At 55.9% G+C, this 60,948-nt stretch overlaps 4 protein-coding genes across 12 annotated transcripts in view; 2 read left to right on the plus strand and 2 right to left on the minus strand.

Annotated features, from left to right (window-relative positions):
* Positions 1 to 5,404, plus strand: part of GRK6 (G protein-coupled receptor kinase 6) — a 14,656-nt gene extending 9,252 nt beyond the window's left edge. Inside the window, exons 13-17 of one of the 3 annotated variants that reach the window (XM_068981255.1) lie at positions 73 to 210; positions 3,547 to 3,684; positions 3,758 to 3,892; positions 4,005 to 4,006; positions 4,549 to 5,404. In XM_068981255.1, the coding sequence (XP_068837356.1) occupies positions 73 to 210; positions 3,547 to 3,684; positions 3,758 to 3,892; positions 4,005 to 4,006; positions 4,549 to 4,657 (522 nt within the window). In that variant the 3' untranslated portion in view covers positions 4,658 to 5,404. Of the gene's footprint in view, positions 1 to 72; positions 211 to 3,546; positions 3,685 to 3,757; positions 3,893 to 4,004; positions 4,007 to 4,082; positions 4,282 to 4,548 lie in introns of those variants that run through there. The other 2 variants (XM_068981254.1, XM_068981256.1) reach the window with 2 other exon arrangements.
* A 12,561-nt stretch (positions 5,405 to 17,965) lies between these two features.
* Positions 17,966 to 18,985, plus strand: PRR7 (proline rich 7, synaptic). Its single transcript, XM_068981424.1, has 2 exons — positions 17,966 to 18,377; positions 18,588 to 18,985. Exons 1-2 carry the CDS (start codon positions 17,966 to 17,968, stop codon positions 18,983 to 18,985), a joined length of 810 nt encoding a protein of 269 aa, XP_068837525.1.
* A 562-nt stretch (positions 18,986 to 19,547) lies between these two features.
* Positions 19,548 to 33,502, minus strand: DBN1 (drebrin 1). Of its 4 annotated transcripts, none has more exons than XM_068979661.1 (15): positions 33,414 to 33,502; positions 28,843 to 28,898; positions 28,142 to 28,254; positions 27,912 to 27,986; positions 27,684 to 27,830; positions 27,452 to 27,529; positions 27,070 to 27,221; positions 26,921 to 26,984; positions 23,524 to 23,583; positions 23,311 to 23,434; positions 22,438 to 22,575; positions 21,927 to 22,097; positions 20,893 to 21,575; positions 20,488 to 20,590; positions 19,548 to 20,318 (listed from the first exon to the last, which is right to left on the minus strand). In XM_068979661.1, the coding sequence occupies exons 1-15, from the start codon at positions 33,497 to 33,499 to the stop codon at positions 20,248 to 20,250; spliced, it is 2,121 nt and encodes a 706-aa protein (XP_068835762.1). In that variant the 5' UTR covers positions 33,500 to 33,502; the 3' UTR covers positions 19,548 to 20,247. The 4 variants fall into 4 exon arrangements, with proteins under 4 accessions (XP_068835762.1, XP_068835763.1, XP_068835765.1 ...); XM_068979662.1 differs by lacking the exon at positions 33,414 to 33,502 and adding an exon at positions 32,125 to 32,216; XM_068979664.1 differs by lacking the exon at positions 22,438 to 22,575.
* Positions 33,503 to 40,537: 7,035 nt separating this feature from the next.
* PDLIM7 (PDZ and LIM domain 7) lies at positions 40,538 to 60,725 on the minus strand. Of its 4 annotated transcripts, XM_068979280.1 has the most exons (13): positions 60,666 to 60,725; positions 59,609 to 59,714; positions 55,895 to 56,046; positions 55,783 to 55,813; positions 55,180 to 55,298; positions 54,382 to 54,518; positions 54,192 to 54,228; positions 53,188 to 53,258; positions 52,803 to 53,040; positions 51,228 to 51,408; positions 41,222 to 41,342; positions 41,020 to 41,135; positions 40,538 to 40,856 (listed from the first exon to the last, which is right to left on the minus strand). In XM_068979280.1, exons 2-13 carry the CDS (start codon positions 59,702 to 59,704, stop codon positions 40,770 to 40,772), a joined length of 1,386 nt encoding a protein of 461 aa, XP_068835381.1. In that variant the 5' UTR covers positions 59,705 to 59,714; positions 60,666 to 60,725; the 3' UTR covers positions 40,538 to 40,769. The 4 variants fall into 4 exon arrangements, 3 of the variants coding, with proteins under 3 accessions (XP_068835381.1, XP_068835382.1, XP_068835383.1); XM_068979281.1 differs by lacking the exons at positions 59,609 to 59,714; positions 60,666 to 60,725 and adding an exon at positions 59,089 to 59,188; XR_011145358.1 differs by lacking the exons at positions 40,538 to 40,856; positions 41,020 to 41,135 and adding an exon at positions 43,088 to 43,319.
* Between the last annotated feature and the right edge of the window lie 223 nt (positions 60,726 to 60,948).

Below are 60,948 nucleotides of genomic sequence, written 5' to 3' on the forward strand. Positions count from 1 at the left end.
GCCCAACCAGCTGGGGCTGGGGCTGGGGGTACTTCTCTCAAGGATACCCTAACCGCCCCTGCCCTGATGCAGCTCCTCTGCAAGGACCCCTCTGAACGCCTGGGGTGTGGTGGGGGCGGCGCCCAAGAGGTGAAGGAGCACCCCCTCTTCAAGAAGCTGAACTTCAAGCGGCTGGGAGCTGGCATGCTGGAACCACCCTTCAAGCCTGATGTGAGTGCCACCCACTCCTGCTGAAGGCAGGGCCAAGCCCAAGCGGAGCTGGGGGCTCTTGGAGCATTGATTGGGACCTGCTCAGTGCAAGCATTAGAAAACTCAAGTGGGTTAACCAACCAAACAATTCGCCAGGCTCCTAAAAATGAAAGGCCCCAGAATAGGCCTGGCTTTTGGCACACTGGATCTGGGGCTTCAGCAGTACTGTAAGAATTCTGTCTTCCTCCTCCTCCCCACTACCTGCTTCCCTCTTGGGCAGCTGTCCTCAGGGTATCAGGCCTTCATCCTAATAACTCGGCCACCCTGGTAGACAGAGAGTGCCTCTTTACTCATTGCCTGATTACTCGGATGCCCCTCAGCAGCCACATCAGGACCACGTGCCCACCATGCCACTCAAGTGGGGAAGATTGGTCTCCCAAAGGGAAACCAAGATTCCTTGCCAGCAGGGGGAAGGGCCATTGGACTGGCAAAACATCCACTGCCCCCTGCACCTGGCAACGCTGACCTCTCATCTGTGAGCAGAACACTCCCCTCTGCAGAGTCTCACTCATTGACTGAGCTCCTCAGTGGGTCAGGCATCTGCTGGCAGAAACATCCTGGAGTCATCAGATTCTCAGTGCGAGAAGTCCAACTCAAACTTAGGCCCAACATGGAGGTTTTGGGTTCATTTAGCCAGAAAGTCCCAGAGTAGGACCAGCATCAGTGTTTCACACTGTGTTGCCAGGACTCCACCTCTTGTCACTGCTTGTCACCTGTTGACTGTTCTCCCACTGAATTCAAGCTTCTCAGTATAATGTCATAGGGAAGGTTCTGATTGGCCTAAATTAGGTCATGTGCTTGCCCTCACCTCATGTGTAAGAGGACTGAGTCCTGTGATTGACAGTTCACCAGGAACACAGGGGAAGAAGGAAGGTGATGATGGGCAGGCCAGATTGGTGGCTGTCGATCATGCATGTGATTACACATTCAACAAAGTATCTGAATGCTAGTATGTGCCAGATCTCAGAATTCATAGGGTCAGTAGGACGCAGTCCTACCTTCATGGTCTAGTGGGAAGACGTAGAAGAATAAGCCAGTAAGTGAAAAAGGAGTGGTGGAGGGGTGGGAGTATTTTTGGACAGGATGGCCTCTGAGTAGCTGATGGATGAGTATCAGTAGAAACTAAAGTATGTGAAGGAGAGAATTGTGCCAAGATTTGGGGCATGAGCATTCCAGGGAGAAGGAGCAGCCAGGCATTGAGGTCCTAGTCCAGGGACCAACCTTGAGAGGTGGAGCAACAGTGGAGGCCAGTGTGGGCAGGGAAAGAGGGAATGTGGAGTGGGAGTGTTGAGGGGTGGGGACAGGTGGGGGCCCACAGAGCTGGGAAATGGGAGTGGGAGGCCCCTGCCTCCACAGGACTGCATCTTGTAGGTGGGGCTACCAGCGCCCAGAGGTGCTGGCCTTGCCATCGGCAGTTGAACTGCAAGCCTGACTTCTGCAGCCTGCCTTAGAGCTGGCTGTCCCACTCAGCTTGACTCCAGCTTCCCTGCACATGATCTCAGTTAATCTTGAAAATCACTGCCCTGGAGTTTAACTTTTTTAGAAGCAGATGAAAAGTGTGCTTGATGGTGATAGAGGTTTTAGGAGCTTTATTGAGTTCACATACCATACAACTCACTTCTTTGAAGCAGATAATTAAATGACTTTTAGCATAAAGATGCAACCATCACCAAAATCAATTTTAGAACATTTTCATCACCCCTCCCGCCCAAACACCCCCTACTCATTAGCAGTCATTCCTCATTCCCCTTCCCCTTGGCAGCCACTAATCTGCTTTATGTCTGTCTATATTAGCCTGTTCTGGACCTCATGTTAACGGGATTGTATCATATGTGGTGCCTTGTGACTGGCTTCTTGCAGTTTGCGTGTTTTCCAGGTCCACCCATGTTGTAGTTCTTACTGGTCCTGCAATCCTTTTTTATGAGTGGATAATATTCCATTCTATGAATATTGCACCTTCTGTTTATTCATCCATCTATGGACATTAGTGTTGTTTTTGTTATGGGGCTCTGATGGATAATGCTGCTTTGAACATTCACATACAAGTTCTTGTGGGGACGTATGTTTTCATTTCTCTGGGACGTATACCTAGGAGTTGAATGGTGGCTCATTATGGTAACATGTTTACGCTTTGGGAGAACTGCTGACTTTTCTGAAAAGCAGCTGTATGATTTTACATGATGATTTAGAAAACAATGTAAAGATGAAAAAGGAAGTGGCCTTCTGGAGTGAGGTGGGCTCCTAGAGCAGGGGGCTAGGGGCACAGGGACTGTTGGCTGTGAAGCAGAAGGAGATGGAATATGCCATTGGACATCCCAGGACAGAGGGACCCATCAGCTCCAAGCTCTGCATGGGATGTCCAGCTGAAGGGGCCAGCTGAGATTCCGCCTGCTCTCCCCTTACCAGTTGCCCCCAAACAGCTGTGTACTGGCAGGGGGGTGGGCTCCCCATTACTGATTCCATACGGCACTGTGGAGACTGATGGACTGTCAGGGGTCAGCTATGCAGCCTCCTCAGTCCGTGAGCAGTGAGGGGTGATCCCCAGTTTAGAGGGAAACTTGGGCCTCAGAAGGGACTGTCATGCTCAGGAAGTGCATGGGGCACTTTGATTTTTGAAGTAAAGTTGATTTATAGTGTTGTGTGTTAGTTTCTGCTGTACAGCAAGGTGATTCAGATAAGATATATATATGTGTTTACGTACATGTATATACATACTTTTTTCAGATTCTCTCCACTGTAGTTTATTACAAGGTATTGAATATAGTTCCTCACACTATATAGTATGACTGTGTTGTTTATTTATGTAATATATAGTCATATGTATCTGCTAATCCCAAACTCCTTATTTATCCTCTCCCCTTCCTCTTTGGTAACTGTAAGTTGTTTTCGATGTCTGTGAGTCTCTTTCTGTTTTGTAAATTAAGTTCACTTGAATCTATTTTTCTAGATTCCACATGTGATATCACTATATTTGTCTTTGTATGACTTACTTCACTTAGTGTGATGATCTGTAGGTCCATCAATGTTGCTGCAAATGGCATTATTTCATTCCTTTTTATAGTTCAGTAATATTCCATTATAAATATATATATACCAAACATACCACGTCTTCTTTATCCATTCATCTATGGATGGATATTTAGACTGCGTCCATATGTTATCTATTATAAATAGTGCTGCTGTGAACACTGGGGGCACCAGGAAGCTGCAAGGGTCAGGGCACACCCAGCCCCAGCTCAGGGCTGAGTTGGTCTCCTGTGGGGTCTTCCTGTCTGACCACTGTCTCTCTTCCCCCAGCCCCAGGCCATTTACTGCAAAGATGTTCTGGACATTGAACAGTTCTCAACAGTTAAGGGTGTGGAGCTAGAGCCCACTGACCAGGACTTCTACCAGAAATTTGCCACGGGCAGTGTGCCTATCCCTTGGCAGAACGAGGTGGGGACCTGCCCAGCTGGTGGGTGGGGGGTGGCCTCAGGGGCAGCACTCACACCTGCCTGTTCTGTGGCAGATGGTGGAGACCGAGTGCTTCCAGGAGCTGAATGTCTTCGGGCTGGATGGCTCGGTTCCCCCAGACCTAGACTGGAAGGGCCAGCCACCAGCACCCCCCAAAAAGGGACTGCTGCAGAGACTCTTCAGTCGCCAGGTAATCCCCAGGAGTGTCCTACCTCGGCCCCCAGCCCAGCTCCTGGGACGGCAGGTGGGAGGCAGAGCTGGTGCCCGTATGCGGGGGAGTGGGCATCCTCCGGTCGTGTCAGCGGTGCCCAGGGTCTCTGGCCCCATTCCCACCTGTCCCCCACCCATGGCTGGGCTCATGGCCTCTTTTCTCTTTCCAGAGGTGAGCAGTGTGGGCTTCCTGTGGGTTGGCCTTGCTGCCCAGCCCCGGGGAGCCACAGGCAGCCCTTCCATGGCAGAGGCGAGATGTGGGCGAAAGAAGTCTGGTGCCCGCTCCCTACCCATCCTTCCCCTCCCCTGCCGTGCCCTGCACCTGGCACCTGCAAGCAGTGAGCCTTGCTTAGCCGTCTTGTCTCCCTGTGCCCTGCATCCACCAGCCCCAGAATAGAGGGCCCTGGCAGAGCCTGGGGTCCACCTGGTCCCTCTTAACTCCAGCCTATTGCCAGCAGCCTCTGCACTGGTGCCCACACGTGTCTGGCCTGGGCTGCTGCTCTGGGCCCCTCGTGGGGAATCCCCTCCTTGGAGCACAGCCCTGGTCGGCCCTGGCAGGGCCGGGCCAGGTAAAGGCCCTGGTGGCTAACTGCGCGCGCTCTGCCTCTCTCCCTCCATGTCTCCCCTGCCCTGCAGGACTGCTGTGGAAACTGCAGCGACAGTGAGGAAGAGCTTCCCACCCGCCTCGAGCTCCCCACCCGCCTCTAGCCCCCAGACTGGGGCCCCCCCGGGCGGTTGGCGGTAGCAGCTACTGCGAACGCTGTTTACAGTTTTGCACAGTGGTCTTCCCCATTGTCCACTCAAGTCGTGGCCTGGGAGACACAGCCGGAGCTGTCCCCAGTGCCCTCTGCCCCGGAGCCCCTGGTCTGGCTGAGTGGTCAAGGCTTGGGCTGTCCCCTGGGACAAAGGTGCGTCCCTTCAGCTCTTGTCTGTGGAGCTCGGGGCTTTCTGTATTTATGTCTTTGTATGAATGTATATAGCAACCAGAACATTCTTAAGACTCACCCTGGAGCCGGCAGAGGGGCTGCTGCCGCACACTCCAGACACCTCAGGCCCGGCTTGGATGGGCAAAGTTGGGCCAGGCCAGGCCCTTGGGCCCTCAGCACTGTGCTTGCCACCGCCGACCTCTGAGTGAGACTCATGCCTGCCGCTGCCGCCCTGGGTTTCGGCCTCCACCTCTGGGGCCCAATACTAGCCATTCTCAGCACCTGTCAGAGCTGGACCTGGGAACACTGGGTCCCCTAGGCCTGTGCCAAAGTGTGACCGGAGACTGGGCTGCCCCTGGGACCCCTCAGTCCACTGCCCAGGCTGTCCCAGATGGGTCTGCCTCTGCCTTCCAGCTCCCAGGACACCTCGTTCCCCTGTGCTGGGCCCTGTCCTGGAGTCACCTCTTGCAGAACACCCCAGCCCGGGCCATAGGAAGGGAAGGGGTAGGGGTGTCACTGACCAACCCTCAAACATTCCAGACTCCCCTTGAAATAGACACATGTGCCCAGCAATAATCTGCCCCTCCCTGTGTGTGTGTGTGTGTGTGTGTGTGTGTGTATGAATGAATGAATGAATGAATGAATGAAAGAGAGAGAGAAGGGGGCAGGCTGAGGCTGTGTGCCTGCATCCCAGCCCCAGCCCTTCCCACACTGATGGCCCTCTTGGTCCCAGTGTTAACGGTAGTGTGGGATACAGGGCCCCAGGTTTTCCATATTTAAGGCCAATTTTTATTACTCGTTTTGTCCAATGTAAGCTGCCACATGTCTCTGTGAATACAGTCCGAGCACAAACCTGGCTAGCTGCCCCTGCCTGCCTCTTTCTTGGCCCTGGTGGTCCAGGGATGTCCTTGCTTTCCTGGCCCTGCTGGAAGTGAGAAGGTGTTGGAAGTGGGGCTGGTGGAGGCTGCCCTTCCACCAAGGCCTAAGGGCCTCAGGACTGATCTTAGGGTAACCTCTCCAAGCTCTGGTGGCCTTTGGGCTCCACCAGTTTCCTCAGTGGGATGAGGCCTGAGGAAAGAAGCCTTGGGTCTCCACTAAGGTATGGGTCTGACTCCGCTTGTGCTGAAGAGGCAGGCTCAGCTGGCAGTATCCTCCAAGACCAAGGCGGCCTGGCCACCAGTTGTGGGTTTGGAGCCACCTATGGAGTAGAGTGGGAGCTCCTGTTGGGAACACCTGCTCAGCCTGTCTTGTCTGGATACCTCCATGATTTGCCCAGGGCCCGTACATATGTATTAGAGCCATTCCTCTGCTCTGCTTCTGAACCAGGAAATGTGGCCAGGCAGAAATGCACACTGGTGATGCTGCAAGTTAGGTCATGGCAGAGGCAGGTGCAGACCAGCCATGTGGGCATCAGGGAGAATTCTCTGAAGGTAGCAGCTGAGCTGGGCCTAGAAGGAGACCTGTGCAGAGATGAGAGTGACAGCCTGTTGACCACAAGTATGTCCCAGGCTACACAAACTTGTTCCTGTAGCCTTCCAATGACTCCAGCCCCTGCTATAACCACCATAGTGGTTTGTTCCTGGCCTTTGGGCCAGGTATCAGTGCCACAGAGGCCACATGAGCTTTGCAGTTGGACAGCTCTGGGTTCAAGTCCCAGTCTGGCCACTTATCAAACTGCATTGCATAGACCCTACCCTTGTCTGGAAAGATTGGTGTGATTTCCCATTGCCTCACAGCATCTATGAAAGTTCACGTAAATAGCCAGTCACCCTCCTGGGCCCTTGGGTCATCGGCAGCCCAGCTCTTTAGAGCATGTGCAGTGTGCACCGCTGGTTCTGTTGATGTGAGGGGAATGGGGTAGGGAGAGGGCTTTGCTTAGCTAGGTCTTCCAGCTGGTGAGTGGCCATTGCAGGGTTGAGAGGAAGCGACTGAAGATGAGGAAACTGGAGGTGAGAGACAGGGGCCTGAGGCACAGCAAATTCTGTTGTGGGGGTTGAGGACTGGGTAGATAGGTATTAGTGTACAGAGGCCGCAGCCCAGCTCTGGGCAGGTGTGTGAGGGTGAATGAATGCCAGGTAGATGGGTAGGTCCATACCTCCTGATGGCACTAGTGGTAAAGAATCGGCCTGCCAATGTGGGAGATGCTGGTTTGATCCCTGGGTCAGGAAGATCCCCTGGAGAAGAGAATGGCAACCCACTCCAGTATTCTTGCCTGGGAAATCCCATGGACAGAGGAGCCTGGAGCGCTACAGTCCAAGGGGTTGCTAAGAGTCAGACACAACTGAGCATGCATGCATCCATGCAAACCTCCCACCAGACTCCCCTTAGGCTAGGTAGGCACCCGGGGAACTTCTGGGCAAGGGTTCAACCCACCTTAAAGTTCTTACCACAGTGGATCCTTGGCAGAGGAAACTTCCAGAATTCCCTTACTAACAAGTCTTCCCCAAGTTCATCTCCCCATCCAGCTCTGTGATCAGAGCTGGGAACCCAGATGGAGATGAGGGCCCCCCTGCCAGCTTGGAACTCAGTCTGGTAGGCAAGCAGACGGGGGAACGGTGGGACCCAGTGTGATCAGCACTGTAGCAGAGGTTATTCTAGAACTGCTGGGGCTAGGGCTGAGACTGAGGGCCAACACAAAGCAAGGGAGGAGGCCCCTTGTCACAAAGTTGTCCAGTTAGGACCCTCCAGGATACAGAATCAGATGTTCCCGGACAAGGAGTCAGATGGGTGATCTAGAGCCTCTAGTAGGGCAATGGCTGGAGCCAAGTTCAAGGAGGCTGCTACGCTGGGTTTTGAAAGCTGTGCTAGGATGTGGGGTCTCATCTGGAACATGGGGGCAGTCCTGAAGGGTTTTAGGTGGTTGTGTTAGGGTGTCTGCCTAACATGTACGGAAGCACCCCATGTTTCCTTCGGGCAAACTCCCCTTAGTCTTCGTGGTTCGGATGGGACTGGGCTGGTACTTGCTGTATACACACAGACTTACAGCATGTGACCCAGGGGGCACTGTCAGGGATCTTTGGTTGCAAGTGACAGCTGTCCTATAGCTAATTTAGAATGTGTTAAAATGGTATGGAGGAGCTGAGAGAACCAGGACTTAGGCAGCTCATCAGGTAGCACAACCCCCAGAAGCAAGACGCTACAGCCATGTTTATGTCTTTGCACTACTGAGCTTCAAATCCAAGGAGTCCAAATGACCAGGCTGGGAACCTGCCCACTGTACATCAGGGGCACCTTATGGGGGTGTGGTGAGTCCCACAGTGAAATAAGGGTACCCAAAGAAAAGGGAATGGATACTGGGTGACTGAACACATACCCCTTGGCCCATACCTGGATTGGTTCACCTCTGTACACTTGGCCAATACAAATCCAAAAGGAGCCTGAGGGGTTGCCTGAACTACCGACGGACAGTCCATGTTCTCAGTTCCTCTAGCAATGGATGGCTTGTGTCTAGAGCTGTGGGGTCCACCTCACCACCACATGGAGGCAGATTTACCTGAAAATGATGCAAACAGAAGAAAGCTGAGTGGAGAGAACAGATAAATGCCTCATTGCATTGCTAGAACACCTGGAACCAATTGTGACCATAGCTTAAAATCCCCTGGACATTCCAGTTACAGGGAAACTTACATACACAAATAGGCCTCAAGCCCATTTGTTTTGAGGTTTTGTCACTTGCAACCCAAAATGTTCTGGCCAACATGAGAGTAGAGGATGTTTTTTGGAAGACCACCCTAAGTGTGGAGGAGAATTTGGACTGGAAACAAAGAACCCAATTAAGAGGCTGGTGGACAGTCAGGATCAGACTCAGCCTAGGCAGTGGAGGCCCTGACTCACCTCTGTTCCCTGAAGATGAACAGAGTCCCTGGAGGCCAGGTGTACAGATCTAGCACAAGGTACTACGTGTGCTACTTCTTACTAGACACGTGGTAGTGTGTGCTGGGAACACAGTGGGGAGGGCTGTGAGTTGGGTTGTTGTTCAGTTGCTCAGTTGTGTCTGACTGCGACCCCGTGGGCTGCAGCATGCCAGGCTTCCTTGTCCTTCATCATCTCCCAGAGTTTGCTGAAACTCGTGTCCATTGAGTCAGTGATGCCATCAACCTCTCGTCCTCTGTTGTCCCCTTCCCCTGCCTTCAGTCTTTCCCAGCATCAGGGTCTTTTTCAATGAGTCAGTTCTTCGCATCAGGTGGCCAAAGTATTGGAGCTTCAGCTTCAGCATCAGTCCTTCCAATGAATATTCAGGCTTGATTCACTGGAAGGACTGATGTGAGTTCGGAGTGGACCATATATTTGTAAGTTGGAGATTCAGTGGGGTGCCTGCCTGGTCCAACTCTTGCCCAATGCGTGTGGTGTGTGCGGTGCCTGTCAGGATGTGACCGGGGGCAGGACATGTGTGTGTGAGGGTTCTCCATCTCAGCTGTGTGTGTGTAGCGGTGTGTGTGTCAGGGTTTTCCATCTCAGCTGCTTGTCTCAGCATACTGTGTGTTCGGCGGACGACGGCCTGCACGGAGTCTGCCAGCATGTGCCAGGTCCGGACAGCCTGTTGCCAGTTGTGTGGCGTGGTGTCAGCATTCCCTGTGCAGGGTGAGCCTGGCGCCCTTCCTGCTGAGTCTCGGATGCGGCAGGTGGGTTTCAGGTCCTCCGCCTTTCGCTCCCGGGACAGCCTCCTCGGCAGCGAGTGACTGGGGGTGGGGGCACTCTGCTGGCTGCCGCGCGCGCGCACGCCGGACTCGGTACGCGCCGTGTACGCGCCCGTGCGCGCGCCCCGCGGCTCCAGCCCAGCGCTCGGAGCCGCCTTCGCTGCCACAGTCAGCTCCCTGGGGCCGCCGCCTCCCCCAGGTCTGGGGCTCTATCCGCGGGGCCCGCGCCGCTCGCCCTGAGCCAGGAGGACGAGCTCAAGGAGGATGCCTGGGCCCGTGAGTACCGCGGCGGCGGGCCGATCGGGTTTGGAGCGCGGGCAAAGGATGGTCCCGGGGCTGAGCCCCTCCCCGCGGGCGGCTCCGCTCCCTGGCCCAGGGTCGCCGCCTCGGACCCCCGCCTCGGCCAGCCCCTCCCCCAGCCCACAGCGGAGGGAGGGAGGGAGGGGAGAGGGAGGGCGCCAGTGAGCCGAGGAGCGGGGCGAGAGCCGCCGCCGGTTCGCTTGGAAACGGTTGCCACAGCAACGGGGTTGCGCTCCCCGGCAACGCGGCTGCAGGGCGGCGACGCCCCCTCCCCCACCTCACGAGGGGCCGCATCCCAGGGGCGCAGGGAGAGGGGGACTCTCCCTCTCGCGGTGGGGGGAACTTCGCCCCTCTGGCCTTGTCAGGATGTGCCTGCCTCCACAGCCGTCGAGGGTGGGGGTGGGGGGCGATCGGCCCCGTGGGCACGAGCTAGCTCCCACGTGGCTACAGTCGTCGCAGCAGGGCTCCTAGGGTGGCAGCAAACGTGGGGGCGGCCCAGCCACTGGTCCTGCCATGGGAGGAGGAGGCAAGGGTCTGGGGTCCGTACCCCACCACACCAATCCACCGTCCCCTCCCCGACCCCCCCACCTCACCCTACTGCACACACCGCCAGCGAAATGGCCTGCCACAAGTTGGGTGCTTCAGAGGCGACGGTCCCTACCAGGGGAGAGGAAACACGCTCACCTCCCTCCTCCTCATGGCCAGAGCATGTGCCAAACGGTAGCTTGGGCCCACGGTGGGTCTCCCTGCTCCTCTTCTCAAGCCACATTCTCCAGGGAGGGGTAGAAGCAGTGTGGGCAGGAGCAAAGGACACAGCTGATCCAGGGAAGCTGAAGCCCAGGCCAAATGGGAGCACCCAGCGCACTGTCTGGATCACAAGTGTCTCTTTCTTGTCTGAGCACAAAGCCCAGACTGTGCTGGGTGGCATGCAGGTTGGCCAGCAGGCAGGCCAGCGCCACATGGAGATGCCCTGTCCTCCAGGGGAGCTCCTCTGAGGGCAGAATGGCTGCTGAGTCAGAGGAAATGACCTCTGGCTCCCCTCCCAATCTCCCCTCAGTGGGCAGCTTGCTGGGGGAGAGAAAGGGCCCTCCTGCCAGCTCTCCCAGGCCTGACTCAGCAGATGCCAGTCCCGACCGCAGGCCTTGGACCCAATATCCCAGTGACCACAACCACCCTGGGGTCTCCTTTCCCATCCAGGGAGGTGTCCTGGGTATCACAGGTGACCATTAGCTAGGCATTTGAGGCAAAGATGCCCTTAGATGGGTGGTGTCCTAAGTCAGGCCTGAATCTCCCACAGGCAGAAGTGCCTTTGGAATTACTCACAGGCTCCTTTCATTCTGTTCCTGCTTTGTCGGAGACCTGTGTTGAGCGCTCTGCATCCGTGATCTCCTTAGTCCTTACAACATTGTGCAAGGTAAGTTTATGATCCCCACTTTAGAGATGATGACTCCAAGGCTCAGGGAAGTGAAGTGACTTGTCCAAGGCTGAGCAACCAGTAAGTGGTGGAGCTAGTTTTCCAGTGTTCGTTTCTCTGCTGGCATGGCCCCTCTCTGCTGTGGTATTGCTTCATACATCTCTTGTGACCCGGGCAGAAAAGAACTGTAGAGCCTTCTAGAAGGGCTTTCTTAACCTTCTTTCACATTCCTCCAGTGAGGATATTCCCTATATTTTAGGTCTTGGTACCCCTTTCCTTTTTCTGGCAATAGCAGCCAGATTCTTGCTCCTCCAGATGCTCTATAGGACCAGCTACTGCCAGGCTGCCTCCTTCCCTCCTTCCCTCTAGTAGAAGTTGAGCAGTGAGGGCTACCTCAGTCCCCTGGAAATCCCTGAGGCTCCATTCCTTGGTTTGTGGGCTCTGTGGTCTGGTCAGCTTGTAACCTTGGTGGTAGCAGAAGGAATTTAGCAATAATAGGCCCATGCACTGCTGGGCCCTGTGGGTGCTCAGTCTAGCTCAGGGGTTGGAAACCCAAATGGCTCCAGGGCCCAGGTGGACTAGGGCACTAATCAGCTGCAGTCTACGTCACCATGTGAGAATGTGGATTTGGTATGACCAAGTTGTCCAATTTTCAAGGTGAACCAGAAATCCAGACATTTATGTTAAAGTCTCCTGGTTTTTAAATGTTGACAACTAATCATAATATTTTTTAAAAAAATGATTATGAGTCAACAAACCATGTCCAATGACAGTGTCCAGCCTGAGTCACAAGGCTGAGACCTCTGACGCATGGGAAGGTGATGGCAGTTTTTGCTGGACTACCTCTAGGCTTGTGTAGATGTGGCACCATGGCCAGTTAGCACATTTGAACCTCTTAAGGCTGCAAGGTGCTGGCAGTTTCGTTTATCAAGTGCAGCTCTGTATGCTGGTCTTGAAGTATTTTCACATCCCACATCAATTCTGCTCCTCCCTTGGCACTGCCAGGCTGGTCTCATCATTTCTGTCTTATAGGTGAAGAAAATTCAGTTCAGGCATGGGAATAGCTGGGATGGCTTTACGCAGCTGGGCAGAAGGAGGATTTGAACCCAGGGCTCCCTGCTCGGTGTTCTGTGTGTTCACCAGGCAGCCCCTCAAAGAAGGGTATAATCCCCTCTGCTTCCCCCCTACTCCCCCACCCCGAGCTGTAGCCACCTTCCTTGGAGGGGCAGATCTGAGTAGACACCAACCCACTAGGGCCCCCATCTCTTGTCCCATTTGCAGTTCCCCAAGCTCCAGGTTCCTGGCCTGGTGCCAAGGCTGGATCTCAGAGATGCTGCCTGCAGGTGAAGGTGTCAAGCCAGGACCTGGGCCTCACTGGGAATAACATTCTGGCCAGCTCCATGCCTGGCCGATGGTGGCAGCTGGGAGGGTTCCTGTCACTTCTTTCTGGTTTCAGTTCGTTTGTCTTGGTGTGAGAGGAGTGTAACAATGTCACCAGTGCTTCCCTGAAATGACCTTCCTGCCAGGTTCTACAGTTCCCTGGATTTCATAAGCCCACAGGCTACGTGGGCCTGAAGTGGCCCCAGCTCCCTGCCTGTAGAGTGGGGATGACAGCAACTCCCTCCTGCCTTGGAGAAGGAAATGGCAACTGACTCCAGTATTCTTGCCTGGAAAATCCCATGGACAGAGGAGCCTGGCGGGCTACAGTCCATGGGGTCACAAAGAGTCAGACAGGACTGAAGCGACTTAGCATGCACGCACGCAACCTTTACCTCCCAAGGTGGTGTAGTGGTAAAGAATCTGCCTGCCAATGCAGGAGACTCGGATTTGATCCCTGGCCCAGGAAAGATCCCCTGGAGTGGGAAATGGCTACCCACTTTAGTATTCTTGCCAGGAAAATTCTATGGACAGAGGAAAGTTAAGTGGACAGAGGCTGCAGTCCATGGGGTTGCAAAGAGTCAGACACGACTGAGTGACTGAGCACCCTCCTGCCTGAGGCAATGAATGTAAAGAGATTAGCAGGGGACTTGGCATACGCAGGGAGGGCATGCAGGACAGGTGAGTGGTCGCCTTTCCTACCCCAGCCTCATTCTATACACCACACTCTCCTCCCTCTCTCCTCTGTCCCCTGGCCTGAATTCCTATTCCTTCACAGGACTAGCAGCTCTGGCCTCATGTCCAGGACTTCCCCTTGTGACCCAGAGCCCCTTGCCTCTTTCTGCCTCAGAGCCCTTGGTACACGTCTTAATCTCCACGTAGACTTTTCCATTTATTCGTGTAGAGGCATGTATCCTCAGCTTGTGTATAAACCTCCCTGTGAGGGCTGAGAGCTGGTGATAGCTTGGTTATCAGTGATGTTTTGGTGAATGGGCAGCATGTCCCAGGAACGAATGGATGCAGACCTAGCTCTTGAGATGCTCCTTGTCAGACAGGCAACAGACCGAACAGCTAACTGAGCACCTCCAGTTACTCCTTCCACAAGTGGTTTTTGAGCTACCATATCTCACATGATGAAGACAGACGTAGCCCTCGTGTTGAACACAGGCGACCACACAACAGTGTGATCAATATCGCTGGACTTCTCAGCCATCCCTGGGGGGTGAGGGAGCTGGAAGCTGACACATCCAGGGAGGTGACAGGTGAGACCAAGAGGCTGAGGAGCAAGTGCTGGGGCGAGAGCAGTGCGGCCGTGTTGCAGGTGGGTTCATAGAAGGCCTGGGGGAAACAGGCAGTGTGGAGAACGGCAGGCCAAGCAGGAGCACTGTAGGGAAGCAGAGAAAGTGGTGGCAATGGTAATGGAACCCCAGGTGAGAGAGGACAGTGGCTTGGCCAAGCCAGCAGAGACAGGGGGACAAAAGGGAGTGGACAGATGAAGACACCCAACAGTGAGGGCTAAAAACAACAGGACTTGGCAGATGGTGTAAATGGTGGGCTCTTTGTGGAGATAAAAGACCCAGCAGCAGATCTTTGGGGTCTAAGGTTAGGGTGCTGGAATTCTTTATGCAGAGGAACAGTGTGGGAGGTACACACAGCAGTGTGCCAGGCCCCAGAGACCATTAATCTGTCTGAGCAAAGTGTTCTCATCTGTCAAATGGGCAGAATGCTCACCCAGTTTATAAGGTGACTGAGAGGAAACTCTGCGGCATCCAGCCCTGGGGCACACAACTCTGTACCCCCAGCTCTGAAGCTGTGGGCAGCAGTGCTCATGTTTGGGGGTGTCTCTAAGCCCTTTGCCTGGATTAGCTCACTCTTCTCCACTGATGAGGAAACTGACACAACGTGGCACCCCCTGCCCCCCAGGCTCACTCCCATCCCCCCGCCATGCTCCCAGTGAGAGTACGGCCTAAGAAAACCCTACAAAGCAATATACTCAGAAACCCCACAAAGAAATCAAGGTGGAATCCTGAAAAATGTCTAAATAACCCACAAGAAGGTAAGTAAAGACAATGAGGAGGAAACAAACAGAAAGCAAATCACAAAACAGCAGACTGAAGGATGAGCCCGGCTGAAGGCTCTGCTCCCAGCACACAGCCGGAGTTGGGTATTTACTAAGGACCAGGCATGTGTCTGCAGGGGATGGAGAAGGTGAGCTGCTGTGAGCAACAGGCAGAGGGTCTGCATCTGAAGGGCTTCCCAGACCCACCAGGAGCATGCACAAGGCATGAAGGGATAAAGGAATAACGCTTTGGAAAGGCTTTGAGAAACCTGGCTTAGGAAAAGCCCTTGGAAAAGTCTGAATGAATCCCTTGACATTTATGTAGTGGGCACCTACTGTGAATTAGATGAGATGTTACTGTGCAACTCCCTCTAGACCAGGAGGGAAGTTCAGGCAGGATTCCTGCCGTCTGGGCCTGCTGGACCACCAGGATGAAGCAGCAGCCCGAGGCATCTGTCATTGCTCCCCTCCACACTGGGCACTGGAGTCAGTGTGAGGTCAGAGGGCCAGCTCAGCTGAGACTGTACGCAGACTTTCTCTCTCAGAACCACGGTAGCCAAGTCTGTAAAATTCAGCGATAGTTCTGTCACCTGGCTGGTATTTAACTAAATAGAAGTAAAAATACCTGCCAAGGCCTGCCTACTGTGTGTCAGGCCTTGTTCTATGCCTCTTTTATGATCTTACGTGATCATACGTGATGATCACGTCTTACATGATCTTCAGCAGCACCTTCTCGCTGGGGGTCCTATTCATTTGATAGATAGGCGACAGTGGCACCCAGCAGGTCTTGGGTTTGGCCTGTCTGTCCCCCTAATGCCCAATGAGCTGAGCTAGACCCCCTCAGAGCACAGTCCCTGTCCTTTGTTCCTTATTAACCCAAGAGCTGCCATCCCACCTCTCCTTCACCCTACAGCCTTTTCCCACTCTTGAACTGAGGGCTGGCTGGCAGAACTACAAGTTTTGGTGAGAAGGTACAAGAAGGTGCATTTTGACTACAGCCTGGCCAGCCTGGCCAGTGTCTCCACAGGTACCAAATCTCCTGTACTGAGTGCTCATACATACTTACTTACATTTCACTCATCATTTAGGGGAAAGTGTTTCAACACAGACTTTGGATTCAGAGTCAGGCTAAATCCTAGCTATAGCTGTGTGACCTCGGGCAAGTAATTTCCTTTTCTAAGCCTGTCTCATCCATCAGATGGACATGACCCCCACAGTAGGAAGGTGGTATTGATTACGTAGATTATTCTGCATGGAAGAAGTCTAAAATGAGGCTAAACACAGCAGACAGTCCTTGGCATGTATTTCTAATTCAGCTAAACTCCATCACCTCCAGCCCCAGAAGTGCTTCTGTGACCCAGAGCTGTTCCTGCCCTGCAAGCCAAGGAGGCACCTAGTTAGTGCCAGCTTCCTCAGAGCATTCCTGAAAATTCCTGTGGGCTCAGGAAAAGGAGAACAGATCTAATTAACCCCCAATGACTGGCAGCATCGTGTTTTTATCTGGGCTTCGTCACCATGGCAGCCTCATGGTGGGGCTGTGAAGGGGGCGGGTGGAGCTATTGTTCCTGCCGTCGTCTGTTCTGGAATGGAAGCCCAGGAGAAAGGGACTGGCACGGGCACCAAGGGGCACATGGCACAAAGCAGCCATGGAGTCAGACAGGAGCCATCTGGGGAGAAGGGTGGGGTATACTGGGCGGCCTGGCTTCCCCCCGCCCACACACCGCCCCGGCTTGCCCTCAGACCAGTCTAAGTTTAATGTGGGGTCCTCAGCTTGGGGCTTAGGCCCACTGTGACACCCAGAGCTGAATACATGTGTGCCTTCGCTGGGCATGCTGAGGATGGGGGGCGGGGAATCCAAAGAGACCCACAAAATAGCTCAGGAGGCAGCGCTCTTAACACCCCAGGCTAGGGTTTTGTGGCCAGTCTTGGATTCAAATTATGGAACCATCACCTGCCATCCACACAGCTCCTAACTGTGTAAAATCTGTAAAACAGGAATAATTCATTACCCCAAAAGGCTACTGTATGTGAAACGCCTTGGATGTGAGGCATTCAAGAAGAGCTCATTCCTGTTCTGAGGCGGTGGTGAACAGTTGCCTGCCACTGTCCCTCCAAAGTCAGGGCTCCCCTCCTACATACCTCTACAATGCGAGGTTCCCCTCTCAACCCTGGCTGTGGAGAGGAGGTGGAACTGGAAGTGCCCATCTGGAGTGATGTGGGCCCAGGCGGTACCGATTACTTGAGCTAGTTTTCCTACCCTCTGCAGAGAGGGAAAGGAATTGGGGGAAGGGACATGGCGGCCTAGAGCTAGAAGGGCAGGGCCAAGTCGGGCTGCGCATGGGTAGGAGGCTCGGGAAGTGGAGACGGAGATGGGATTCAGCGAGCGGAGGCGCTTAGAGAAAAGGAAAAGAGGGAACGGCCCACGCTCGGCGGCATGTTCGGCTCAGACAAAGACAAGCTGGTAGCACGCAGTAGGCACTAAGAACCGTCTGCCTGATCCCCCCTACAAGAGCTGAGACAACCAGGAGGCCGCGGTGCAGGCCGGAATGTTCCAAGCTCTGGGCAGCCAGGTTTGGGAGCGGGAACACGGTCTAAGACGCCAGAGGTTGCCAGGTGCGTATGCACAGGCTGAAGCTGGGCCCCGGCGGGTTGCTCGTGGGGCCTAGGAGGTGAACCACCTTTTCCGCGCCGCAAAGCAACCGCGCAGTGGCTCCCCTTCCGCGCCCTGGGTGCCTGCCTATGGGCAGACTGAAGCCCTTTCGGAGCTGGGGTATCCTGCACCCGCGAGATGCGGATGGCGAATCTCTCAGGAACACTGAAGCCGAACCTGGCCTTGGCGCGCCCCCTGCTGACCGGCCTGGAATCACCTCGGATGGGAGGCGGCGGCGGCGGCGGCGGCGGCCGGGTCTCAGATACGGGAAAGCCCTACCGGGGAAACCTCGGGCGTGACGTCATCCCTGGTGACGTCACCGGGCCCCCGCGGAGTGCGGGGGTTCCGCAGAGGAGGCTTCCCCTGGATTGCGCAGGGCACCCGCGCGAGCAGGGAAGTCGTCGGGGGCTGTAGCGTTCCTTCACCGCGCCCTGTGTCTGTCCTACAGGTTCCACGCGGTCCCGGGTGAGGCCCGCCAGCGCGCCTGCCGGCGCCATGGGAAGGAACCGGAGTCGCTGCTGCTGCTCCCCGCCGGCGCGCGCACGACTCGAGCCCAGCTGCAGGCAGCCCCCGGCCGCGGGTCCTCGAGTGACGCTGGCGGCGTCTGGGAGCTTGGCGCGGGCCCGGGGCCACGTCGAGGAACCCATTGTCCAGTGAAGCAGCCGAGGACCCGCCGCCCGCGCCGCCGCCATGGTTATGTCCCAGGGCACCTACACGTTCCTCACGTGCTTTGCCGGTTTCTGGCTCATCTGGGGTCTCATCGTCCTACTCTGCTGCTTTTGCAGCTTCCTGCGCCGCCGCCTCAAACGGCGCCAGGAGGAGCGGCTGCGTGAGCAGAACCTGCGCGCCCTTGAGCTGGAGCCCCTTGAGCTTGAGGGCAGCCTGGCAGGGAGCCCCCCGGGCCTGGCGCCCCCGCCACCCCCTCACCGCGGCCGTCTTGAGGCGCCGGCGCACGCCCACCAGCACGTGCACGTGCACCCGCTGCTGCACCACGGGCCCGCGCAGCCACACGCGCACCCGCACGCACACCACCACGCGCTTCCGCACCCGCCGCCGCCGCACCTATCCGTGCCGCCTCGGCCCTGGAGCTACCCCCGCCAAGGTAAGTACCGCGTGCGCCAGGGGGCGGCCGGGCTCACTAGGGTGGGCGAGGCCTCGGCAGTGGAAGGGCTCGCTGCTGTCCCGCGGGGCTTCCACGGGACAGCCTCTCCAGCGAACCTAGAAGAGGGAGCGGGCTGGGTCTGGGGTTGGCCGAGGCTTCTGCGGGAGGCTGAGTTGGCGTCACACCCGTGGATTACTTCCCACTCCACAGCGGAATCGGACATGTCCAAGCCACCGTGCTACGAAGAGGCGGTGATGATGGCCGAGCCGCCGCCGCCCTACAGCGAGGTGCTCACGGACACGCGCGGCCTCTACCGCAAGATCGTTACGCCCTTTCTGAGCCGCCGCGACAGCGCGGAGAAACAGGAGCAGCCGCCGCCCAGCTACAAGCCGCTCTTCTTAGACCGGGGCTACACGTCGGCTCTGCATCTGCCAAGTGCCCCACGGCCCGCGCCGCCCTGCCCTGCGCTCTGTCTGCAGGCGGACCGCGGCCGCCGGGTCTTCCCCAGCTGGACCGACTCAGAGCTCAGCAGCCGAGAGCCACTGGAGCACGGAGCTTGGCGCCTGCCGGTCTCCATCCCCTTGTTCGGGAGGACTACAGCCGTATAGAGGGCGCCCGGCGTCCCGAGCCCCACCCGCGGACTCCTGGCCTGATTGCGGGGCTTTTTAAATGCTTCTCTTGGACTGCGGGGGGTGTGGGGGTGGGGCGGGAGGGAGGGATTTCTTACCCCGTTTGTTACATTTTGAGGATAATAAAGGTGTGTGATCTGGTTTGGTACAAGCGGAGGGGGCACCCACTGCTTGCGGCCAAGGTTCTGGTGGCCAGGTGTGGCCGGCCTCATCGGCCCCAAACAAGCTGTAGAGCTAAAGCTGAGGTCAGCCTGCTCCAAACCTTTGGCTGGTTCCCCGAAGAGCCTCATACCCCCACTTTCCTTGGGGCCTTGATGAGGGCGCCCTCTTAGCTTTGAAGGTAGTAAGAGTTGGGAATGGGATCGGGGCAGGCAGCCCACCACAGATCAGCCCCTGGAGGCCCGGAGCAGCAGGCCTGAAGGGATCTGGATTTCTTTATTAACAGACATGAGCACGACCTGTTACAGAAGTTTGTGCTTTCCAAAAAACAGTTACTGAACGTGAAAAAGGAACCCAAGCAAAGAGGGAGGAGTTGGAGAGGGGCCACCCATAGCCCTGACCTGAATCACGCCTAGGGCCTCCAGCCTGGGACCTGCCCAGCAGGAGGGGGCAGGAAAGGGCCGGGAAGCTGAGAGGCCCCAGCTAGGCCTGCTTCTCTTCCTTTGGGCCAGGTGGGGAAGGGTCAAGAGAAGGGTGGGGAGGGGTGTCCCAGGGAGCCAGAGCCCACGAGCCATTTATTGCCATGTTTTAAAATTCGTGCAAAATATCTGAAGCCCTGGACAGAGAATACAAAGTGATATTTTTTCCAAGAAACAGAAAACTAGGAAAAGAGGTGGGGGGAACATTTTCCCACCAGAACTTCCTCCCCCGCCCCCCACGCCAGGCCCCAAGCAAGGTGAGGCCTCCACCCCGGCCAGGTGAGTGAGCAGGGAGGACTAAGAGCTACAATCTGGACCGGGTGGGAAGGGGGTGGCATTTGCAACAGCGTCTCAACTACCAACGGGAGGAAAACCAGTCAACTGTACAAGTCTCCTATCAACTTTAAAAAAAAAAAAAAAGAAAGAAAAGCTGTAAAAGTAGGGCCCTGTGGGTAGGGATGCGGCCAAGTTCCCAGCCAGGGCCAGAATCCAGAGTGGGTGCCAGGCGGAGCTGCTGCGAGTGCAGGCACTGTGGACCATCTGGCCAGAGACGGGGGTAGGTGGGCGGCCTTGGCGAGGGCAGCCTAAGAGCAGGCACCACTGCTAGTCACCACCCTCGAAGCCCTCCTCCTCTTCCGGTACTGGGTCTGCATCCCAGCAGGTGATGTCGATTTCTATGATGCGGGGAAGGGAAGGGAGTTAGGATGGCTCAGCAGATCCATGCCTGTATCCATCCCAAACCCAGCGAGCTGTCCCAGCTGTGTATGGGGGAAGGGCTGCCTGGCCACACTTGAACGCAGCACCCCCACCCGAATTCCTCTCCATCATCCATCCCAGAACTACCTGGAGGCTTGTTGTAGAACACAGGAGGCGGAGCCTTTGCACATAGCTCTTCTGATTGGACAAACTCCTCCTCCTGTGATTGGCTGAAGTACCCCTCACTGGCCTGCAGGAGAAAAGCTCCAAGTCACTGGGCCCCACCCAGCAGGACTAGGGCTGACCTACCAGGCCTGAGCTCGTTTCCCCAGCAACCAGTGAGTCCATCAGTGGTTGCCAGGGAAACACAGATGGCTACCCTGGGAATAAAAGCAGAGCTGGCCCATGGAGGGGAAACGAAACAGCTTCCCCCCAACAATGTGGGCCACAGAGAAAGGGGGCAGGGTATTGTTGCAAGCCTGAGGAACCAAGGGTCAGCCCCCTGCTCCAGCCCTGACTACTTCCCCTCCCATCAGGTAGCCCCAGCCCCACCTGGGTCCCCTCCTTCTGGGTGGTCTCGCCATTGGTCAGCAGGTGGGGCTCTGGTTCCAGCTCTGGCTCCAGCTTCTGATCCAGCTCTTCTAGAGCTGAGGGCAGAGTTGGAGCCTGGGGGGCAGCCAGGGGCTCCCCTTCTACTTCCTCCCCTGGGTCACAGAAGGTGGCTGGCGGCTCAGGCAGCTCATCAAAACTGAGAAGATTGGCACTGCCTTCTCCTGCTGGCAGCAGTGGCTCCTGAGCCACCTCATCCAGCAGGGGCACCTCCGCCAGCATGACTTCGGCACCTGAAGGTGGTGTGGGGGCCTGAGGCTCAGCCTGGGGTGCAGAGGCCCCTTCCCCATTGCCTGGCCAAAGGTCAATGAGGCTGGCAGCGGCAGGGGTGACGGTGTTAGCAACAGCAGTATCAGCAGCGGCAGTGTCGGTTTCAATGGCATCAGCTGCTGGGCTGTCGGCTGCAGAGGCTCCAGCCATGGCAGGCTCTAGAGAGGCAGCCAGGTCTGCCTGCTCTGTAGATGCCATGAACATCAAGTCCTCCTCCATGGGGCTGCCTTGGCCCTCGGGAGGCTCCGAGGCCTGAGGGGACTCCTCCAGGGGGCCAGCTCTGGCCTGAGGGGCTGCTGCTCTGGCTTCCTTGCTGGTCTCTTCACTATCCAGGCTGAGGCTGGGCTCCTGGGTCTCTGTTGAAGCAAAGACAGAGGAGACGTGTGATCAGCTTCTAGGAAAGGATGCAGGCCCTGGGCAGCCACCAGACAGTACCCTGCTTATCCACTGAAGAGTTCAGAAAAGAAGGCCTCCGCTAAGACTTCCATGAAGACTGCCTTCTAACGCCCACTGGCCCCTGCTGCCCCTTTACCCGCAGTCTTTAAACTGCTCAGCAGCCCTGGGAGGAAGGCCGTCCCCACTCCAGGGAGACCCTGAAGTCCAGAGAAGGCAGGTCTGACCAGTGCTTGTCCCTGCCCCAGCCACTTTCAGGGCCATAAAGGGGCCACTTGGAGTTCCCAGTCCAGGGGCTAGGGACCCTCACATACCTTGGGCTGCTGGGGGTGGCGGCGGCAGTGGTGGAGGCTGCGAGGACGTGACCTCATCCAGGGCCCGCTCGATCTGCTCAGCAACAGGGGTGGAGGCCGTGCTGGAGTCAGAGGGGCTCCGGGCAGGGAGAGGGGTAGGTATCATCCTCCGGTGGCTGTCCAGGTGGCTGCCTGTGGGACAGAAAACCCCAAGCTGATCAGTGAGGGCCAAGGAGCCAGATAGAAACAGGACTGTCCAACTTGGGGCCTGGCCAGCCCCTCCTCTCTCGAGTCTGGGTGGGGGCTGGGAGCTCCCCAGGCCCCCCCAGGGGCTAGACCACAGCTCTAGACCTTGCAAGCCAGGCCCCCAGAGGGCCAGTGCCCCTTCAGGGCCAGGGGAAAGAAGCAGGCAGTACCTGCTCTGGGGATAAACACCAGAGATCAGCGGATCAGGCTGGGGGAGGGCAGGGGGGCTGCTGGGAAGCGGGGCCCTCCTTACCCCCTCCCGCAGAGGTCTGGGACTGCTACCTACATGGGAGGGAGGAAGAGAGGTTTGGGGTGCGGTGACAGGTGATATAGGGAAAGGGAGTCCGTGGAGGGGAGGAAGAGGAAGAGGAGGAGGAGGAAGGCCCACTGTCCGATGCCTTTATGAAAGGGCAGTACGGACGACCTGCCAAGAGAGACAGACAGAGAGAGAGAGACAGAGGACAAGAGAGGGTCAGTCTCCCCCACCCCATCCTGAGGCCTCACCCACCCCCAGGCTGGCCCTGGATGTCCAAGCTGCCTTCAGCCAGGGCACACATTCAGCCAAGCGGGACCAGAGCCTCAGGCCATCAGACCACTGCCACCAGCACCAGCCACACATAGCAAAGAGCCTGATACATCACGATGCGGCCAGCCTCCCAGAGTCTGGGCAGCCCAAGCCCAGAAACAGCCTGCCCCACCCCTAGAGCCCTAGCACTTGAGCCAAGCACACAGAAGGGGCAAGCAGGCCAGCAGACAGGGAGCAGAAAGGTGCTTCAAGGAGAGGTGGAAGCCATACAGGGAGAATCCAAACAGGGAACCCGGAGTACAGCTCCAGGCTGCTCAATCTCAGGACAGGACGAGGCCCCACTCCCCATGCACCTACAGTTCTTCAGATAAGACAAGTTCAGTCCCAGCAGGGCCACTCACTGCAGCCAGGGGCTTCCCTCAGCCCCAGATGGCCTCTAGCACCACCCATTGCTCAGACCAGGCCCTGCTCGAGCCCTTCTCGGCCCTGCCACCTGGAGGCGGTGGGTGGAAGCACATGTGATGCTTGGCCTTGCCTTCTCCAAGGGGTCCTTGGGCAAGGAAGATCCCAAAGAGGCTCAAAACCAAAACCTGAGGAGTGGGGGTTGGGTAAGGGTGTGGGAGCTGGGACTACCTGGTCGGTGGTTGAAGGGTGAGGGCACATCGCAGCTGCCTGCGGAGGCCGAAGCGACTCTTTCCTGCTGCTTAAAGAACTCCCGTGGATTATCAGGTCGCTGGGCAATAATGGCTGCTGCCTCCTGGGGGCACATGGACAGTCAGGCCAGGCAGGGCCTGATTGAGGCACCCAGGCCAAACTCAGATGCCTGGTCCCCCCCACAGTGCTCACCTCTACCTCTGACTCTGACTTCTTCATCTGGGTCTCTTCCTCCTCATCCTGCTGGTCACCCTGGAAACCAAAGGGATGGTGTTCTGAGCACCCCGCCCCCACAGGAGTTCTGGGCTTTCTTACAGCCCGCTTCTTTCATTACCAAAAACCACTTTCACGACCCAGTCCCACAGCACCTTCTATCTGCAAGGTCCTCAGCTGCCTCATCTCCAGTCCAGACAGGCCCCTGGGCACCCAGGGCCATCCAGGAACACCCCCACCTTTGTAGCTAACTTTTCTCGAACCTCTTAACCCAGCACCTGGCTAGCCACACCCCCATCTGTGCAGCCTGAATCTTGGTGTCATGACTGAGGCTTCACCAGTCCCCTGCCTCCTTGTTCTTTCCCTCTATTTCTTTCTCTGCAGACCCTGAAAGTATCTTTTCAAAACATTCATTAATTGCCATCACTTAAAAATCATGAATCTGCCTGCAATGCAGGAGACCTCTGTTCAATCCCTAGGTCAGGAAGATCCCCTGGAGAAGGAAATGGCAACCCACTCCAGTAGTCTTGCCTGGAGAATTTCATGAACAAAGGAACCCGGCAGGCTTCAGTCCGCGGGGAAGCAAACAGGAGGACATGACTGAGTAACTATTACTCATTCACTCAAAAACCAAGTTTCTTACTGAAATCAGGCTCTTCGGTTTCTTTTGAAAATGCCAACAGCCCTGGCAACACAGGCCTGTGTGCCCCAAAGCAGCTTTCAACTAGAGTTGCAGTGCAGCAGCCTCAGTTTGCCACAGTCCCCACCACTCCCTACTACCCTTCACTTGCTGTTTTGGGACTGCAGCCCCAGGAGTAAAGATAGGTGTGAGTCCTTGGTTGGGCCTCCCCTCTCCCTGCCTGATCCAGCCCATCATCTCTCCCAAATTCCCCTCCTGCCCTGACTCCCACACACCCTGTGAAATGTAGACATCAAGCCCTCAGCACAATGGAGTTGTAGGTCCTGTAACATGTGTACAACTTCCCAACTCTCTGCCTTGGCAGAGGAAATGAATCTCTCTCCCCATGTGCCTGACCCCCACCCTGGGTCCAGCTCTTCCTGCTTCCGGTCTCAGCTTCAGCACAGCCTCCTGGGGAAGGGGCCCTTGGCCCATTCAGGTCATTTCCTTCCCTGGGCCCCCATGAGGTGTTCCAGCCATATACCGATCACAATGTGTCATAATTTCCTGTTTCTGGATCATCTCCCCACCCTCTGTGGGTGACACAGGATGAGAACTTATGTATGTGGGTGAGTGGTCAGCCTGACGTTCAGTGGTACCTGTTTCCTCAGTTGACCTCACCACGCCAAAAGCCTCAAGGGTGGTTGTCACCCTAACCACCACTCTTGTCTCCCAGAATGAAGTCTAAACTCCTCTTCTGACCTCACTCTCTCCTCCCAAATTTCCAAGGGACTCCAGTCAAGCTCTCTTGACTTCCCTCAAAACATACATCCCAGCAGCCTCTGCTGCTATGCCACCCCTGCCTAGTGCCACAGGACTAGGTTCCTCAGCCTCATTCAAAAAAAAGGACCAGAGGCAGCTTACCACAAAAACCTTAACTACCAACACTGTGAGAAGCAAGGAAACAAATCAGAGCTGGGGGTAGGAGAGACATCACCACAGTAACCGGAAAGGTCAATGGTGCTGCTATGCTTCAGCATCTTCAGATAAATAAACTCCTAGTATCCCAGGCAAAAAGGGAACCCACATAAGGAAGGCAATTCTTATCAGAAGGGAGAAAGCAGAGTACCTCCTAAGTCAAAAGAAAGCATTTTATGGTTGTAAATTCCAAAGTTTCTTGTGGGAGACCTTCCTCAGGGGACCTGAAGTTGCAAGGTCACCACAGTGACCTGTTAAAATACCTACTGTCACTGTCACAGGAACCATACTTGGAGGGCCAGATTAGACTATAAAATAATGGTGTAACACTGTAAATCTTTGCCTGAAACACTGGTAACTGGTGAAGATAAGCGATCAAGTCAAGGTTCACTAAACTATTGTTTCTACTTTTGTGTGCGCGTGTATGTGCGATTTTCCCTAAGTTTTTTTTTCCCAAAAGACTTTGCTCTGAATGGATCAACAAAATCTGGTATACATATACTATGGAATACTAATAGTTTTCAAAAGGAAAGACATTCTGACACATAGATGAAGCCTGAAGATGCTATGCTAAGTGAAATAAGCCAGTCATAAATGGTAAAATAACTGCGTGATTCCCCTCATACGAGGTACATCACAGACACAGAAAGCAGTTGCCAGGGGCTGAGAAAGGTGACGATGGGGAGTTAGTGCGTAACGGATACGAGGTTCAGTATGGGAGGATGAAGAAAATTCTGGAGACAAACAGAGGTGACAGCTGTACAAAATAAATACACTTAACGCCATGGAACGATACACTTAAAAATGGTAAAGATGGTACCTTTTATGTTATGTACCTTTTGCTGCAGTTAATTCATCAGCTAATTGTAAAAGAGCCTTGCTCATCTTGCTCTCCACCATATTTCCAACACCAGCACGTGGCAGGTAGCAAGAGTTTGCTGAATGAATGACTTTGGAACTTACTACCCACACATTCTTTCCACCCTCTAGAGGCTAATGAGTGGAATGATCTATAACAGCCATTAATGCCAGTGCCTGAAGGACTGTCCTGCCACCTCCCTCCCAGCCTCCTGTGGGTGTGAGCTTGATGTCTGCTTGAGTCCCCATGGCCCAACAGCTACCCACCAGTCTCAGTCCAGACGACTACTGCCTACCTCCTGTCCCAAACTGTACCATGCTCAGCAATGAATGATCTTTGCTATTTCTCAAATGTAAAATTCAATTCAAAGAGTGAAGATCTGTCTCCACTGTGGTTGTGAAAGGGTCAATCCATGATGATCCTAGGGCCATCCCAATGTTTGGAGGTTCACCCAAGTACCCCTGGAATAAGTGCCTGCCCTAAAGGAGACACTACACATACTTGTATGCAGATGTTCAGAGCACCAGCCCAGATTCTTTCAGTGGCTCTATAGCATTACTACAATGGGGACCAGGCCTCAAGTCCCATTAAGTACAGGAAGCATGGCTAATGTACCTTGAGCCCCTCAAGTCCTGCTGGAAGTGGGCAGGAGGAGCCTGGTCGATGAGGGTTTGGGTCAACATAGATTTTCTCTTTTAGTCTAAACTTCTCCAAAGGGTCTCTTCCCACAGCCAGGGGACAGAACCCCACATAATCAGGGGTCAGGCCTGACATGGCAGGACACCCCATGCTGATGCAAGGGTACCCTGAATGCACAGCACTGTCCCCAAGACTCTGACTATCCCCCAAGGGGCCCGGTAATTCAGGGACCATCCCCACTTCCCTGACCAGGAAAGAGAAACTGTGGGCTAAGAACTTACAAAGATAGACTGCTCCTTCAACCGCCTCTTGGCCTCCTCAGCCTCTAAAGTCTGTTGTTTCCTCCTGGAATGAAAGGTGCAGGCGAGCCCTTAGGACTGGCCAATGTGGGGCTGTGGAGGTGGGGGTGGGGGTGGAGCTGGGGTCACACCTGTGTTCCTCAATCTGCTGCTCTCGCTCCCGATATCGGCGCTCCCGCTCCTCCTGCTCCTGCCGCTCCTGCTCCATCCGCTCTTGCTCAAATCTGAGTCTCTCATCCAGGGCCTTCTTCCGCTCCTCCTCCTTCCTCAGTTCTTCCTCCTTCTGCAGCCCCCCAGTGCCAAGGCAGTGCAGGCCCTGAGCTTGTGGCCCGGCCCACCCCACCCACATCCCTGACCCAGGCTTCTGTGAATTCAGGGGCTCTCAGTGTGGGGAGCACATGGGACAGGCCCTGCTGTTGAAGGGAGGGACTTTAGGAGAGGAGCCAGAGCAGCCCCGTGGGGTCAAGACAGGGAGGAGCCACCCAGCCAGCAGGCCAGGGTCGGGGTCTGCACCTTGGCCTGCTCCCAGAACTGCTCGCGGTTAAGCCGCTTCATCTCCACAGCGGCATCAGTCTTCTGATAGGTGGTGCCCTGCAGAGTTCAAGGGGCCTGGTGTGAGTGCAGCCCACAGGCCAAGTGCTGGGGAGCACCCCTCTGCCCACCCCCCCACAAAACACTGAGGACCGAGAGGGGACTGGCCAGCGGAGCGCCAGGCAGGGCCGGCCCACCAGAGGTGCACACTGACCACCGGCTCTGCATTCTCGTCCTCACGCAGTCGTAGTCGGTGCAGCACTGGGCTGGAGAGCCGCGCTAGCCCATTGGAGAGCCGCTGCCCGATGGCGCCTGCATCGATGTCCTCCACGCTACTGGCATTCACGATCACGTCGACGCCCTGCCGTAGGAAGAAGGCAGGTTCAGGCAGCCAGTCCCCGTGCCTGTCGCCAACCCCCACAAGCCCTGACCCCACACGCACCTGGAAGAACTCGGCCACCTTAGCCACGTGGCTGGCACAAGCACATTTGCGGGCATCAGGTACATCCTCACCAACCTGCAAAGTCACAGCAAAGGGGGATAGGGAAAGGACAAGAGTTAGGGGCAGGCTGGGGCCTGGAGCTCTCTTCCCGCAGCATCAGCGAGTGGAGAGGGCTGAAGGAGAACCGTTCTGGGGCCCTCAGCTCCCCTCCCCAGCCCACCAGTGCATACCCAGTTGATGAGCACATATTTCGGCAGAGCGGCCTGGGAGTCTTTGACACTGCAGAAGCCATACATCACCCTCTGGTTCTCAAAATGGCCGGAGAGCTCCTGCAAGCCCCCATCTGGGGGAATCAGGAGGGTTGTCAGGCCCAATCTCCTGAACCCCTCCCCCACAAAGGGCCTGGAATCCAAAGCAAGGACTCCTCTCGTGGGCTCTGAAGACACCCCCAGAGATCTACAAGTCCCACAGTTCTGTGCTGGTGTGAAAGAGACAGCAGGCAGGTGCGAGTTTTGCCTTTTAATCCCCCAGGACCTTGGAGAACTGAGGATGTGTTCTTCACACATCAAGTCTCACGCGCTGCTAGCACCCACTGAGGTAAATTAAAACCTTTTTGGGCTCTGGAGAAAGTGGGGTGATCCGGGCCATCCCTGTCAGGCCCCTTCCCACCTAGCTGTGTGACTCTGGGCAAGTCACACTCCTTCTCTGAGGCTTGGTCTTTTCATAATCAAACAGGAAACCAGTCTCCCTCCCTCCCCACCCTAGGGATCTTAGGGATGATTGGAGGAAGGACACTTGCCAGACAAATAATGGTCTGCTGGACTCAGGCAAGCAAGCCTAGAAGTGGCCTGGAGCCAGACGGGTGGGGAAGAAAACAACCCAACCGGAGGAGGGGGCGGGAGGAAGACAAAGGAATGGCTGGAATTCTTACCTCCTGATGCTGCAAGCTTGAGGTCATCTGAGCCATCCTCATAAGTGTACAGAGCCCTGGGGAGAGGGAGGGGTGGCTCGAAGAACTGTCAGGGCCAGGCAGCCAATTTTGGGTGGAGATGGCTCTGGGAGGGTAGGAGGGACACAGAAGGGGCAGGACAGGAGGGGGGATTCCAGCCTAGCACTTAAGCCTTATCACCATGACAACAGAGCTAAGCACCATTTCAGGCTGGAACTCAGTGGGGGACAGTTTAGGATTTGATGGAGGGAGGCTTGGATCAGGTGGAAAGCAGGCAATGGGGAAGGAATTGCTGGCCAGTGGCTCGCTTTCAGTAAGTCAGTGTGCTGTGTCCTCCAAGCCCTGGCCCTAGCAGCCTGCAACCCAGCCAGTGGTGTGAGATGGAGATTCCAAGGCGACGGGTTCCTTGGTTACCGTTCCCTGGCTACAGCTCCTCATCCCCCATTGGTGGTTGCCAGGAACCTACCTGGCGCGTGCCTCGGTACCCACTGCCCCCTCCCCCCACAGCGGGGGGGGGGCAGGGAGAGAGAACCTGGCGCTGTTCAGCTCTGGGCATCCCCCTGGTAACCACGGCAACCCAGCAATTGGCACGCGACTGGCCCACCCAGCTGCATTCTCCTGAACACAAAGGACCCCGGGGACACACCCTCATCCTCAACCTCAGACTCTCTGAAATGGGATGAGGTCACCATGGCCACTCTTGCCTGGACTCTGGCCTTTGGGCGGTGGCGCTTTCTTGGCCTTCCAGACCTAGGCTGCCTCTGCCCTAGCTGAGGTTCTCGTCTCGGGGGACTGCTGGCCTTTCCTTCCCTCTCAGCTCCGGCAGAGAGCTGACCCAGCGGCCTTCCTCCTCCCTAGCTTTTTCTCCACAGGTAGGAGTGGCTCAACATCCATTTTACACAAGGGAAGAGAGAAATGTCTCCTTCCCGGGACCCACTTGGAGGAAGACCGACTTGGGGCCAGGAAGACAGGCCGGAGGGGCAAGGAGGCTCAGCCCCTCCTTCAAGCTCCCTTTCCCTGACCGCCAAGGCAGGGTGCTGGGAGGAGACCAGCGAGATGCAGAAGAGAAAGCGAGCTAGGAGAGCAGGCAGAAACGAAAGACAAGGGAAGGGAGAGACGTGAAGGGATGGAGAGAAAATGAAGGCGCTGGGAGGGGAAAGGGGTGGGAAGGAAAGAGGGAGGAGAGAAGAGGGCGGGAGGGAGGGAGGTGGGAGGAGGCCGGAAGGAGTGCCTGGTCCAGGCCCAGCCCCATGAGGTCAGCACAAGTCACTGCCAAATGGGCCCCAGCCCCTCCCTGCTTCTCAGGATCCCTTCCCTCCTAAAAGGGACACAGGTGGGCTGTGGGGCCAGAAACTCCCCGTCCAACTGTTGCCTGGGCCCCAACCCTGGCAGCTGCCTTCTCCACACAGCTGTCCCACCACCTGTCTGGCTGCCCTAAGCTGCCACTGCAAACAAAAGGCCCTCAGAGACCAAGGATCTGCCCCTTTGCATCCCGCAGCTGGGAAACTGAGGCAGGACTCCACGCCTCTGATTCCCAGACACTGCACTAGCCATCAAGTCACACTTCCCCGGCGTGACTTGTCAGACGCTCCCAGGCTCTGTGTGGCTCTTCCCAAGAACAAGTGTCCTCCCCTTCCATTCTTTACTCCTTGTCTACCCACCTTCAGTCACCTTTCTGTGCTGCAGCCCTGGCCCTTACCTGGTGAAAACCATAGCTAAGTTCAAAGATTTCAGCAGGCCTTCATCCCTGAGCTCCACCCGACCTGCCTTTCCAGCCAGACCTCCGTATACAAACCATACACTTGGATCACACTGGATGGGTCCCTGATGTCCAGCACAGTTCTGGGCATTTCCCACCCTAGGGCCTTTGCATATGAGTCTCCCTTCACAGGAAGGCCAAATCTGCTTCTCCATCCCATGCCCACCCCTGACTGAAATCCCTCAGGGACCCAATGCCAGCTCCCCAGGAAGCCCTGCCCTGCACCTCCCTCCCCAGGGTGCTTACCACACCCCAGCAAGGATGGGAAGAGGCACCTGAAGCTGCCTGGGATCTCACTAGACCTGTGCTTTGGGTGGGTTGGAGCTGGTGAAACCGAAAGGGGGTGGGAGGGAGGGAGGCAGGAATCTCCACCTCCAACCCCTGGAGATAGACATTGTTCCAAACTGTAAGCTTCGTGAAGGTGAGACATTTAACTCAGACTTTCAAGATAGCACAGAGCGGCTCTAGTTGGTATTTGCCATCTAAAAACCATCTCAGCCAGAGAAAGTGGACCGGGGTGAGTGGAAGATGGAATGTAGCAGATCCAGGAAGATTCTGGGTTGAGCTGAGGATGGGGGCTGCAGGGTAGGTGGATTCCTCAGGACAATTACACTCTCAGGATATCAGAACTGGAAGGGCCTTGAGCATCCCAGGTATGGCAGAGCCCAACTCCCTCTCCTGCTTGTCAACAGGAGCAGGGACGCGTGTGGTCATACAGTGAGTCAGGTCACGTCCAGGGTAACACCAGTTCTCACTACACAATCTGCCTTTCCATGGTCCCCTGCTCCCAGCCTCAGGCAGCAGTCTACTCCAGAGTAAGCCACCTGGGTGTGACCTCCCCGACCCTTACTCCCTACTTAGAGGAGGGCCGTGCCAAGCCCCCTTTTGCCCAGAGGGTGATTTTATCCAACACACCCTCCTCCAGCCTCAGTGCAGGGTCTGCTCCTGAGTCTGGAGACCCCACTGTACTCTGGCTCTGTGCTGGGTGCTAGGGGCCCTCATGTCCCTGAAGACTCTCACATTCTTTCTACCAAATGTTTATCTGGGCCCTTAGGAGTGAGCAAATGTGTGTATGTGCGAGGGTGCGTGTGTACATCTGTGAGTGTCCCACACACAACCCAGATCGGGGCGGGGGGTGGGGGGTGACGCACGCCAATGATGAATAATAACTCGCTTGAGCCACATGGATGCTGCTGGGTGGTGGGAGCCCAGGCCTCCGCTGAGCAGGATGTGGGCCAGCAGTGGTTGTGGGAGCTCCGCTTTTTGGAAGGTGGGGGGAAATGGGGTGGAGATAGGCAGCACCCCCAGACTGAAGAGCATTCTGAGGTGGGTTGCGCCTCTCTCCAGGCACAGCCCATATCCCATGGCCAGCTCCTCCACCAGGCCAAGCCAGCCACTTGCCCTCAACTCCTCCCATGATCTCAGCCCCCCTGGGACAGGGCTGGGACAGAGGGTGGGCTGCTTGCCTGCTTAGCCCATCTTGGCCTCTCCTGTGACTGACCCGCAAGACACGAGCGCTTGCTTGTCTCCCTCGTCCATGCCTCCAGGCCTGGCTGCCCGCCAGTGCTGCAGTACTGTGGCATGGATGCCTGGCCATCTTGTCCCCTCCTCCAGCCCCCAGGTCAGTGTCTTCCCAGCATGAGGGTGAGGCCAGCCCAAGTGTGGTCCCTCAGATCTTCCTTCACTTTGTGTTTCCTGCTTGCCAAGGGGAGAAAAGGCCTAGGGAAGAGAATGGGCACTTGCCCCAGGAGAAGAGTATTCCAGGGAGATGACGGTTCCTGAATGGGGCAGCGTGGATCCCCTTGGCTTTTCTGCCACTCTGGGGACTCCGGCCCCAGAGCAGGTGGTCCGTTCCCACCCACCACCTAGGGGGAGACAACAGCTGGGGAGGGGAGAGAGGGCAGCCCAGCTCCTCCCCATCCCCGCAGTAGCTGAGAGCCCCTTGCCACTGGGCCACCGGGCCAGGGGCTCCGTGGATCTCCTCACCCCCTCATTCTTCTCAGAAAACTCCCTCCACTCTCTCCACCATGGTCCGCCTGGGGGCTCCCTCCCAGGGACCCCACTTGGCACTCTGGACAAGCAGTTCAGTTCCTTTGGCACGTCCCAGCCTGGGTGCCTAGTCCCTGCACCCAGGGACTAGGGGAGAAGACTCAGCCCTGCCTCCTCGACCCCCAAGGGGAACAGGAGGCACTTGGCGGCGGTGGCCGTGTGGCAGTGAACGTCTTTCCATCACACCCCAACTCGGAGAGGCCCCCCGGTGGGCGGGGCGCCCCGGCCCCAGCCCGCTCCGCTCCGCTCCTCCCCCGCCCTAGCTTTTCCTTTGTGCGGCGGCCGGCTGGGCTGGGCCGGGTAGACAGCTCTGGCTCTGCCGGTTCGGTCCCCGCCCGCTCGAAGGTGTCGAAGGTGCCCTTGGCCTCCCGGTGCACACCTGTCCCACCCCGGGGCCCAAGGCGAAGAGGAGGGGGTGGAGGAGCAGTTCTGCAAGGCCAGGAAGCCCCAGGCCACACATCTGGACCCTGCGTCTCTCCAGCCTGCGTCCAGCCACCAGCGTTCCCACCGCGCGGCTGGGGCCGCCTCCGGGTGCTTGGGGACCGCGGGTGCCCCGCCTGGCCCGGCCCGGCCCCTCCCCCGGCGCGCACAAAGGCAGCTCCTCCCTGGCCCTCCCGGGCCGCTGCAGCATTTCGGGGTCTCCTCCTCCCTCCTGGCTACGGGGCGGCGGGGCCGGGTGGAAACAAAGGCGCGGCGGCGGCGGCGCGGGGACAAAGGGGCTGAGGGGCGGGGGCGGGGGGCTCACCAGTCGGCCGCGCTCTCCTCGCGAATCACCTCTTCGTACGCCGCCAGCAGCTCCAGGCGGTGGCCACTGAAGCTCACGCCGGCCATGCTGCGCGCCGGACCGAGGCCGAACGGACAGACGCACGGACGGACGGACGGAGAAGGAGGGAGGGAAAGACGGAGTCGCCGCGCCGCCGCCTCGGAGCCTCTGCAGCGTTGCGAGCCGAGCGAGCCAGCGGCCGGGGGAGGGGAGCCGGCCGGCGGGGGGCGGGGGGCGCTGGCTCCGCCCGGCTGGCTCCCTCCGCGCGCTCGGTCCTAGCGCCGCCCCGGCCCGGCCCTGGGGGAGGCCCGCCCCCCCTTCCCGGCCTGCCCCGGGGCGCCCTCACGCCCCTCGCCCCCAGCCCATGCGCGCCGCGCCCAGGCGGCTCTACCACTCGGCACCCAGGGGCCGTTCTTCCCACGTCCCAGTTCTCCCATGTGGGGTCCCCAGCCACAAACCTTAGGGCCTCCGTCCCCGCCCCCCGCCTTGATCCCCTTCTCCCCATCCCCACCTCACCAAGCCCTATCCAGGCCCAACTTCAGCTCTCTTCTTTCCAACTCCCTGTCCCAATCGCAAATCCATTCCATTCCAATCCGGCCCAGCCCCACTCTGTCCTTCATTGATCTCCCTCCACCCTAGCCTCACCGCCATCCCTGGTCTATCCCAACCTATATCCCCAACCCCTGGCCCATCTGTAGCCCATCCTCATTTCTTTCCCCTCCCAGCACCAGCCCCACTCCCAACAGACCGTATGCTTGGTGCAAACCCCTACCCATTCGTCAGACCCCATCTCTACCTGCACCTTCCTTATTCCAGCCTAAGCTGTTCTTCTGATCTTTGTTCCAACCACACCCCTCCACCCCTGCCTCCTAGACCATTCTCGGCTTCCTACTCCGACATTCCCAACCTGTAACTCATCTCCACCCCACTCTATACTGAACACCCCTCCCCCACCAGCTGCCCGCCCCCCCCCACTCCCCCCCCCCCCCCCCCCGAGCCCTCTTAAGTGAGGCCAGCCTGGGAAATCCTTTGCCTTCTCTCCCAAGCCTCAGGTCTCCCAGAGGAATCCCAAGTAGAGTTCCGGAAGCAGCATCTAACCCCAGACTCCCAGGGCAGAGCTTCTCCAAGGACTCTCTAGGGCCAGTCCCCTGGCACCTTTAGTTCCCAAAGCTCTGAGCACAGAAAACACTGGGGCCTCAGAGGAGTCTCTTGCAGGGAAGTGGGCACCACTGTCAGGGCCTCCCGGAGCAGCTCTGCTCCTGTCTAAGCTGGGCTCTTGAAACCCTCTGCAGCTCTCAGAAGCCTTGATCACCACCTGCAAAGCCTCCCACCCCTGTCTTCCCAGAGGAGTTGGCAGAACCTGAGCAAAGTTTTTCTGGTCCAATCTGGGGGGTGGGGCTGGGCCTCCGAATTCTGAGCTGTGTAACCGAGCAGCTGGACCAAGAAGAGGAAAGAAGTATGTACATTGATCTCCAGTAGTGGACCCCAGCACTTTGGAGTACAAAGAACCCCTTAAAACTCACAAGATTCCACAGGCCCCTGCCTGGGGAATTCTCAGCACTATGCCCCTGGACCCCTGGTCCTGTCAGTTTCTCCAGGGCCCCTACTTGGAGCAAGTCCCAAGCAGAATCCGTGAGATTCTAGGGAGAGAGGAAGACTCCACAGCGGGGCTGAGGGGTGCCTGGGAAGGATAGGTCGAGGGATCTCAGGCCTCAGTCCCTTCCTGCTTCCTTTGACTTTTTCCAGCTTTCATTTCCCCATCCCAAAGCCCCCTCCCCAGCCTCCTGCTCAGTTTCACATCCAAAACACAGAAGCCCTACCTGCACCTGTGGGCTGTCTTTCTCAAATTCCTGCCTCCCCCAGCCACCTACAAATTCTAGCCACACCCACTCTTACCTCTTTGCCATCTATATTTTTAAATAAACTTTTAATTTTAGAACAGCTTGAAATTCACAGAAAAATTACAAAGATAGTACAGAGAGTCCCCATATGCCCCATGCCCAGTTTTCTCTGTTTTCAGAGGAGCAAGGAGGTTCCCTGCTCATATTCCCTGGAGCCCACCCTTCACCCCTTCACATCATCACCATCCTATAATTTATCTGTACTCTGCCTCCTTCCCACATGGTCTCTGGCACTGCTCTGGCTGAGGTCACCAGGAACCCCTAAATTGCCAAATTCAGTGGCCCCGTTGTAGTCCTCAGTTTCCTCAACCAGTGGGAACAGGGTGACTAATGATCACTCCCTCCTCTGCAAAGCCCTGAAACCCACATGCTCAGCCATGGTGGGTGGGTGCTGGGTGCCTCCTTGGAGGCTCTCCCACCAGAGTTTTATGTCTACCACTCCCAGCACTGATCACCCTTCAAGTCTCTCCCTCCCCAAGATCCTGACCTTGTCCCCTCTCCCAGCTGGGAGGCTTGTCCAATGGCTTCTCAGTCCCCAGAGTGGAAAAGCTAAGAAAGGAGGATTCACATCCCAAAGCTGGTCATTTGCTGTGTGACCTTGAGTAAAATGCTTTCCCTAAGTTTCCTCTTTGATAATGTGTTATGTGGATAAAATGTGACAGAATGAAGGCTTAGAAAACAAAAACCCCTTCCCCTTCCTCCTTGCAGCCCCACCCTCCCACACCCACCTTTGTGCAGCCCCACCCTCCCACGCCCATCTTCCTGCTCTGTGCTCCCCCACACCTCTCAGATAAGGCTTCAAGGCTGACATGTAGGTTTCAGGACTTTTTCAGCACCTGGAGCCTTCTCTGCCCTCACCCTGCCTCTGCAGGTTCCTACCGAGCATACCTGCAGAAGTTTCGCCCTAATCATTACAATGCTCCCATCACTTTTCAGATCTTGCCTCTGGCATGGGCCCAGCCACTTTAACCATTTAGCTCTGCTCCTGAGTTGCACAGACCTTGCTACAGTGTGACTTTAGACTCTTCTACTTGACCTTTCTTGTCTCGCTGTAAAATGGGAATGATAATGATGGTATCCACATCATAGGGTTTGTTGAGGATTTAAGAAAAAAGTATCTAGAAAGCATTTAAAATGGCAGCTGCACATAGTAGATGCTATTGACATGTTGGCTATTACTATTTCACAAATGGGAGAACCGAGGCTCAAAGAGGGGCAGTGACTCGCCCTGTAAGGCAGAGTGGCAAAGTCCGTATAGAAACCTGTCTACCCTGCATCCCTTCAGCATAGCACACACTCTCCCTGCTTGTCCTTCTAGCACCTGTATTTCTACATCCAGGGGCTAGCCTGGCCTGGAAATTGGTCAGAAGTAGCTCCTGAGGCTATAGCTGTCGGGCCAAGGGAAGGAGTCTGGGGGCAGGGGTCCTGAATGTGGAGAGTAAGATGTCTGCCCAGCGCAGTGGACATCCATGATCAGCCATCCCTGCCTGTCTTCCAGTTGATTTTCCAGTGCAGGCTCCAGAGAACAGCATGTGATTCAGGCCAGTGGGTCAGAACCAGTGGCTGCTTCAGAAGTGGACACATGATCCCATTAAGTCCAATGGGTATCAGCCCTGGGGCTTTTTGCTGGAACCATCGAGAATCTCTGGTGGGCTGCTGAGCTGGCAGGATGTGGGACTAGAGCTGGCTGAGGGGCATTTTTGCTGATAATGGGATGAGTTGCCTGAGACTAAAGCCAGAACTGAGAAAAGGAGGGCAGGGACTCAGAATCCTGAAAACATCCTGACATCCATGGGTACTGGATCCTGCTGTGTCTGAAGCCATTGACCTTTTCAGTTAAATGAGACAAATTACCCCTGTTTTTTGCTTAAACTAGTTTGAATTGCAGCTGAGAGTCCTTCCTAGTTGACCCAGTCTCCAAATAATAGTCATTTTTGTCAGTGGCAAGCGACAAGGGTGAAAACAAAGTTGACCTTCTAGCGCCCCCAGGTCCTGAGTGGGAGAACTTAGGCTGGTCCTGGGAACTTCCTTGGCTATTCAGGGCTGGTCCCAGCCTCTTGAGTTCTCTGCACGTTCCCAGAAAGCTGCCTCTTGCCCCCCAGAACCCCCACCTTGCCCCACTTTAGGTCCCAGCTGGGGAGGAACTTCTCCTCCAATCTCAGGTTTGGCTTTGGATGCAGGCCAACTCAGGTTCAAATCCCAGCCTCCGTGGCTGCTCCATGTGTGTGCCGTGGGGCTAGGCCCCCAGTCCCTAGCCTCAGCTCCCTTCCTGTAGCAGGACCTTGTGTGCCTTGTGAGTGTTCCAAGGCCCACGTGGGGCCCAGCACAGAGAAGCAGCATCAGAATGGAGAATCGTCAGTCCTTCCCTGTGTACCCTATTCTCCACCGCCTGTTTCCCTGCTGATTTCAAATGCGTGCAAGCCGCTCAGAACTGGAAAAAGCCCCTCCCTGGCCTGCTGTCTCTCCAGTTGCCCACTCAGTCCCCTGCCAAGGGCTCTGCCCCCTCAGATGGGGGGACTGCACACTCCCAGGGCACTAATGACCCCCCATGCCGGGTACAAAGACATTTCCCAGTACCCTTGGCCTCCACCTGTATAGCCTTGCACCCGAAACTTGAGAACACAGTGATCCCTGCAGCTCTGTGCTGGAGAGGGGTGGGGAGCTGGGAGGTGCAGTGGGGAGCAACTCCATCTTTAATCTGGGAAGCACGGACTAGACCTGGGCTTCTGGGTAGCTCTGGAGAGGTCACTTTCCCTTTCTGAGCCTCAGGTCCCTCCTCTGAAACATGCCTTGAATGACATCTCTTTTAAGCATGTTTTAATGATTAAATGACATCTAAGCGATTTCTCTCTGGTTCCAGCAGAGAGGTAGCTGTTCAGAGCAAGTGCCCCATGCTTGTTTTGACTTCTATCTAAAAAGCTCCGCTTTCCTGAGATTCAGTGCCCAGCTCTCTCCTCTTCCCTTTACTCTCCCCTTACATCTGCCCTCCAGATTCTTCAACCACCTCCCCTTGGCAGGAGCCTTCAAGCTGCCTCCTCCACCCCTCCTAGCAGCTCAGCTGACCACAGCTGCTAGAGGTTCTCAGGGCCCACCACAGTCAAACCTTTTAAGACAGCTGTCCACACACTCTTATCGACTCACTCTCTACACCCTCCCCTTCTTCCTCCAAACCTGGCACTGGCCCCAGCTCTCAGCAAAACTGATCCGGCAAACGTCACCTTGTTGCAAAATGCCATGGGGACTCCTCAGCCTTATCTGCCTGGCTGACACTGCTGGAAACACCCCTGCCCCCACCCCGGGCTTCCCTGCCCACGCTCCCTCCCTCCAGAGGCTGTGGTCCTCCACTTCTGGTGGCTCCTTCTGCCTTCTCTGCCCTGCCCTGTGATGTTGCTGCCCATCTCTCATGTCTTCTCTAGGCTGGGGCCCTGGCCATCGTCACGCTAGATTTGGTCCACGGTATATATATATTTTTTTTAATAAGATTTTTAAAAATGTTAGTTGCCAACACTGAAAAACCAAATTTCACATAAAAGTGTCAATCTCTGGATGTTGTTGGTAAACTGGCAGGTCTGGCCACAGTTCAGCATTCCCACACGGCTGCCCCCAGAAGGCTCCCCACAGACCAGCACTTAACCATCCGCCCCTGTGCTCTTGCTGGCTTGTATCCATGGAAACCAAGGATGGACTGGGAGGTCTTCATGGTTCAAGAGAAGAGGGAAGTGAGAGATACTCTTCACTGAATATGCCAGGAATGTCTATGTTGAAAGAAAACCACATCCTACCCGCTTTACTCATGTGACCTGCCGGGGCCCCTCTCTGAGCATCTGTGATAATGGTTGAATATCTGCGATAACTGCCCTGAACTCACTCCCAAATTTAATCCAAGGTGTATCTAGACTTGAATCTTCAGCTGCTTCCTGGATTTGTCTCCTAAATGTCTTGACCTCGTTCAGTCATTCAACATTCACTGGGTACCCACTGTGTTCTAGGCAGTGTTTTAGAGTCTGGTAAGATATCATGAAAGTGACATGCAAAGTCCTGCACTCCTGCTCCAGGGGTCCTTGAGAAGACACAACACAGAGGCCCTCCTCTTCTCTTAAAGGGAACAGGCCCGAGTACCTGTTGAGAACGCCAACTTCAGATGTGCTATAAAGTTCCTCATGCCAGCAAGCCCTGAAGGACAGGTGGCTATGGGGGCACCATGCTCTCCTGGTCTAGCTTGGGGCTTCTCCTCAGTCCCTCTCCAGTTCAAGCCTGGAATGGAAGGAATGACAGTCCCCTTGGGGTAGTGGAGGGCACCAATGGGATGCAAGAGGCCCTGGGGAAAGATGGGGCCACCACCAGAGCCTCCAGGTTTGGAGGCAGCAGGCAGAGGCGAGCTCTGCAGGGGCATCCCTGGAGCGTGGCGCTTAGCGCCAGCCAGTCTCAGGATGGTGTGCCCAGATTCAGGCCTGGCTGCTGGCCTGGCTCGTGGATCAGAGCAGTGCAGCTCTGGTCAGGTCTCCTAAGCTTTCGTTTATGAGACTAGGTGCAGACACCCCACAGGGTTGCTGCGTGAGATAATGGGAGGAATGGCTGGTATACTCCGGGTGCCCTCCTTCCTCTTCTCACTTCTCATCCCCCACATCTCTACTCCAGGCCTGGGACCAGTCGCCGCCATGTGGTTTGATGCTCCTTCCTTCCCAGCCTCCTCACTGCCCCTCCTCCCAGTCTCCCTCCTTCCACTTATCCTGCTCATGGCTCCCAGAGGCTCTTTCTACAACACAAATCTGAACATTCTGTGCCTGGCTCTCCCCACTGTGCCCTCAGCAGTCCCAGCTCCTCATCCTGGCATTTCCAGGACTAGGGGGCTGCCTTCTCCAGCCCCCTTTCTTTGCCTGCAGCATACAATGGCAGCAGCCCCTCTGGACCCCCACTTGGGTGTACCATTTTCCACGTTACACCCCTGAGGATGCCCCTCCAACTCCTCTTCTCTGACTGCCAAGCCAAGCCAGACCAGGCACCTCCAACTTCTGTGGGTCCTGGGCCCAGCATGCGAGATTCCCCTTTGCCTCCTCCTGCTGACCGTGAGTCCTCCCTGTCCCCATCACAGGTCTACCAGGATGGTCAGCCATGGAGAATTTCATCTCCACCCTGCTACAGGCCTCAGATCCCACCTTTCTTGATGCACGGGGGAGGCACACACACAGCTGGAGACAGATTTATTGTAGCACTGGACGTGAGCAGGGGCCGGTGTGGCCAGCACCAGTGTGTGAAGGTGGTGGAGGGAGTAGGGGAGGTGAAGGGGGTGGGGCCTGGGGGACCCCAGGCTCGGGCAAGGAGTCAGGGTCAGGGCAACTTTTGCTAGCCCTACCCAGAAATCTGGAGCGATGGTTCCAGAATCAGCAAACCCCTTGAGCTGGGTAGGCTGGGGTGGGCAGCAGTGGGTGGGAGGGGCTCACACGTGGGAGAAGGCGTGGCTCTTGCAAAGGGGCTTGTCCTTCTTGGAGTAGAAAGTCTTTCCTTCCAGGTTGATCTGACATATCTGGGAACAGCCAAGGCGCAGTTACGAGGGGTAGCAGCAGAGGGGGTAGCAGCAGAGGGCCATTCCCAACCTCTCAGGAATCCCAGAGGCAGGAGTGGAAGGGAGGCGGGTGAAGAGCACAGGGCTCTGGGGACAGGGCCTGGGTCCAAAGAGGGGTACTCACTGCGCACACGAAGCACGTATCATGCCAGCTGAAGCCCAGTGCCTCCAGGAAGCGGTCCCCGGCATCGATCTTGAAGTCACAGCCTCGGCATTTTGTGCCAAACATCTTCTCATAGTCTGGAGACGCAGAGAGAAGCCAAGTGGCGGGGGGACTTGGGTTCCCCCCTGCCTGCAGCCCGCCCTCTCCACCGGCCCAGCCATACCTGGCTCGCAGTAGGGGGCCCCCTCCTCCATGTAGAAGGCCCTGTTCCGAATGGGCGCCTTGCAGGCCGCGCAGGTGAAGCAATGCACGTGCCAGGTCGTCTTCAGGGCGTGCATGACCTCCTGAGGGGACAACAGCCGCTTGGCAGCTTGGCACCCTCCTCTTCAGAGCCCGGGACAGAGGCAGACTGGCTGGGGCCCCCTTCCTTTCCAGATAAATGTTTGATCTGCACACCCACTGCTCCCACTTTCTCTCTCCAACCCCAAGGCATCCCTGGGGACGTCCACTGTGCTGTGCCGTGCTTAGTCACTCAGTCGTGTCTGACTCTTTGCAACCCCATGGACTGTAGCCCGCCAGGCTCCTCTGTCCATGGGATTCTCCAGGCAAGAACACTGGAGTGGGTTGCCATGCCCTCCTCCAGGGTATCTTCCAGACCCAGGGATCGAACCTAGGTCTCCCTCATTGCAGGCAGATTCTTTACCATCTGAGCCACCAGGGAAGCCCATGAGTACTGGAGTGAGCAGACTATCTCTTTTCCAGGTGATCTTCCCAACCCAGGAATCGAACTGGGATCTCCTGCACTGCAGGAGGAGTCTTTGCCAGCTGAGCTACCAGGGAAGACTGGTGGCTGTTCACTATGCTATTTCTGAAGTTCTGTTCCCAATCTCCACACACTCCGCCTTGCATATTCCCACAGCATCTGTCTCAGTGGATGGTGACTCCATCTGCATGGGCCAAATTCCTTGCTTTGTCCCTTATTTCGGGTCCACTCCGAAATCTGGCCGGACTCTCCTTCAAGATACATCCAGATACTGGCCACTTCTCACAGCCTCCCTGATGTGGAATGTGAGCCTTGGGCACCTCTGACCTGGATGAGTGCATAAAACTGGCTTCTGTGCTCCTTTCTCTGCCCCTGACAGCCTGATATCAACCTGTGCTTGGCCAGCTTCTCCTCTGCTTGAATCCCTGCCTAGTCCACATTGCTCTGAGCAAAGGCCAAAGCCCAGGGAAAGGCCCAGAGGCCAGCAAAACTGGCTTCCGTCCCTCTGCTCCCCCAACGTGGCCTCTTGTCCATGGTTGATGCACCGGGCACACCATCTTAGGGCTTTCCACCAGCTGCCCCCTCTACCTGGACTGCTTGGCCCAGATATCTGCTAGGCTCAGCCCTCACCCTCTTCAGGATTTTGCCCAAAGGTCACCTTTTCCTTAAGGCCCACGCTGACACGATCAGCTCATATGCCAACCCCTCTTCCCAAAGCCATGCTTCCAATAGCTTGAACCCTGCACTTTCTTCCCGTACTAACGTGTGTGTGTGTTAGCGACTCAGTTGTGTCTGACTCTTTGCAACCCCATGGACTGTAGCCCGCCCGGCTCCTCTGTCCATGGAATTCTCCAGGCAAGGATACTGGAGTGGGTTGACATTCCCTTCTCCAGGGGATCTCCCTGACCCATGAGAACCTGGGTCTCTGCATTGCAGGAGGATTCTTTACCATCTGAACCATTAGGGAAGCCCCCCATACTAGCATACTACCAGGTAATTTACCTCTTGTGTCTCTTGCTTATTGTCTGCTCTCCACCGCCTTCTTCCCGATCTAGTATGAGGTCTCGGAGGGCATGAACTATTAACATTTCTGTTAGCTGGTATATCTCAACAGTGCCTGGCCCATGGGTAGGCATCATGAGTGCTTGTGAGCTAAGTTAACCTGCTCTACTGGAGGCCTGACAGAGCAGAGGCCACAGGTGGGCTGAGCTCTCCCTGGGGCCAACCAGGTGAGTAGCACTCACTCCTGGAGCAGGCAGAAGGCAGTGTGGAGCCCCAAGGGATGTCAGATTGTGGGTTCAGCCAGATCTTAGCTGGGTGGCTTACCCAACAGCTTTATCTCCTCATGACACTTGGTTCCTTCACTGTTGAACTGGGAACCTGATCCCAGCTTTGCCCGGTTGCCATAAGAATGGTCCCACATCTGAGGCCAGGGGTACCAGACCCGGTGCCTGCCAAGGCCAGGTGGCATACACAGTGGGGCAAGGTGGGGACTGTGTCATGGGAGAGCCCGTGTTCCATGTGCAGGGGGGGTGCTGACCGCTTCATTCAGGAATGCCTACAAGGGTCAGGTTGAAATCCAGGTGTTAAAGTCAAATCCAATTTTTCAATATTGGCTATTACTTTAAAAATGAAACAGAGGCTTCTCTCGTGGTCTGGTTAGGAGCCTGCCTGCCAATGCAGAGGACACGAATTCGAGCCCTGGTCCAGGAAGATCCCATAGGCCGAGGGACAACCAAGGCTGTGCGCCACAACTACGGAGCCCTCAAGCTGCAGCCACTGGAGCCTGCGTGCCCTAGAGCCCGTGGGCCACCGCAGGAGAAGCAGCGCAGCCAGAAGCCTGCGTACCACAGCTAGCGAGCAGCTCCCACTCCCTGCAACTAGAGAAAGCCCGCGCACAGCAACAAAGACCCAGAGCGGCCAAAAATCGATAACTAAACAAGTCTTGAAAAAAAGACTTCCCTGGTGGTCCAGTGGTTAAGAATCCACCTGCCAATGCAGGAGCCACAGGTTCAATCCCTGGTCAGGGAAAATTCAACACGCTGCAGAGGTAGCCAGACCCATATGCCGCCACCTACTGAGACTGTGCCCCAGGGCCCATGCTCTGCAGCAAGAGAAGCCAACACAGTGGGAGGCCCATGCACCTCAACGAAGAGGAGCCCCTGCTTATAGCAACAGGAGAAGGCTCTTGTGCAGCAGTGAAGACCCAGCAGCGCCAAAAATAAATACATAAATTTTAAATAGAAACTATGAAAAAATAATAAGGAAAGAAACAGTGTGGACAAAGCAAGACATAAGTATGCGGAGCACCTAGCTCTCAGCTGGCTTGTCCGTGCCCACTGTAGAAACTGTCAAGGGAATTCCCTGGTGGCCCAGTTGTTAGGATTCACTGCTCACTGCTGAAGGTGCAGGTTCAATCCGTGGTTGGGGAACTAAAATCCCACAAGGCGTGTGGCACAGTCCCCCCCCAAATCTGTCATTCCTCACATATACCTCACAACCAGCCTGGCCAGGAAGTTACTGCCACTCCCGTTTTAGCAAGGTCTGGAGAAAGTGATCTGTCCCAGATCAGGGCTGGGGGAAGGAACTTGGCTGTGGGCCAACAGGACAGGGTCTCGGCAGGAGCGTGGGGAGCCCAGAGCTGGACCCAGTGGGCATGTGGACAGGGAGGCAGGTCTCTGAGCCAGTTCTCCATATTCACCTTATGCCCAAAGCTTCCTACATCTGTCTGCCCTTGCCGTCCCATGACCCTAACCCAGGGCGAGCGGTTCCGTTCCCCTCCTCGAGTTGTCTCCCCCTGCCCCCAGGGGAAGCGCAGTGAGGCACATCTGACCTCAGCAGTCCCCAGCTCCGGAACCCCTAACGTGGACCCTGCCCTCAATTCCACCTTGTCTCACACCCTCCCTGGGAGCTGTCCCCTCTGCTTGGAGCATTCTCTCCTGACCCTTGTCCAAGCTAATTCCTACTGATGATCAAGTTCCGCTTAGAGGTCACTTCCATTCACTCCTTCAAGTGTTAAGTGACCACCTTCTATACACATGTTAGGATGTAAGTCGCTCAGTCATGTCTGACTCTTTGCGACCCCGTGGACTGCAGCCTGCCAGGCTCCTCTGTCCATAGAATTCTCCAGGCAGGAATACTGGAGTGAGTTGTCATGGCCTCCTCCAGGGGATCTTCCTGACTCAGGGATCAAACCCAGGTCTCATGCATTGCAAGTAGACTCTTTACCAACTGAGCCACCAGGTCTCATGCATTGCAAGTAGACTCTTTACCAACTGAGCCACCAGGGAAGCCCTTCCTATATATGAGGTACAGCATTACACATGAGCAAAAGAGTCCTGGTCCCAGCCCATGAATTTCACACTGGAGAAGAGATGGGACAAAAGGGCTGGAGGGCAGTAAGCAAACACTGGGGAGCCTGGCCAGGTGGGAGGGTGGGTATCAGGGAAAGTGCCCCTGAGGAAGTGTTATCTGAATCCCAGATGAGAAGGAATGCGGTAAAGAGAGTGCTAAAGGGTATTTCTAGCAGTGGACAGCCCATGCAAAGGCCCGCGGGGGAGGAAGCACTGCGCTGGCAAGATGCAGCTGCCTGTGTCACTGCAGCACTGGAGTGACGGGGGCTGGTGGTAAGTGCTAAGGCTTGACAACAGTCTTCCAGAGGGTCCCCAGACTAAGACACATCCCCTCTAATGTGTCCATCCCATCCCCCAGAGTTCCCCTCCAAGTCTGCTGAATCAACCAGACGGTCCTTGTTTCCCCATGCTCTGAGCTCTAAGAGCCTGAAGCCCATGGTAAAGTGGGATAGTTAGGTTCCTGCCCATCCCCTCCACCAACCCTGCTAGAGGGTGTGGTCTGTCAGCCCCCTTGCAGCCCCTGCAAGAGGGGAAGCTGAGTACCCCTGGGGCACATGTGGAACCACTGGGCTGGGGCAGGAGCAGGGCTTGCCACCTTATTCTGAGCATACTCTAGGACCCAGGAGCTAGTCAGGCTCTGTGAGCCTTGCCTCGGTATCTGCAGCCTGGGCATTAACTTTGTCCACCTAGAACTGGGGCAGGACAGGATGAGAGTGCGATGTGATGTAGGCGAGGCTGTCAGTGAACAGAATGTTAGGGCCTTGATCTGTGGGAAGCAAATCCAGATGCCAGCTTAAAAAAGGTCCTGGGGGGACTTCCCTGGTGGTCCAGTGGTTAAGAGTCTGTCTGCCAATGCAGGGGACACTGGTTCAATCCCTGGTCAGGGAAGATCCCACATGCCATGGGCCAACGAAGCCCATGTGCCATAACTAGTGAGCCTTGCTCCGCAACAAGAGAAGCCACCTTAACGAGAAGCTCATACACCACAACTAGAGAGTAGCCCTCGCTTGCTGCAAATAGAGAGAAGCCTGCATAGCAATGAAGACCTGGTACAGCCAAAAATGAATAAAACAATAAAATTAAAAAAAGAAAGGTCCTGGGTTGCAGCCCATTCTGATAGAACAGTCCAACACGGTATCCATTAGGTTAGTGGGGAAGTGACTGTAATCTTGGGCAAAATTTCCTCATCTGTAAGATGAGAATAATCAAACTGACTTCATAGTATAATTGTGAAGCTGGGTGCCCACACATAGAAAATGACCCACAACACAAAACTGTGATAATATCCTTTCTTCCCTTCTAGTCTACTGATGGAATCCTCACTTTTCGCTGGGCACATAGCTGTACAAAGTGACATTTCCCAGCCTCCCTTGCAGCTTAGTAATGTCATAGCCCACTGAGTTCTGGGCTATGGGATGGAAGCAGAAGGGCTGGATGGCACCCATAGCCCAATCCAAAAGGAAACCAGTCCTGAATATTCATTGGAAGGACTGATGCTGAAGCTGAAACTCCAATACTTTGGCCACCTGATGTGAAGAACTGACTCATCTGAAAAGACCCTAATGCTGGGAAAGACTGAAGGCAGGAGGAGAAGGGGATGACAGAGAATGAGATGGTTGGATGGCATCACTGACTCGATGGACATGGGTTTGAGCAAGCTCCGGGAATTGAAGGACAGTTCCCTGTCCTTCCCTGGCATGCTGTAGTCTATGGGGTCACAAAGAGGTGGACACGACTGAACTGAACTTATCTTCTAAAGATGGCTCCCAAGAAACTTCCACTCCTTCTTCCTTTTCCAATTTCTTGCTAAGAAAAGAAGCGAAGCGAAAGGCAAAGGAGAAAAATATACCCAACTGAATGTAGAGTTCCAAAGAATAGCAGGAAGAAATAAGAATGCCTTCTTAAGTGAATAATGCAAAGAAATAGAGGAAAACAATAGAATGAGAAAGACTAGAAATCTCTTCAAGAAAATTAAGAGATACCAAGGGAATATTTCATGTGAAAATGGACTCAATTAAGGACAGAAATGGCAAGGACCTAACAGAAGCAGAAGAGATTAAGAGATGGCAAGAATATACAAACTGTACAAAAAAGGTTTTAATGACTTGGATAACCATGATGGTGTGGTCACTTACCTAGAGGCAGGCATCCTGAAGTATAGTCAAGTAGCCCTTAGGAAGCATTACTATGAACAAAGCTAATGGAGGTAATGGAATTCCAGCTGAGCTATTTCAAATCCTAAAAGATGATGCTACTAAAGTGCTGCACTCAATATGTCAGCAAATTTGGGAAATGCAGCAGTGACTAGAGGACTGGAAAATGTCAGTTTTCATTCCAATTTCAAAGAAGGGCAATGCCAAAGAATGTTCAAACTACCACATAATTGTGCTCATTTCACATGCTAGCAAGGTAATGCTCAAAATCCTTCAAGCTGGGCTTCAACAGTATGTGAACCAAGAACTTCCAGATGTACAAGGTGGATTTAGAAAAGTAGAGGAACCAGTGACCAAATTGCCAACATCCGTTGGATCATAGAAAAAGCAAGAAAATTCCAGAAAAACATCTACTTCTGCTTCATTGACTAAAGCCTTTGACTGTGTGAATCACAACAAACTGTGGAAAATTCTTAAAGAGATGGGAATACCAGACCACCTGACCTGCCTGCTGAGAAATCTGTATGCAGGTCAAGAAGCAACAATTAGAACCATACATGGAACAATGGACTGGCTCAAAATTGGGAAAGGAGTATGAGGTTGTATATTGTCACCCTGCTTATTTAACTTATATGTAGAGTACATGATGCAAAATACCGGACTGGATAAATCACAAGCTGAAATCAGGCTTGCTGGGAGAAATATCAACAGCCTTAGATATACAGATGATACCACCTTAATGGCAGAAAGCAAGGAGGAATTAAAGAGCCTCTTGATGAAGGAGAAAGAGGAAAGTGAAAAAGCTGGCTTAAAACTCAACATTCAAAAAACTAAGATCATGGCATGCAGTCCCATCATTTCATGGCAAATAGACTGGGAAAAAATGGAAACAGTGACAGACTTTATTTTCTTGGCTCCAGAATCACTGTGGACAGTGACTGCAGCCAGGTGTTTATTAAAAGACAGATGCTTGCTCCTTTTTAGAAAAGCTATGATGAACCTAGACAGCATATTAAAAAGCAGAGACATCACTTTCCCGACAAAGGTCTGTATAATCAAAGCTATAGTTTTCCAGTAGTCATGTTCAGGTGTAAGAGTTAGACCATAAAGAAGGCTGAACGCTAAAGAATAGATGCTTTTGAACTGTGGTGCTAGAGAAGATTCTTGAGAGTCCCTTGGACAGCAAGGATATCAAACCAGTCAATCCTAGAGGAAATCAACCTTGAATATTCATTGGAAGGACTGATGCTAAGGCTGAAGCTCCAATACTTTGACCACCCGATATGAAGAGCTGACTCACTGGAAAAGACCTCAATGCTCAGAAAGGTTGAAGGCAGGAGGAGAAGCAGACAACAGAGGATGAGATGGTTGGATGGCATCACCAACTCAATGGACATGAATTTGAGCAAACTCTGGGAGATAGTGAAGGATAGGAAAACCTGGTGTGCTGTAGTCCACGGGGTCATAAAGAGTTTGACACCACTGAGCAACTGAACAGGAAGCCAACTGGAGCATGGAAATTTTGCCTGAAGCTCAAGAGGTATCTTGGACTATGAGTGGTCAGTAAGTCAATGCTTAGATGTCAGAGAAACAAGATACAGGAGGCCTGGATCTGCCTACATGTCCCAAACTGCCCACCTCTCGACTTCCTTACGTGAGAAACAGCTGTCATTATTTTTTCTGTCACTTGTGGTCAAGGCAATTATCACTAATATGACCATTACTACGGAGCTCTCTGGGCTTCCCAGGTGGTGCTAGTAGTAAAGAACCCTCCTGCCAATGCAGGAGATGTAGGAGACGCAGGTTCGATCCCTGGGTTGGGAAAATCCCCTGGAGGAGGGCATGGCCATCCACTTCAGTATTCTTGCCTGGAGAGTCTCCATGGACAGAGGAGCCTTGTGGGCTACAGCCCATAGGGTCACAGAGTCAGACACGACTGAAGCGACTTAGCACACACACACACACACACGCACAGAGCTCTCTGGCCACATGTGGACGCTCTGCCCATGGATCCAAAAATAGGGAGACGCGTGAGTGCTGGAAGACAGCAGCGCCTGGTGCTGCTCCGGTTTGGCCCTCATGCTCTGCAGCCTTGGGCACTTTCTGCCTCTCTCTGCACTTCTCTGCCTGTTTTCACACATGCATAGCTGAACTCCCCTCAACTGTTACCCTGCCTGTTACGCTCCTCTTTCCTTAGGCTGCTCACCCTTGACACTCTTGGAGTCCCCTTCCTCTGTGTGAGTTCCTGGGGGCAGGACCATGCCTGTCTCGTCACAGGGTATTCCCAATGTGGGGCACACTGTCCACAATGAATGGGAGATGGTAGATAGGGCATCACTCTCAGCCCATAGCATGTGCTGATGCAAGTCCCAAGCCCAGCTCCAGGTGGCAGCTAGGCTGCCCTGCAGGAGACCAGGCCAGGCTCTGCTGCATATTTAGACTCAGTAGGAAGAACAGGATTTTTTTTTAAGAATATGGTTTTATATATATATATATATATATATATATATATATATATATATATATATATATATATATATATATAAAATTTCTTTGGCTGGATGGGGTCTTAGTTGTGGCACAGGGGATCTAGTTCCCTGACCAGGAATTGGACCCAGGAATTGCCCTGCATTGGGAGCGCAGAATCTTAGCCACTGGACCACCAGGGAATTACCAAGAATAGGGTTTGAATCACAAGTTTTTGAACCTAAACTTCTGCCTTTGCAAATCAATAGTTCTGTGTCCCTCAAGCCTATCTTTAGAGACTGCTGTTTTTCATACGCATTCGCATTCAGGGCAGCAGACTGCATTAGCCTCTCAAAAGCCAGTCACAACCCCCTTAGGCCCTCCTCTCTCATAGAGATCAGTAGCTAAAATACTGGATTTGCCAGCTTCCCTCACTGGCCTAGGTGCTCATACAATAACAATTCCAACAACTGAGATAAAGATGCAAATTCCTGGTTTTTCTTCCCGAGTCAAAAGGCAAAACCTCATTAAAAGAAGCTTCCTGCTCCTTCCCTCTTCTTCCCACCTGCAACAAGAATGTGAGCCTGGGGCTTGAGCAGTCATCTGGCAACCATGATACAATAAACTCGAGGACAAAGGCCTACAGGCTAAGGATTTCAGAACTAAAACACAGGAAAAGCCTAAAGCCATCCATGAGCTGTTCTTCTACCCCTGGCATTCTTGCAATTGAAGTAAACATTACGCCTTCTGTTTCAATCTCTATACTGGAGTTTTTTCTATTACTGAAGCTGAATGCAATCCTAACACAGTAGCCATCTCTTGTTTTGGCCTGACCAGCACTTACCTCCTCTCTTGGGGTAATGTCACCCTGGTTTTATTTTCAAGGAACCAGTCCTGTGATTCAGGCAAGGCCACCAGATCCCGTTCCAGAGGTGGGTGTCACCCAGGCCTGGCCAACTAGAGTCACAGGGCTTGATTCAGAGATGGGCATGTGAAGCAAGCCAGGCCAACGAGCATTAGCACTGGGACTCGATGCATCAGCTGGCACAGGGGTGCTCTCTTTCTCTCTGCGGTGCTAACCTGGGGAGATGCAACCCTGGAGCCACTGATGTAGCAGCATCTTGCCGCTTTCTATGGAAAAGCAAGCTGGGAACAAAGCCAACACAGATGAAACCAGAGGCAAGTGCAAGAGACTCCTGACGACCTGGATCTGCATTCAGCTGGGCCAGAAGTTAGCAGCCTTCAGCCTTTCTGACTATTGGCACCAAATCTCTCCTGCTTGAGCCCTTTAGAGTTAGGATTTAGGTCACCTGTTAAGACAATCCTGGCTAATGTAAAGTAAGGTCAATATAGTAGCCCAATTATGAGGCTGGTAAGGTTCCAACGGGGTCCTGCAGGGAGAGCCCCCCAGCCCAGGAGCTGCTCAACACTCCTCAACGCTGAAGAGTCAGGCTTGCCTTCCCAGCACCCCCGCCAGCTGCCAGCCCCACTCACGCCGGTGATTTTCTTCTTGCACTTGGCACAACTGGGTGCATAGCGCACATCGTAGCAGGGTGGGCAGAAGATGGCCCCCTTCTCCTCGAAGAAGCCACCCTCTTCCAGAACCTTCCCACACTGGCTGCACACAAACTCCTCAGGGTGGTACGCGTGGCCCAGCGCCACCAGGTAGCGGCCCCTGCAGGAGAAAGAGAGGGCAATGAGCAGGAGTGGGTGCAAATGAAGTCGGGGTTCCTGGCCAGCACCCCGCAGGGTTTACCCCACACCCATTATGAAACCTTGAAGGGAACATTCATTCTCTTCATCTCCAAACAGGGAAGCTGCTGATGCTGCTGCTAAGTCGCTTCAGTCGTGTCCGACTCTGTGCGACCCCATAGACAGCAGCCCACCAGTCTCCCCCATCCCTGGGATTCTCCAGGCAAGAACACTGGAGTGGGTTGCCATTTTCTTCTCCAATGCATCAAAGTGAAAAGTGAAAGTGAAGTTGCTGTTATGTCCAACTCGTAGTGACCCCATGGACTGCAGCCTACCAGGCTCCTCCATCCATGGGATTTTTCAGGCAAGAGTACTGGAGTGGAGTGCCACTGCCTTCTCCAAAGAGGGAACAGACAGGCTTGAAAGGTGACTTGCCTAAGATCAAACAGCAAGACAAAGCTGACTATTGTGGGACTTCCCTGGTGGTGCAATGGTTAACAATTTGCCTCCCAAGACAGGGGACACGGGTTCAATCCCTAGTTGAGGAACTAACATCCCACATGCCTCTGGGCAACTGAGCTCATGTGCCACAATTAGAGAGCACGTGCATTGCGACTAAGATTCCATGTGCTGCAACTAAGATCAGAGGCACCCAAATAAATATTTTGAAAAGCTGCACTGTTCTGATGACAGGAGGTGAGGGAGAAGGGTAGTGTCAGAAGAGGGAGGAAGGCGACACAGGGTGAAGACCGCTGACTTGAGCCTGATAAGTTGAACCCAAGGGGTTGGTGTCCTGGGGGACAGGGGGCCTGGAGTACCTGCGAGCCCTGAAGACCAGTGGGCACTTGAGCTGAGCCTGGTGCCCACTCGGTTCCGCTGGCCTGTTCCATCTATGCTGGAGAGGGACCCGGCCATCCCAGATAAATGGGAATGTCTGAACGAGGGGGTGCTTTCCAGAGCTTAAGAGCTGACAGGAGTTGACAGCAGGGCAGTGCCTCGGTTGAGAACTAGGAAGGTTCTGGGGCCTGACACAGATCCGATTCTGGGGGCTGTGGGACTCTGCTGGGCCCTGGGGAGCAGCGCAGAGAGGGAGGAACTTAAGAGGCTTAGCAGAGAGAAACCAAGTGAGCAGGAAGGAGAAAGGCAGAGGGGCTGGGAGCAGGGAGGCCATTCCTGGCCCAGAGGGCAGCGAGTCTAGGGCTGCAGCTTGGCTATGTCGTTGGCACCCCCTCCGTTTTGCCAGGCCAAATGTTGAAGAGAGGCTGAGCAGGGGGCAGCTGAGATGAGTAGGGAGACAGATGGGAGGAGCAGCGGTCAGAAAGGGCTGGAGTTCCAGTTCAGGAAAAGACCAGGGTAGGAAGGAACGGGGCCACCCACCGGATGACCTTGTGGCACTGGTGGCACACGGGAGTCTTGCCGTTGCTGCCACTGCCCCCGCCATGGCCCCCTCCAGCGGCGGCCTGCACGATGGAGGTGCGGTTCTGCATAGGCGTGGGTGTGGCTGGCTGGGTGTGCCGGGTCAGCACCGTGCTGGTCTTGTCCGGGGCATAGCGCTCAGCAAATGCAGGGTCCACAGCCCAGGGTGGGCGGCTCATGGGACTGGGGGTGGTAGGGCCTGCCAAGGCCAGGAAAAGTGGCTCCATGGGGGTGCTCAGGGACACCACAGGACAGTGGAGAGAGCCCGGGGCAGCTTGGAGGGGCCCGACCCCCATGCCTCTGGAGGTTACCCGCCCTTCCCCAAGTGAAGCCCATGCTCTCTCACCAGGCCAGGGTTCCTGGGGTGTAGCTGAGGCTGGGGTTGGGGCTTCCGTCCTGGGCACCTGGCTGTAAGATCTGTCATTCAAGGCCCTGCATGGCCGAGGCTCCTGGCATGGCCCCACCCCCCAAACTTGGTCCTGCTGGCCCCATGAGAGATGCCTGGGTGCATGACAGCAGAGGACTCCAGGTCCCCCCAGGGCAGGGATGGGTAGGGCAATTTCCCCTGGCCAGGTTCCAGCTGGCTGGTCTGTCGCACAGGGCTGGGAGGTGAAGCAGGGCTCTCACTTCTGGGTCCGCTCGCAAGGGTCCTTCTGATGGCAGGGGGCCCTTTTGCTGAGCACCCCCACCCACTGAGACCCATACTGGCAGGGCCCACACTGGATCTGAAACCATCTAACACCCCTGACCCCAAATGCAAACCAAGTCCACAAAGATAGAGAACAGAGGCAGAGAAAGCAGGGCTGAGAATGTTTATTTTCATGCCCAAAAAGCCAGCACAGACCTGGCAGACAGCAGTACCACAGGGCAAAGAGTGAAGGCAGCGGTGTCAGATGGAGCCGGGCCCTGTGCCAGGAGGGCAGCTGGGGCCAGGACAGCAGGAGGCTCAGTCCAGGGGCAGAAAAAGGATGGGTGAGGCAGGCAGAAGCTGGAGGCGCCAAGGGAAAGTGCCCTGGGGTGGAGGAACAGCAAGAAAGAGGCAGAGAGGGCAGCCGGCCGGCGAGGACCAGGCTACGACTGCACGTTGAGCACATGGGCAGAGCGCTGATGGTGCCAGTCCCGGAGGCGGGTGTAGCGTGGGCTCTGCAGCTCCAGGACATACTTTTCCCTGAGGGGTAGAGAGAGAAGGAGAAGGAAGTGGAAGGAAGGAGAGACGGAAGGGAGGCAGGGAGGGAGGACCAGAGGAAGGAAGGAGAACGGATGAACCTGGCTAGGGATGGCCAGGAGCAGACAGGGCTGGAATGGGAGAGGCCGGAGATGAGAAGGAGGGGCTGCAGCTTGTCCTGTTACCTTGATTTCTTCAGGTGCTCCTCATCCGGGTCTTGCACTGAGAGGGCAGAGGCAGGCATTGACCAAGAGCAGACAGAAGGCCACCCCAGCCCTGAGCCCTGGTAGAGGGTGCCGGAGCAGGCTCCAGCTAAGCCTGGGTCCGGGCTGGGGACCAGGAGCAGAGTCCGCCCTTCCCTGGGCTGGCACTTACTGAACTCGGTGCCCGTGAGGTGGGCAAGGATGCGGAAGGAACGGGACTGGCCTGTCCCAGGCCTCGGCCGCCAGTCCTCCGTGTCCTCCATCAGCCGCTGCTTGCTGGCATCTGGCACCAGCGGTCGGAGCGGCTGTCTGTGGGGAGGGTGTGGCTCAGAACCTCATGCTGGGGTGGGCAGCAGGGGCGGCCCCTCCCCGGACTTGATATAGGTGGGCTAAAGTGAGGGGAAGAGGGCAGGGCAAGGCCAGGGCCCTGCTGGGTGAGGGGTGGGGTAGGGAAGTGAGAGGGGAGGAGGGCAACCAAGGTGAAAGGAGGGCAGCCAGAGTGGGGAGGGGCCACCACCCAGAGTGCCAAAAGGAAGGAAGAGAGGGACAGGCAGAGGGGGCTCACTGACTTGTCAGGGGTCTGCACCTGTGAAGGAAATAAGACAGATGGACAGATAAAGGTACAAAGAGATAGACGAGGGGAGGAAGAAAGATGGCAAGGGGTCAGAATAGCCAGGGGGAAGGCTGCACTGAGTGTCTGGGCTCAGTCGGCCAACATCAAATCCCAACCCCAGGCTACCACCGAGGAGGGGGCGGCGCGCTGCCTTGCTCACAGCCCCCTGGAGGGCCGGCCCAAGGCAGGAGCCACACCCTCGGTGGGGCCCTGTGCCTGCAGTACCCGCCCCAGCCACCAGGGGTCGCTGTCGCACGGTTCCGGCCAGGCTGGGGCGCAGCACAGGCAGAGCAGCAGCGGGCAGCCGGCGGCCGTGCGGTGGTGGAGACACGGCGTGGACGGGCAGGACAGACGTACCCATTCTGCTGCGGGGCGCTGTCTGCGGGTGGGTTCGCCCCGAAGGGTCGGGCCGTCTTGTTGAGGGAGGCGCTGGGTGCAAAGGTGTACCGCGGGGGGTCCGCGGCGGGGGCCAGGGCCTGGGCAGAGACAGAGCGGGGAGGGCGGGCAGGGCGGGAGGAGGCGGGGGATCTGGCCACAGTGGGGCGTCCCCTGGCACGAAGAGACCAGCGGTGCTCCAGCCCTACCCCCACACATCTGGCCTGAGGCTCCGGGGAGGGGGCGACTCAGGTTTCAAGGGCCCCATTTGGGAGCAATGATCTCAGCCCACGCAGTCCGAGGGCGGGTGGGCTAGTGCAGCTTGCAGCACAGGCCGGCGGGAGAGAGGGAAGGAGGCAGGCAGACAGACGGACGGACGGACCGACAGGCAGACATGCATGGTGCTCTGACCGTGCGGCAGTCCCTGGCCCAACTCCCAGTTCCCAGACTCCCCAGCTCTGGCGTCCACCCTCTACTCCCGGCCAGGGATGGGAGAGTACCAAGGCTGCACCAGGGAGGACAGGTGAGCCTCGATGTCCAGTCCCACCCCGCCTGCTGCCCACATATCCCAAGCCCATCCCCTACCTTCTGCGGTTTGCTCTGAGCAGGCTGAGCCCTAGAAGAGAAGAGGAAGCGGTGATAATGGACCACGCCCAAGGGCACGCCCACCTGCCAGGGCGGCTCAGCTCAGTCTTACCTGCTGAGGCTGAGGCTAAGGCGCTCCCCGCAGGCACGGATCTTGTTCTGGGCTTCGATGTGTGTGAGGCCCCCCGCGTTCTCGCCATCAATACTCAGCACCCAGTCACCCACGGCCACGCCAGCCTGTGCAGCTTTACCTCCAGGGGTGAGCTATGGAGAGATGGAGGGTCATGGAGGGCCACTACTGCAGACCAAACTCAGGGAAACAGCAGCCAACCCTGCCCTTCCTCAGCTGCCCCACTCACAGAACCCAGGGGTCTCTTCCTTCAATGTGTTTCTGGACTACTGTCGAATACTGAAGCCATCTGGGAGGGGGTGGGGCTCCCTTGAGCTTCACCATCACCTCAAACACGCCGCTTACACATTCATTCACCTCCAGGGACCCTCCTCACGGTTCAGAAGCTGCTGACATCAACACGCAGCCACCTTCCGGCTAAAACACAAGTGTCTCAGCTCCAACCAAAGCTTTTGAGGTCCCTGCTGGCCTCTTGCCCAGGCCATTCCACCCACCAGACCTGCCCTCTGGCTGTGCATGTGGGCATGAAGCATGCATGTGTGCTTGTGGTATGTGCGTGAGCTGAAACCATGAAGATGACTTCTGCGAAGTGGTGGGCTTTGGAGAAAACAGAGTGGAATGGGCTGCCTAGGGTGTGAGAAGATCCAATTACTTATGAAGACCTCAAGTGCTGAAAGAACTGTTCTCAAGGTTAGGAAGCACCAGTTTTACGGCCCAGGGTCGGGTATTTCTCAGGGTCTTGATACAGGTGACTCTGAAGAACCCAACTGGGCCCTCCCAGCCCTCTAGCCTAGCGGCAGCAACACAGGCAGAAGCAGCACTGCTGTTCGCAAGTTTAAGCCCACAGGTCTGCCTGGCTACCTGGCAACGGGCTTGGCCTTGAGCCGGCTTGTGGGGAAGTACTGGGAGGTAGAATCACACTTCACAAGTTGGGGAGGTTTGCGGAGTACAGGCTGCCTGTGACCCCATAAGGCTCCTCAGGTGAGCTGATGCTCAGAAGGAATTCAGGCAGGAAGAGGTAAGAGGTTCCAGAGAGGTGGCAAAGGGATCAGACCCAGAGACTGATGGCACTAGGGCAAGAAGGGAAAGCTCGGTTTGATGGCTCTACCTCATGCTTCAGAAGTTAGAAGGGCAAGATAGCTGGGTGGCCCTTTCTTTACTTGCTAAGTACTAACAGCAGTTTACATTTATCGAGTACCTAGTATTACCACATACTGAATCCTCCAAAAACCCTGTGGAGGAGAGTCTGGGAATATACCTGTTTTATACATGGGAAAACAGAGAGGTTAAGTAACTTGCTTCTAGTTGCCTAGCTAGCAGCTCAAGAGGCAGGCTCAGGCTCCACCCTATTAGGCCACCTCTGTTGCGAAAAGTAAAGTGAAAGTGTTAGTCCCTCAGTTGTGCCTGACTCTTGTTAACCCATAGACTGTAGCTCCTCTGTCCATGAAATTCTGCAGGCAAGAATACTGGAGTGGGTTGTCATTTCCTTCTCCAGGGGGTCTTCCCAACCCAGAGATCGAACCCAGGTATCCTGCATTGCAGGAGGATTCTTTACCATCTGAGCCTCCAGGGAATTGTTGAGAGCTGGGGCTCAGAGGTCAGCCCTCTGAATGGAAAGATTCTCTGACCCCCAAGCTGGCTTTGGGGCTTGGATCCCCTATCTTACCTTTAGTTCAATCCAACCCCTTATAATAGGCATGGGGGAGTGATGCCCTTGAGGGGAAGTGACTTATTCAAGGTCACAGTGAGTCAGTAGAAGGGAAACCTGGTCTGGCCACTCCCTACCCACACGGCTGGCTCCGGGGAAGTATGGGCTAGCCCACGGAGGTGGGAGTCTCCGGTTGAGCTGGAGCTGTTGGCTCCCAGAGAGGGGATGGGGAACTGGCAACTACTTCCTTCTCTGGGATGAGGAGGACACAGGAGGGACAGAGGAGTCAGAGGTGGAGACAGAAGCAGAAGAGACCTGGGGATGGGGGGCAGCATGTGTCTGGAGAGGAAAGCAAGGAGGCCCAAGGGACCAAGGAGAGGAAAAGCCAGGGGGCTGGACACCACACGGAGTAGGGGGTGAGTCAGCCTGAGGGCTCCACTGAGCAGCCCAACCCCCAAGTCCCAGACGTTACCTCATCTCCCAGGCCTGGGCCTCCAGCCAGCCCTGGCCCCTCCCTCTCCTCCTCCATGCTAGGGTCAGGAGAGAGGGAGGGGGCCCAGCCCAGCTCCAAAAAGACCACCCTCACTCCCACCCACCAGGGCCTAGGTCCAACTCCAGGGCTGGGCTCAGTCAGTGGCCCCACCCACATGCTGGGGCTGCTGACAACAGAGCCCGAGCTCAGAGTGCCCCCAACAGGCCACATCTGAAAGTCCATCCCTTAGGCTGCTTTGTTGCCCATCCCCACCAATGAATAAACTGAGGCTCAGAGGTCAGCCAAGCTCCCAGCCACACTGACCAGCACTTTCTCAGGAAGTGGAGTATAGGATGAGTTCCCAGGGATGGCAAGGCTTGAGTATTATGTATGGGCTGGGTGTAAGTAGTAAGGAGACCAGTGCCCTTAGCTACCTTGCTGGCAGAGCAGCTTCCAGGAAACCCCGCGGAAGGGTCCCTCGGAACAGTGACTGCTTGCAGGTCCTGGCCACCAAGCCCAACTACAACAGACTCTACCTTGGGGCCCCCTCAAGCTGGGATCTCTAGACCCCTCCAGGCTGTGCCTGCCCTGGGCTTCATGCCAACAGCTGCCCACTAGGTGGGTGTGCCTCTCTGGTCAAGTGGATATGGGGACAGAAATCCCCGCCCACTCCTGACCCCCAGACTACAGTCAAGAGACACCAACCCAAGGGCTGGCCTCACACTCTCAGGGCAGGCACTTTGTTCTCCGAGTCCCACAACTGATCCCACAGTTGGAGCCACAGCCTGATGATCGGCTGAGGGGCCCACTGATGGGGTTCAGGGTTCCAGGCCTAGGCCAGCCTTCTTTAGTTCTGCAGACTCCAGCCACCAGTTGACTATCCCAGCATGGGGCTGCATTCTTGGGCTTATAAGGCAATCCCCCTGCCACAGGGAGGAGCCAGCCTCCAGCTCCACCCCCACCAGGACAGGCTCTCAGGAGTTGAAGTCAGAGCCCTAGAGACCCAAAGACCACTGCATCCTGAATGGAACCAGTGAATGGGATAAAAGTCCTCACCTGGGCTGGGGAGAAGCACCTTATCCACCCACAAAAACTGCAGGCCATCCCTGTGTTTGGAGCCCCATGCCTGCTTTGCCGTGGAACTGATGAAAGAGTTCCTTCAATGAGTCTTGAGTTATCTCATCTGAATAAACAGGGTGGTAGTTGCTATTCCTTAGGTGGCAATGAGGATGAAGTGAGCTCCTGCAGTCAGAGTGCCCTCCCAGGGGCCTAGCACCAAACATTGCTCCTCAAGCAGTTTATAGACACTTCTTGGAGACCGCAGGTTCACCTCCTGAAGAATGGGCACACTCCTGAGCCTAGAAGGTGCAGTGTAGAGCTGTGGAAGTCTGAGGGCTGCTCCTTTCCCAGTATCTACCGAGGTGGGAGTCCTTGTGGCAGATGCCCACAGCTCTGGACCTGGACACCTCCTGGTCTGTGACCTTGGCTCATTCCTGCTCAGACTCCTCCTGCCGCCCACTGGAGATCTGAGCACCCAGAGACCCCCAGAGGAACCCTTCCCTCAACCTAGGCTCACCCGGGAGATGGAGAGGGGTACATTGAAGTCCTTGCCCCCCTGCAGCCGGAAGCCCCAAGGTGCTGGCCCCTCCAGCACCACCTTGAAGGAATCCATAGTGCTGCTCCTGAGAGGAGAGAAAAAGTGAGTGATGCACAGTGGGCGCACAGGCAGGCCCTACTCTGGACACCAGCCTTGGACCAGCGCCAGGCAAGCACTGGCAGACGCTGAGCACACCCAAGGGGAGGGTAGGCGGGCACCCTGTTAGGTCGCGCTGGGCTGCTAGCTGGCAGACTCACTTTGGAAAGACAGGGGCAACCCCCCTTCCCCAAAGGACTGGGGCTGGGGGTGAAGGGAGCCCGCATCCACTCTTAAGGTTCCTCTCACCCAGGAGTGGACAGCAGGACTACTTTGGCATGACTTCCTTCCCAGCCAGTCTTGAGCCTTGGTCTGGACAGCAATGCCAGTCCAGGGCCGGCACTCCTCTCCCCCGCCCCCAGGTCCCCACAGGCAGGCCTCGGCTGGAGCCTGCTCGGACTATATAAGGCGTGTAAACTGACACTGTTCGGAGAGAACACGGGGGCTTGGGCCGCGAGGGGGAGGGGTGCGGAGGGAGGCGGCTGGAGCGAATCCTAGCCATTCCAAGCCCAGTCGAAGCTACTGAAAGCCAGGGCAGGACCCCTGGGAGCGCTGGGTTCTGGGCGGGGGCGAGGCCCCTGGAGGGAATGGTGGGGGCTGGGACTCCAAAGCATGGTCAGGAAAAAGATTTATCCTGCAGCCCAGTGAGGGTGGTGCCTCCCACACAGGACTGCTACCATCCCAACGTGACTCAGTTTCCCCCTGGGCCTCCGCCTGGGCCCCAAGCACTGGCCGAGTCCCAGGCGCAGGAAGCGGCGCAGGCGCCAATCAGCCCCGCCGCAGCCGGCTTCGCCGCAGGAAGGCGGGGGCGGGGGTAGGGGCGACGGCCCATCGGAGGAACTGCAGAGCTGGCTACGACCCCCAGCCCCCTCTGTGGTCCCCATTAGGCCTCTGACCCCCGCCTGGTCCGGCCCGAGATGCCCCGCGCTGTCCCAAGTACCTCCTGGGCCCCACCGGGGCGCTGCTCCGCGGCGGGCTCCAAAGAGCCGCACTGGGATCCGCCGCCCGAGTTCTGACCCCGCCCCCGCGGCTGCCATCCGCTTTGAGCCCGCGTAGGGGGGCGGAGCCAGATGCCCCGCCCCCTCCAAAAGTCGCGGTCGCCCGGGCAGTGGGAAGCCCTACCCAATCCTTCCGCCCCACCCAATCATCAGGTCCCATCTAGCTTTGGGCTCTAAGACACAGCCCTCCTTGGTCCCGTCGGTGGGGCGGGGCCTGGACGGAGT

This window comes from Capricornis sumatraensis, chromosome 9 (assembly GCF_032405125.1).
Source record: "Capricornis sumatraensis isolate serow.1 chromosome 9, serow.2, whole genome shotgun sequence".
Taxonomy (NCBI): domain Eukaryota; kingdom Metazoa; phylum Chordata; class Mammalia; order Artiodactyla; family Bovidae; genus Capricornis; species Capricornis sumatraensis.

What these genes read in the sequence shown, in the direction of transcription:
- PRR7 (XM_068981424.1), top strand. Translation starts at nt 17,966, where the DNA reads ATGGTTATGTCCCAGGGCACCTACACGTTCCTCACGTGCTTTGCCGGT. An exon ending in CTGGAGCTACCCCCGCCAAG is followed by an intron (nt 18,378 to 18,587) that starts GTAAGTACCGCG and finishes CCCACTCCACAG; the next exon opens with CGGAATCGGACATGTCCAAG.
- DBN1 (XM_068979662.1), bottom strand. Translation starts at nt 32,216, where the DNA reads ATGGCCAGGCATCCATGCCACAGTACTGCAGCACTGGCGGGCAGCCAG. An exon ending in CAAGCTTGCAGCATCAGGAG is followed by an intron (nt 28,255 to 28,842) that starts GTAAGAATTCCA and finishes TGATTCCCCCAG; the next exon opens with ATGGGGGCTTGCAGGAGCTC. An exon ending in GTTCTACAACAAGCCTCCAG is followed by an intron (nt 20,319 to 20,487) that starts GTAGTTCTGGGA and finishes CCCGCATCATAG; the next exon opens with AAATCGACATCACCTGCTGG.
- PDLIM7 (XM_068979280.1), bottom strand. Translation starts at nt 59,704, where the DNA reads ATGGATTCCTTCAAGGTGGTGCTGGAGGGGCCAGCACCTTGGGGCTTC. An exon ending in CTCAGAGCAAACCGCAGAAG is followed by an intron (nt 55,299 to 55,782) that starts GTAGGGGATGGG and finishes GTCTCTGCCCAG; the next exon opens with GCCCTGGCCCCCGCCGCGGA. An exon ending in ACCCCAGGAACCCTGGCCTG is followed by an intron (nt 53,041 to 53,187) that starts GTGAGAGAGCAT and finishes TGGCCTTGGCAG; the next exon opens with GCCCTACCACCCCCAGTCCC.